We start from the raw sequence: 72089 nt of genomic DNA, 5'->3' as shown, positions 1-72089 counted from the left end.
ATCTGATACTGGTCTCTGAGTTTTCTCTGCTGGTTTCCTTAGCTTACATACTGCCTTCAAACTGCATATATTAGTTTCCTATCAGAATAACTTGCAGGCATGGAAATCAGCCATGTCCTGTGAAGGTCGCTGGAGTCTTGGCGATGGAGAATTCATTCCCAAATACACAGCTTCTGTATAGCTCTTCTTGGTGCCAAAGATTTAACGTTACAAATGGATATGAGTTCAAAAGGCAAATGTTAACTCAAAGCAATAGGCATGTCTTTGGAACTTGTCTCTACTGTTCATACACAGAGGCCTGAGTTCCTCTCAGTTCCATTTATCCTTGCATGAAAATTAATAAGCATGCCCCCAAGTAAAACAGAACAATCCACTAATTCTTTTTTTCTTTGATAACTTTTCTCAAATTCTTCTCACAGGGCACCTGCCAAAGAGGTCCCTTGCTTCAGTGTCTGCAATGGATGCCAGTCTGACTTTTATAGATCTCTCCTTATTTCCTTTCCATCTGACTCTTCCCACCTGTGGTTTCCTGGTTCAAGCATCTGTTTTAAAAACTGTTTTAATCTCAGTATAGGTTTGCCTCAAAATAGACAAAACTGTTCTCTCTCATAAATCTTTCCTGATGCTTCCACATCCTTGCCTTTCCCTGAAAGCTTAGGCAGCAATATCTGTTGTTATTTGCTCAGGTCAACCTTCTAGATAGAAGTTCAAAGCTTTTAATGCTGGCAGAATTCAGTTTGAACAGTAGGGTTAAATAAAAAAAAATAAAAAAAGAAAAAGCTCATTTGTTTCATGTTTAGTGAATTCTATGCAAGTAGATAGGAAAAAAAACCCCAAACTTAGATCTGTTTCAAAAGTGTTGGCTACCATCACGGGCTGTGCAGCAAAACTGCATGGGTTCAAAATCTCATTCCTTGCAACACTAGCAACAGTGATATAGAACCAGTTCTTTGAAAATGAAGTCACATTTTAAAAATTACTGGGAAGAGTTGATGGGCAATCAGTAGCCGACCCAGCTATGCTGGGAAGAGAGCATACAAGTGGAAAGTAGATGGGGAGCAGAAGTAACTAATTCTGTCATGACTGATGGTAAGAATGGGTGAGTGAGAGAGATCTAGGAAAACAAGGCTGGAGTCTAGAGAGATCAGCTTTCCACCTGCAAGACTAATTCTAGTACTGCTGTGCACATTGACGGGAGGTGCTTGGAGATCTTAGGGTGGACTAGAGAGTGATGGATGTGCCAAAACAGTAGACAGCTTGTTTTCCTTGCTGTTAGAAGGCTTTTTCTAATGCTTAACTTGTACTTTGTGAGGAACTACAAATCTCTGCATCTCCTATTGGGGGATCTAGTGATGGGAGTAGTTATGAGCAAGGAGTAACAATCATGAAAGGAAATCCTTTCTGACATCTATTGGACCTGGACTGCAGTTAACCCAGAAAAAAATACAAGGATGGGAGAAAAGGATAGACTTCAAGTAGTATCCCCAAATTTCTTCTGTTGTTAATGCCAATGGACCTGCTGGTGCTTACATGCTAATTTCTGTATAATAAAGTGACATTCAGCATAAGAAACAGCATTAGGTACTCAACTTTTTTTTTTTTTTTTTTCATAACTGCTACTGAATACTGTAATCATCATTGATGAGAAGGTTTTGTCGCTCAGGATTTTTTGTGAGTTGACTCCCTGTTGGAAGCTGAGTAATACAAATGGCTGTATTCAAAGGTTTATTTAAATGTACACCTTGTTCCTAAAACAGGAAGGGTCTTAAATGTCTCCCCGTGTTTCCAATGTACACCTCATCTTCTGTGGCAACTGCTGACTTGTGTGAGAGAGATTAAAGTTGAGAACCTCCTATGCCTTGGAAGAGCTGTGCTTCTCTCTTTCCTGCTCTCCAGAAAGAAATTTCACTGGAAAAACTAACAAAGGTGTATCCCATCTCCAAATCAAAAAGTATATTTATTCTGTAAAAAAGTGTTAAATTATGTGTAACAGTGCCACCTGCTGAATCCCATCCTAACACCTTTCTTTTCAAAGGGAATGTGTGTCTTAGTGAAGTGGAGTTGGTCTTGATTAAGGCATAGGCATACACCCTGGCTATTTCTCCTGTAGAACATAGGGTACAACAGGGTTTAAAATACTAAATGAAATACTCATCTTTGGAGCATGAGATTGATTTGATTGATTGTATCATCATGCAAATGCAAAATACAGCCATTGGAAATCAAAAATTATTTTGTCTTCTGTTAAATAGGCCTGATACATTTTCCACTATTATTACTATGGAGATGTACAAAAATAAATTTGAGTTGCACTTCTAGTAGTAATTTGTCTAGAAGGTGCCGATGTTCTAAAGTTGCAAAGAAAGCGAGATTCCCTGCTGAATTTCTGAATGTAGAAAAATTTGATTTTACCAAGAACACTGTCAAATAAGTCTAAAATGACTGAGACAGGCAGTCATTTTGTGGAAGTGAGTGAATGCCTTTACTGCATTCAGCAGTTTGATAAAACAGCCCCCATTCTGCCTAAAAATACTTAATGTTTCTTGAAGCCATTATGGGTTGAATTATGCCTGTCTTATTAATGTTTATTTCTGTCTTTAAATGATCCTGTTCATTTCAATGGAATGCTGATGCAGGACAGTGCTGTTAAGAGTCTACATAGCTGAACTGGGCTCCTACTCTGAAGGATCATCCTATGTGATGGCAGATATTGGTGAACCAGGAGATGGTGGTTTGAGTAACCTCAAGAACACCATATGGGTTAGGCTGGTATGTGCAGTCCTGCATCACTTGCATGTTAGCAGACTGTTTTCTGTATCGCATCATATATGGAAAGACCTTTCTGTTATGTTTAAACCCTATACATGCCCTTGTATGACCCATTTTCTACCTGGTGCAACATTACTCTGAAGTGGCTGGTTTGCTTGATTTCAGGTGACCTGCTACACGCACAGTTTTGCAAATGCTGAGAAAAGTGTCCACGCTGGTCACAAGTATTGCTCTGACATCTTTGGGAACTAAATCCAACCTGTAAAACTGTGACATACTGTGTGTTTCTGACATCAGTTGGCAGTAAATTTTATGCCAAAGAGTGCTTGCTGTGAAGCTGTCTTTATTAGGAAAGTAGAAGAGAGCAGAGTGAAGTGGGATAGGACTCATGTAATAGATCCAGCAGTAAATGCAGGATGCATACTTCCTCTTTTCCACATCCCTACATCCTTCTAAAGAACAAAAAAAGCGCTCTCAGTGCATGGCAGAGACTGCTTTGTTTATTTAGAAAATGAAATCTGCATACTTTTGGCATCAAATTGAGAAAATCTGGTCCTTAAGTGTCTGTCATAAGTAAAATGCACAGGTATTTTTCTTCTGGCTGCCCCCTGGCACTGACATTAGGTCTGTGAGTGTATAAATAGAGAGAGATGCATTCTTGTGTTTCCATTTCCAGTGCGAGCTCTGTGGATCATTCTCAGTGTTTCTAAGCAAGGGAAAAGGGATGTTGACAGGCATGTAAATGAAGCTGGACACATGCTTAACAAAAAGCGACAGCAAAGTAAAACCAGTGACTTTGTTCCATCAAAAGATACAAATTTCCCATCCTCCAGCACAACATTCAAAGTGCCAGCATTCTCTGAGCTGTTTTCACGGAGGATGTTCTCTAATGGTCAATTTGTTTAAAGGGAAAAAGGGTGGCATTGCAAATGCAGCAAATAAAATCTAGCAATGCTGCAGCATGAAATTCTAGCAGATATCCTACTGCTGGCGTCAGGCTTTTGAAAAACAGCCATTCGTACTGGCTCTGGATGGCAGCAGTGGCACAGAACAGAGAACCTGTTTTCTTCCATCAAGGAGTGCAGACGGAGATGGAAGTACTCTTGTATTTTGGCACCTGTGCTCAATAACTGTGTGCTGAAATATCTGATAAAAGCTTCAGAGGCATCTTAAGAACCCTGTACCATGAAAAAGATACTGTTGGCTTCACTTGGGCTCAGCTTAAACCCCTAGATGAATGCAAAAGATTTTCGTATCTTTATTATAACAAAGATGGTCCCTAGCATCTCTGCATTCACAGCTGCAATAAAGCCATAAGCTTCTCTGAATTTAATAGTCACATTAGCACATTAAACTATTTTTTTAAACCCAGACCGATTCCAGTGTGTTCCTCAGACAAATCTTTCACCTACACATCTTTCAAAAGGAGCTCTGGACTCTGTACTGAGCAGTAACCGTGTTAATCAAACTGTTGACAGCAATGTAAGGATCGTTGCTTGTCTAAAGAATAGGGCAACAGTTTCTATACCCTTTTTTTGTCATTACAAAATAGTCAGCCTGAGTGAGAGTAGAACTGAGCAATAGATCAGCATAGCATCCTCTAGATTTAATTGTAAAGAGAATCATAGAATGATTTAGGTTGGAAAGGACCTTGAAGATCATCGAGTTCCACCCCCCCTGCCATGGGCAGGGACACCTCCCACCAGACCAGGTTGCCCATTCCCCACCGAGCCTGTATTTGTGCTTGGGATTGCCCCGACCCATATGTAGGACCTTGCACTTGGCCTTGAATTGTCTAAGGGTACATTGATGAGTATGTGGGGGTCATTGTACTGCTGTGGGAGAAACCTGGTTGGTTTCTTGCCTGGTAGTTTCCTGTGACAATAAGACAGGCCAGGGTATTCTGTAAGAGAGAACGAAGGGTCCTGTAATGGTGTTCTGAACATGATGACTACAAGGATGCCAGAGCTTAGGCAAAGCAGAACTCAGGAGGGGGAGAGAACAACTTCATCTGCATCTTCCCATTAAGGAGATTCCCAGAACCTGTTGAGCAGGAGAGTACCACTGACCTGTTGTTAACCCTCTGCAGATTCCGTTGGTCTCTTCTGCCAAGTAACAAGCAATAGGACAAGAGGAAATGACCTCAAGTTATGCCAGGGGAGGTTTAGATTGGCTATTAGGAAAAATTTCTTCACTGAAAGGGTTATCTAACATAGGAACAGGCTGCCCAGGAAAGTGGTGGAATCGCCATTCCTGGAGGTATTTAAAAGATGGGTAGACATGGTGCTTAGAGACATGGTTAAGTAGTGGGTTTGGCAGTGTTAAGTTGGAGAAGAGGAGGCTGAGGGGAGACCTTATCACCCTCTACAACTACCTGAAAGGAGGTTGTAGAGAGGTGGGGGCTGACCTCTTCTCCCTGAGGACAAGTGATAGGACGAGAGGAAATGGATTCAAATTACGTCAGGGGAGGTTTAGATTGGATATTAGGAAACGTTTTTTCACTGAAAGAGTTATTAAACATTGGAATAGGCTGCCCAGGGTGGTGGTGGATTCGTCATCCCTGGAGGTGTTTAAAAGAAGGGTAGATGTGGTACTTAGGGACATGGTTTAGAGGTGGTTTTGTCAGGGTAGGTTGATGGTTGGACCTGATGATCTTAAAGGTCCCTTCCAACCTTAGCAATTCTATGATGGTTGGACTCACTGGTCTTAAAGATCCCTTTCAGCCTAGATGATTCTATGATTTGCTGTGAGTGACGATGAGAGAGCAGTTCCCTTGGCAGGAGAAACAAGTGCTGAGAAGACCTTGAGTGAAGCCCAGGGAAAAAACAACCACAGTTTGAGGCCCAAGTGCTCTTGTTTCTGAGATACCAGTAAAGCTACACTCTGGGAAGATGGTGAGCACTAATGTTTAAGAGATCTGTGATCTGAGGTAGTAGGTCTAAAGAAACTATTTACAATGACGAAGCCTGTCCTCATCCTATAAGCAAAAACATCTCGTGCATTGCTGTTGCTTGGCAATCTCCATTGGAAGCAGGAAGAGCAAACCAGTCCTGTTTGATGAATTTGAAATGTGCATGGTGAAGAATGAATGGCTGGAATCCACTGTAATCCTTCAGCAACGATGGCATGAGTCCAAAGGCACAGGGCTCAGTGGGAGGGTAAAACCCTTTAAAAAATGACTTCAAGTCTCTTCTCTAGGCACGCTTTTCTTGGGAACACTTATGGAAGAAGCAAATGCTATGCTTCTCAGAATAAAAAGTTGAATTTCTTCCCTTTCTGCCGCTGAACAGCTCCTCCTTCAGGCTCTGTGAAATCATTGGGTGTTGGGTCTTAAATCTACCCTGTCTCCTGAGGGGAAGAATTCCATGTTCTACAGAGAGAAGGACTTATTTCTTTGGTAGATTTACTAGGGGTGAGGGAGAGACTTGCAACATATTTGAGGCATTTTTAGCCATGGACAGGACGTTGCTGATGTCAGTTATGTACCTTTTCTTAATACAGGTACTGATCAAAGAGGGATGAGGTGGTGCAGGAGCAAGATGCTATGGAGGGGATCATGAGGTTAAGAGTATGTTTTCAACCATTGCCATTTATTGAGCTATTTGACCTCTGGTTTGACCTTGAGTATTTTGCAAAGCTGGTATCCTGTTTGGAATTGGACAATATTTTATGCACTTGATAGGTGTACTTGGTGAAAATGGAATTTATGGTGACAAAGACTAATTGCAAATCCATCAGTTTTCATTGAAAGGATTTTTTTGAGGGGAAAATTAAATGAAATTTGGGTGTTTGTGAATATTTATCTTATAATTAGCAAAATCTGATCTTTAAGCCAATTGCCAAGAAAATAAGTGGAAAATTACTGTTACTGCAGTGTAGAGAAAATTCCTTGATTTCCTTTGGCTTCATTGTATGAGATAGGGAACAGAGGTCCCAGCTGAGCCCATGACACCCTGGGATGGAGTACTGGGGACATTACTGGGAGGCTGTTTCTCCCCAGAAGAACTTCTAATGAAGGCAGCAAGAGATGGGGAAAGGAAAGGCACTGGATAGGGAAGTTGCTGGTCCTGTGTCACAGATCTGATCGGTGTTAGGGTTGGGAAGAACTGTACGTTCTTGTTTTCAAAGGCTGTTAGGTTATCCCTCTGTCTATAAGGCCAAACTGCTTTACACTCCAGTGTTGATGCCCACCTCTATTTTGAGTTCTCCTCTCCCGGCTAGGAGAAAAGCATTCTGTGTAGCTTTTGCTCTCTGGATCAGTCTTAGCTACTTGCTCCCTGGGACTTTTCAGGTCTCCTTATGTTTTGCTTCATCAGTCTCTGCTCTGTATTTGTAAGATGTGCACCCAGTTTGGTAAAGCACTTGAAGAGCCGATGCCTTATGAACTAAGCCCAGATCCCAGCCAGACTCTTGTGGGAACATTGCTGAAGTTGGAGGCTGTTAAGTGCGCGCAGAGTGAATAGGTCTAGTGTGCAGGGCTGCATTTTGGGTTATCATCTAACTGGAAGGATAACTTTGTCTCTTTTGCTGGGACAGCTGCTTATGTCAAGTATTTGGGGCTGCACCTTGGGCAGATCCCTCTTGCCTATCAGTAACCAGGGAGGAACGAATTCTGCCTGCCTTCTGTTTTTGTTGTCCTCAGCTATTAACCATTGTGGTGCAGGGACTGGTCCTTTTTGGCTGTGCAGACCCAGAGTGAAGGGGCCAGAGTTATTGAACAGGCAAGACAAGCACTTCAGAGGAATGGCTAGGCATGTTTTTGCTGCCTAGGTATGGAATGGGTTTGATGAATCCGGAACCTTTCTTGCCCTTTCTTATGTGATTTTTTTAGGTTGGGGTTTCCAGGGCTGTCATAATGCAGGCTCTGATAACAGTCATTGTAGCTTGGGGCTGAAATTTACAGTTGGTTTGTTGTTCTCTTATGTTGTCAAGCAGTATGTAGGATTTTCATTATTGTGTGAAAAGCTTTCTAAAGGCACCAGCAGTGCTGGCCGTGAGTTATTCTTGGCTTTTGCACATAGACCGTGATTTGTATTTGTTCTCTTTAGCAGCTATGAGGCTAACCCACAGTAGCCATGGGGATGTGCTCGTCCTTAACCTTTCTGATCTTTTGTCAAAATATATTTAGTGGGAACAGTGGGGTGAGAGGAGGACATTAGGGGTCTTCCAGCAGGTTAGTGTCAAAGGGGAGAGAGACCATTGCTGAAGTTCTCTATCATAGTCAGTATAAAAGGGAGAAGGAACAGCCTACCAAGAAACTGTTGTGTTAGACCTCAAGAGATGAGCTCTGAGACTCTGCAAAATTCTCTTACTGAATTGATAAAATAGTAAATGTAAAGGGAAGCAAAATTTTATTGAAATTAACATAAAGTCCCTTTAATCATCAAGCTTAATCCTCAGTAGAAAAAGACTCCAAAATTGATTTAAAATCTTGGTACAACCATCCTCTCTAATGTGAAGCAGGGATCCAAGTAAATGAATGATTTGCTTAAAAAATTCTGACTAATCTTGAGAACATTAAAATTAATATAAGTGTGTGATCTCAAGTTCTATCCATTTTTGGATCCCATTTCAGTAAGTACATATAATTTGGAATGGGACCTAAGCCATTTTGTGTGTAAGTGTACAGGGAATGTATTCCAGTATCTTTAATCGGAATGTAAAAGGGAGATCAGCTTCACTGTTTCACATAAGGTATGGAAATATCATCCTAGATGAACAGGAATAGAAACAAAACATACTGTAGAGAGGAATATGCAGCAACTTTTTTTTTTTTTTTAGGGTATGGAATAATTTAATCAGCTGTTTTCATGGGGAAAAGACACATAAGGTTATAAGAGCTTCTGGCCCCATGTGTTGGTGTTGTAACGCTTACAAATTGGTATGTCTGAAGATTCATCAAGGAACCATGTTATGGATTCCAGGTTCTGTTGGGATAAGAGAGGTCACCTCTCTATGTTCTTGGCTTTGTGGAGGAATGTTTTCTGCCTTCCCCCCTCCAGTGAGGGGCTTTTTGGACAATTCATCACTTCTGCTAAGGAATTTTGAGGGAAAGCAATCTAAGCCATAGTCTTTGAGTGCTATATAGCATTCAAAGTGCAATTTATTTTATGTTCTGCAGGAAAAAGTGTGTTAACTGCTCAGTTTAGAGATGCCATGGTATTTCTTTCTGAACCTCAAGTTTAATCTGCTATGTATGCTTATTAAGATATGTCATCATAGGGTTAAAGGTGACATGAGGGCACTGTATCATCTTAAATATTAAGTAAATTCTGTATTAACAGAGATCATTACCTTTCACTGAAGTGTCTGTGCTTTCAGCCCAGTGATTTTAGTAAGACTGAAGCGTTTAGCCTTTGGAAAAAGCAGATGTGTGTCAGAGGCAGAGGAAGAGGGGTATGCCTCCCACCTATGCCTGCAGCACCCAGGAACACATGGGTGCCTGAGGAAGAAAATTCTCTTCACCACATCCTACATACTACAGCTGATCTCTGATGCTTCAGGGCTGGAGGTAGAGGAATCTTAAGAACTTGAGTACATCTGCTCAATTGGGAAGAAAATAAATTCTTCGTTAGCTCTGGTAGGTGATCAGATAAGCCCCTGAAACGAAAGAGCTGATTAAAGTCATTTTTCAAATGTTGAGCTGAGTACTGAGGAAAATAAAGGGCTGCTCTTGCTTGCTGTGCCTTGTGGATAAAGAGACTCCCCAGAACCATTCACAGATTTGCTCCTTCTCTCTCCTTCCATTTCTAAGCTGAGTAGTGGGTTCAAGCCACGTTCTTTAGTAAGACCTCTAGTGTTTCATGATGCCCAGCAATGGTGACTTCATTGCTTCTCCAGATGCTGGAGCTGTACTGGTCCTGCCAAAGCTTCTTGCTTCTGCCTACAACTTGCTAGCCTTCTGAGGCCAGAACTGCTATATTACCTAGGAACTCATGTTATACTATGTATTTTTTCTGTAAATGACATTCTCTTGTGTATTACTCTGCTTTTGGGGGTAGATGAGAAGCACAGTAAATAAAGCAGGAAGTGCTACTTTTTCTCAGAAGTAACTCTTTCACTTTGTATATGTACATTTTTAAAAACAACATACATATTACCATAGACTGCTGTCACCTGAAGTAAGATCACTTCCTGAAGTTTCTGGAGGATTTTGCACATCTCTCTGCAAGCCTTAGAATTAGATGTCTGCTAGGATGAGGGTTAGAGAGACAGCAATACTAAATACTGGGGAATCTTACAGCATTTGGGGAAAGCCTGGAAGATTATGTTGGGGGCCTCTGAGTACTGAGGTTGCTCAGAATCAGAGCAGCAGAGAGGGTATTTAAAATTGTTGTTGTCCCTTTGTCTGTCCAGGCTGCAAGCTGTAGACAGGTTCGATTGAAGAATGTGATAGTGTTTATTGCAAACTTTTCAGGGGAATCATGCAGGTTGTGGTGAGTGAATATGCCATACTTGGAAAAGATACTAGGCCAACTATCTGGGGAGATAGAACATCCTTTCTTTGCAGCACAGATCAGCCGAGCTGTTGCGATGCCAGCTTCCCCATAATACCGAGTGACCAATTGTATTGCTGCTAAACCAAGCTACAGTAAAATCAGTGTCACGCTTAAATTGCTGTAACAAAAATGTGCGGTCAACTGTATCAGAAACCTTTGGTAGATCAATAAATAAGGCTCCATAAATGTGGTTGATATCCAGAGAAATCATAGTATCATTCCCAACGCATACAGCTATACTGCAGTAGTTAGTCTGAGCATGGTCCTGCATCCAGAATGAACAGCAGCTGCTTAACAGGTGTATAAATCTGCTGTGCACACATGGCTGTGTGGGTGACTCTTAAATGAAGAATGGCCAGGCTATATTTGAGCTTTTGTGCAATTTTGTGAACCTGGAAGATAACTGCTTGCTGTGTAGCTTCTACCTGAATCAGACTGAGGATAGCATGTGTGCTTCCAAGACAGATGAGATGCAGAGTGTGAGTAACTGTCTCATATGAAGGGTTCATATGCAGCAGCTCCCTCTCTTTGTGTTACAGCACCAACTCACCCATGCCAGACCAGCAGGATTTTCCAAGTATTGTTTCTTTTCTGAAACGTTACTTCCTGCCCCATAAATGACTTACACTACAATTTAAGATGGTTTTGACTGACTCTAATGTAGAGATTGAAGTTAAGTAATGTGTTACAAACTCATAATCACTGGCAGTCAGGCTGAATTGTTTATCAGACACATTTATAATCCTGTTCTTGTGACATGTTTTCATTACTGGGTAACTTTTGAGGGGCGAGAGTTTAGTGATTAATCATTAGTATGAAGAAATTAAAGTGATGTGTACCAGTTGCAATTCTGACTTTGTAAAATCAGGTAAGAGTGCCAGACTAAGATGGAGTCCTGCTGTAGTTAATGGCAATTGCAGATGTCCCATTGATTTTGTGAAGTTTGGGCTCTGCTGAAGGGATCCCATCCAGTATTTTCTGCATCTATGAATTTGTAGCAGTATGTTCTCTCCCTATCCTCGTGCCTGATTCACACTGCGTAGGCATTGATCACAACCACAGTTATAGTGTAATTTCTTTTTTTTTTATCAGAGGACATGGACATGGACTTAATACTTCTATTGGCCTGAATGCCACGTACCATTTATTGAGCTGGGGACTTCTGGAGCTCCCTATCCTGACTTTTTGCACACTCTTTAAGGTGTGCAAGGGTAAGTTCTTGGCCACTGCATACCCAGTGTAAGCTGCAGCTAGCTGGGCATAGTGAAGCAACAAGGGATGTAGGTAAGTTCCACAAAATATAAATTTGACATAATGTAAATTTTATACCATCTACCTTCTTAATGCTGACACTTCCCACCTAATGAAATATATTCAGATCTGGGCAGAACAGTATCTTGCCTAGCATATTCTAGCCCCAGAACATGGGGCAAAGGACAGGCAGAGTCTGAGATCAGCAGCTGGAGCCACGGTTGTACATGTGATACTTAACCTTCCAATGAGTGGCAAGGACTGGGGTGTATGGTGACAGAAAATAGGTGAGTGGTAAATCCAGTAAATGGATTTAGTATATATGTGGAAAATGTTTGCATGGGTCATTTAACACTACAGTTACCCAAATTTGTCCTGGCCAGGGGCTTGCCACTGAAGCAATTAATTTAATGAGATAGTCATGGTAACATAGATCCTTGCCGTTCTTAGCCAGGGCTGAGTATGTACATGCGACAAATAAATTGCTGGTGACTGACAGGGATTGTAGTAAAAGGTGGCATGCCCCCCAGCCAGAGGCATGCTTTGGAGGCAATTAATCAAATGAGTTGGGCAAAGATATGTGATGACACCTGTCGCAGATAGCACTGGTAGTACACATGCAATTAATGATCTTGATGAAAGGAAGAAGAGAGAATTTAAAGGAAGGTACTCTCTAAAGAGCTAGTAACTCTGAGTAGAAAATATCTGCGTTAGCTACAAGAGTCCCAGCATTTTCAAAGCTATTGAGCCTGTGCATTTCCAGGTAGTATAGTTTATGTATGTATGAAGAAGGAAAAGAGAGAGAATTTTCAGTGTCCTAAAATTCCCTCAGCTTGAAAGCCCTTTGCGCAAACAGTGTGCATGCACATGCTCAAGTGGTGTAGCTCATCAGCTAAATTTAGTATAAATATAGCAGAAGTTCCCAAACATTGTAGATTGCTCTTATAAACATCTTTGCTATCAGGTACTAGATAACTTAATCTAAGAGTCTGCAAATGGACATTCCTCTATTGACAGGAGTTGTAATTTTGGAGCTTTCTAGGCCATGACACCTTTTACAATCTAAATGAATATTGATCTCAGCATACTTTCACCAAATTTACGCTGGATTGCACCTTTGCATGGGAAGCATGCATTTCTAATGGTGATCTTGAGATTAAAAAAAAAATAATTGTAGCAATAAATTTCTCTTCCACAGAGATATCTAGCTCATCAGCTGTTTTTTCTCTTGTTCCCATTCCCCTCTGCCCCTTTCCTGCAGAAAATCACACTTACTGTTTCACCCTGAAACTACTTCTCTAGCATAAGCGTCTTCTTGAGTCACTACTGGCTTAACCAAAAGACTTCAAATGCCAACGCTTTACTATTATGGCTGATGATATGTTGAGTATTGCCTGCATGCTGTAATGCAAGATCAGGACTATATTATTTTAGGAATTTCACCTAAAGATGACAATCCTCACACAGAAAATTGAAAATCTTGTTTTGAGTTATTTATCTGCTTCTTGCTTATACTGGAGAACTAGTCTGTCCCTTATATATAACTTCTTTCTGCAGTGGATGCATCAAAATGAGTTATTTAGGAATGTTGTCCTTATGTTTGTCTTCTACTGCAGTAGCATTGCAGGTATTGCTCACTGATGAGAGTACCCCTGATACAAACTTCTGATTTTGTCTGAATTCTGCAGACTGAGAGTACCCCTGATACAAACTTCTGAAGACTTCCTTAGCCTGATTTTGTCTGAATTCTGCAGAGTTCTTTTCCCAATTAGCCATACCTTGCTGACTTGAGATGGACAGGAATTAGTACTTAGCCTTTATAGACCCAGGTTTAATATGTCATCAATTATCTTCCTCCAGATGAAGAAGCATTTTGGATTTTTTTTTCCAGACTTGTCATGGCAACTCACAGACTTTTAGGATAAAGCAAAAGATAATGTTAGCTTAAGTGATTGGCAAACTGGTTGACAAGCACAATGGGAGATGATCTTTAGTATGTACGTTAACAGCTTGCCATTTCAGAGACTTCTTTTAGTTGAATTGAGTGGCACTTTTGTTCTCTTTGCGGAGTTTCATTCCCACAGCAGGGAGCGTGCAAGAAAAGGAAGAGCAGGACCCTACCGATGACAGAGTCTGATCAGTTAATTTCAACAGCAACTTAAAAGGAATCGTTTCATCTTCTCATAATCCTCTGTCCATTGCTTGCAGGGTCCCAAAGAAAGGACGAGAGCACAAGAGCATGGTGCCCTGAGGCCCCCACCACTCCCACAAGGTCAAACACATTATCTGCTCTATTGCCACATCTCAACTGTGGCCATAGAGAAAAAGATGAACAGAAATCTGTTAATTTTTTCTTCCCACCCTAAGTGAAACATAAAAGCAGCAGCAGAAAAGTCTTAAGGAGAAACAGGATGATAATACAGAGATTCTTTTGCACAGAACAGAAACACCCTTTATTTAACGTGTTCACAGGCATAGAAATGATTAGTGGGCTGATTATCATTCCTTCCATTAGTCTGCTGGAACCTGGAGATACGAGGTAGCTGCTTGAGCTGTGTCAGTGTTTTGAGCTTAAAAAGAATGAATGCATTGCTGTCAAATGAACGTTCTTTATTTTTTTTAACCCTGCTTTATTATTAATGTGCAAACAAAAAAGAAGAGAACTGGATGTGAATGAGAAATTAACTCCAAAATAAAATCATCTGGCTGAAACACAGAGAACATACCTGCAAAAATATGAACAAAAATGGGGAGATGACACCTTAAATGTGTAGAACTGAAACAGTGTCACGTGAGCAAGGATGTGGACTAGATGGCTTGAGATCTCTTCTTCCTGCTGTAATTTCTATTAGAACCTTTGTATGGCTTGCCTTGGCGTCTGCAGCTCTTACAGAGTTCAGGCTGCTATAGCGTTGGATGCAAAATAGGACTACAACAGAATTTAGTGATATCTACTTGTTTCTCTTATGAACCCATAAAGAGGGGGAAGGATTTTAAAAAAAAAAAAATAAAAAAATTTCTTCAAACATTGACTCTACTCCACAGAGCCTGGACAGTAGTCAGTAGACCAAACTGTGTCAAGGCTGCATGCTGCCATGTGAGAGTGATCTGACTGGCTGTGTTTCTGTATTACTTCTCTGCCTCCTCTAACTGTCCTCTTGGAAATAACAGAGCACAGCAAACGGGCACTTCATGGTCAGGCCTCTGCAAAGCCTCCCAGGCTGCCCTGATCAAGGGGCGCAGCAGATCAAAATAAGGGGACCGAGACTGGAGTCAAGAGACAGGGTTTTTTTTTTTCCAGAGAGCAGCTTGAAGAGAAGATTCAGATTGGGCTCACATTTCTTGTAGATTTCTGGCCTGGCTTGTTCTGTATGTCTTTCAATATTCAGGTGTTAATTAAATCAGTTTAATTCCATTCATTACATCTCTATTGGAATTGGTCCAATATACTCTAATAACACTCAACCCACTAATTATTTTCCACTGAAAATAGAGATGGGTCAGTCTGAACCTATAGGACTTTATTATTGATTTCCTGGAAGCTAGATTGATGGTCTTTGCTTAGTTCTTAATGAATTAATCTGTGTTGGTGATGAGGAAAAGTAGAAATAGTTTTGGTTTTAGTCTTGCTGAAGCTGGACATGTGTCTTAAATATGTCTGCAAAATATTGGAAACCAGCAACAGATAAATGAGTAGTCTCCAGCTCAGTAGAGTTCAGCACTGGCTTCAAAATACTAATTTTGTTGTTCTTCATTTTGCTGTTGCTTAGAATTGAGCCTGAGTCTACAAGCACATTGTTTTCTTTCATCTCTAACCCAGAAATGGCTCAATTTCAGTTTTACAGTAAAGGAGAAATCAAAGCTGGAATTTGGGCTTCCTACTTGTAAGCCATATTTGAGTTTGCTGTAAATTGGCATGACTACTGGTTGGCAAAGAGGTAGGATTTTGTACCAACTTAATGTGCCCTGTTAGAAAATTACATAAATAAAGCAGAGTTCTCAGAGAAGTACCTTTAGAGCCACAAATAATCTCACTAAAATTTGGAAAATGGCTAATTTCACAATGCTGCTGTTTTCCATTAAAAAGCAATAATTCTTCTTACTTTGTGCAGTTCTGTACCAGTAATTATAAGCACTAATCTCAAAAGACATTTCATAGAGTGTACATGTGTGCGCACACACACACGGATACTTTTGTGCACAAACAGCAAGATTTTGAATTTAGGTTTTAGAGGCTTTTTGAAGTGACTTGTGGTGTTGCCTGCTGCTTTATAGGAGCCCTTGGTTAAAAAGATATGAGGATACTGATTGTAAAACCATCATGTTACAAACATTAGTTAATGCTTCTGTCAGTTAGTTCTCTCCGGTGTGCAGTAGTCTCACATCAGAAAGCATTAATCTTACACTGGCTGATACACAGGAATGCAGCACTGCTCTTCTGTTAAATCAAAGTGGTGCCCAGTCCTTTGCAGAAATGCATTCTAGCCATGGCAGTAAGCAGCTCTGCTTTTTTGGCAACATGCTGTGGTGTTTCTTTCTTGTAACAGATTTTGATTTTTTTACTAGGGTACATAAATCTTTGGTTTTCAATGCTGGAAAATAGTGCAGGTCACTAGCACCTATCCAAGGACCAAAAATCTCCTATAATAGCCCCCAAACCAGAACGACTTGAGGGACTCTAGCTGTATTAAATAATAATAAACAACAGTAAAAACCACAATTCTGTGCTGAAGGTCTGCTTCCGTTCTTGCTCCCCTAGATCACTGCATTGTAAAGCTTAATTAGTCAGAGTATTAGTCAAAGGTACTGGAGAAATGGCAGGTAATCATTAAGGTGCGGCGGATTCTGATCCACAGCTTTGCTGCTGTGGTGGAAGTTCTTGGGACATCAGTCTCCTGTTGCATTAATCATCCCAGCTTCTGTATGTTGTGGAGACGATGTCTGTAGCAACCATTCTGTGTAGTTGTGGATTGTTTTATGGACCATTTTTAAAGAACAAAAATTGGAATTTTTTTTGGTGAAAATGATCAGGTTTTGACCTGATACATTTTACATTTGTGTTTCCTCTGTGGTGCCTACTGGACAAGTTGTTGTCTCTTTCCACTAGTTCAGATGTGTTTGAAAGAAAACACAAGCAGTGTGTATGTGGAGAAAGAGGGGGGAGAGAGGCCATCAGCTACAGACCCGCCACAGCTTTCAGCCTGCGCTTGCAGAGACCCAGGCTGCGGTGAGTGGTTCCATGTGGCAACCTGTGGGGCAGTTTGTCAGAGTTCAACTTCACGGGAGTCAGCTAAAGGATTGCATATAGAATTGGTCTTCATTGTCCTACCCCACAGCCTCTGTGAGCTCACAGCTCTGCTTCAGTATCTGGGAAAGTCTAATCCTTTGTATCTGTTTATATGTGTCAGTATACATATCTGTATCTACATGTATCTATATTTCCTTTTGTGGTTCTAGCCCTTTTGTGTAGGAACCCCCTGAGGAGTTTTCCTTGACTTGCTAATGTGCAGTTGCATTTTGATCTCAACCTTGGTTGCTTCCATAACTTCTAACTGCCAAACCCTTATTGTTTGTTTTTCAGTTTTTGTTTGCCTTTGTTCTCTGGACCGTTTTCACTGTGGTATCTTTAGCACGCTTGCTATTAGGCTTTTATCTTCTTGAAATGTCGATCCCGCTGTGTCATGTATTTTCTATTTTGTCTCACAGTTGTGAGGCCTTTGGAACAGCTGATGATATTTATTCTGTTTACATGGTACCTTGCACAAAGGGTTATGAACTTGATTAGCCTCTAAGTAGTATTATGCTCTCTGTGATATTTAATGTTAAATTATCATTGCGTATAAGTCGCTGGCTTGCCAGTTACTTTTTTTTTTTTTAAATATATAGCTGCTTTTGTGTCTGTTTTTCCAGGATTGATAAATGCTTCAGCCAACTATGAGTGTATAGGCAGGAAGTAAACTTAGTCACCTCCTCCATGTTGCTGTTGTGCCCTATTTTATTAAATGGGTCCTGCACAAAGCTGGATTGCAACACAAGTCACTTCTTTCCAAATTGAACCCATCTATTACTAATCATCGACCTTAGATGTAGCACTAAGCTCATTTTCCTGTCTATGAATTGTGCTATCATTGCCATACTTATTCATCTGTATATACTAGTCTTATATAATATTGTATAAAAAACATCCATGGAGTCTACTACCTTGTATTTCTAGCTTCAGTCCTGACAGCTTTTCATTGTTGTGCTCACAAAAGCTTTGCTGAGCATGACCTCCCCTTTAGAAATCCTCTTGGACCATTCACAGTGCAGCCTGTCCAAATAGTCTTCTGTTCTTTGCCTTATTGACAGGTTTAGGATCTTCGCCTGTGCTACAGCTCTGTAGTTTTCTAGTTTGGCCCTTAATTCCTTTATAAGCATGGATGCCATGTAAGCTTTTCTCAAATGCTTAGCCCCATTGAAAAATAATTGCAGTTTTCTAGGGGAGTATACAAACCATTGCTGTTAACAATAGTGAATACTACAAAGACTTTGAGCTATGTAATGCTATGGATTTTTTTCAGAGAAGTTCTTTTCACTGAGGATCCCACCCCAAGCTGAGTTTTCTGCAATTCAGTGTGAGAGAAGACCTGATGATTCTGTGAAATTCAGAGGGATTTGAGCTACTGCCAGTTTTGAAGGAGAAGGTGCCAAAAAGGGGTGCAACAGAACCCTAAAGTACTTAAAACTGTTTCGACAGTACTTTTTTAATCTCTTCTTGCTGTACAGTTCCGGATATAGAATGTCCTCTGTGACTTCTCACTGAATTTGTCCTCTTTGGCTGCTGTGATACTGTTCTCAGTTGCAAAAATCTGATGTGTTGCCCCACTAGTAGATACATATTTTGTTTTTGTGCGGTTTTCTCTTACTCCCTGCTGTTCATGAGCATAAAGGAATACATTTTTACTCTAGAAGTACTAATTCTATCTCCTGAATATCTTTTTAAAACCTACAACCCTTGTCAAGGACAGTCCTGCCCCTCGGCAGCCTCATATATTGATGCTTCTATGTTGAGACTCAGTTCTCATCTCCTTAGGCTTTTCAGACTTACCTGAGCAGTCTCCTGATATCTTGGGGAAAAAACCCAAAAGCCATTTGTATTGCCCTTGCACACTTGGCACATGCCTTGTTGCTTTAGGTCTCCTGGATATCTGGTGTCTCACTAGCCGAAGGCCATGGAAAAACAGTACTTTGGGCCTTCTGTGGAAGGCTGGATTAGGAACGTGGAGTAGGACAATACTGAGAAAAACCTGTGTTAAATTCCAAGCAAGTGTTAACTGTCTCTTATCGATTTGGTGCCGGTGGTACTCCCTTTCCCTGCTGTGTTCTCTTGCTACTTGTCCTCTGAGAGGTGGAATTTATCACCTCATAGGCAGATGGGGCATTTGGCAGAAGCGGGATCCAGATGTAAAGCTTTGGAAACTTCCCAATAGCAGCATCTGGGCTTGGCTCTGGCTTATTGCCTGAATTCTTTGTGAACTCTGAACAGCTGGTCGTGGAACTGCCTCTGGGGTTATCTCTGGGGTGGTTGTTACAGATCTGGCTGTGAAATCATATTCTCCTGACATACCTCTCCACTCGGAGGAAATGTACCCATACGTTTACATGCAGGAATCTTTTTGTAGCTCAAACTTCAAATGTACTGTATAAAATATGAGCATGTATCTTTTTGTACCCACAAGATGACTAATCTGGAAGCTGTGTGAGGAGTAAGCTTCTGTGTGTGTGCATACGTATTCATGTCAATTTATTTTTGTGTGTATGAATATGGTTAATTGTTAGCAGATTCTGTAGTGCTATGACTGCTTTGACTCCAAGTCAGTGGACATATGCCAGCAGAATATTTGGCTAAATATCTCCCATCTCTTGTAGCAGCAGAACACTGTAGGTTTTGGGCATGTTGCCTTCTGTCCGTTTTACTTAAAACACAGCATTGCGCAGTTGAATCGTGTTGCCTTCATTATGTGAAACTTACTCCTGTGCACAGGCTTGATAAAGACTGATTTTTCAGGCTTAAATGGCTTCTAATCCAGTGTCAGACCCTCTTTCTGGTGGAGATACTCACTACGAGATAGGTTTCAGTGCAGTCAAATGAAAACAAATGTATATTGAGTCAGTATTTTGTAATCTTCTGCACAGCTGCCTAGATCATGAATGGAAAATAATCTGCCTCTATTTATGATAGATCATTTATTAGAATACACTTGAAATATTAGGTAGGAAATACATATATTTCATATATACATATTTCAATTATTTATTTATCCCTCTCTGTTTGTGTGCATTGTGGTATATCTTTCTCTAATTACATGGTCAGACTTCTGAATTTTGGTGCTCCAGGATATAAAAGAAGTCATCTTCATTGACATACATTGTCTTGATTTTTAAATTCCCATAAACCCTGATTTGGACTGACTTCCACTGGAGTGACTACTTATTAATATGTAACTAAAGAAGCATGCATTTTTATCATATTGTCTTCAAGAGTGATTTTTTTTTTTTCCTCCGGAAAATGCTATTCAAATTTCTATAGTTGAGGATAACCCTTCATCTATAGGTATTTTTTAATTTAATCCAGCATAAGACTGGTCTGAAGATGTCTGATATAAGTGCATTTTGAAGCAGGGTTTGTATTTACAGTACCCGACATACATAAAAATCTTTCAGAAACAAGTTATTTGTGAAAGCAGCAAATAAGACTTTGGGTGAGTGTTTCTACTGAAATATAGCAGCATAGTTACCACGTATCTCATTGACTTCACCCTGATTTGCATGATTTACACAGGAATCTGCCTCCATGTTGGGAATAGTCCAGTGTACCTAAAATCATGTATGGGATATACATGACTTGGTGTGGGAGTTCAAAAATGACTGACCACGGTGCTTCAGGCAAATAAAGCAAGAAGCCTTAGGATTTGTTCCCTGTTTTGTGGAACTCCTCTTTTCCCATGGGTGCTCTGATAGGACTCACTCTCTGTTGAAGAAAGGCTGAATGTTGAATTTGACAAATGCAATGCGTATCTTTGGGTGCATCCATGCTGCTTTTATACATACATGGAAAACTAGAAGAATGGGGTAACTGGGGTGAAAATCATTTGAAAATGGTAGGATTTTTACCACTAAATTCTACTAAGTCATTGGTAGATGTTTTTCATTGATATCTCTACCAAAAGTTTACTGGAATCAAGACTGGATGAGTCTTACAAGGTGAACTGGTCCATCTGAGACCACTCCGTACTCATAAGCCACCAGAAATTTTGTTGTTGTTTTTCTTTATGATAAATAGAAATATAAAAATGTTAAAGGCAAGATAAGAAATGCTTTTTGGCATGTTTCTCTTATTTCCTTAGATCAAAGGTGATTTTGAATACAAGAATGGGAAGCAACTCAATTTCTTGAGGTCATCTCTGCTGAAGTACATGTCTCAATGTTTTAGTACTGCATCTGCTGGATAAGTGCTGTCCCCTGAGATATTCTGTCTTTGACATCACAGGAGTAAATAGTCTCTACAGTTGCTTGTAGTGCAGGTTCCCTGCCATCATCTCCTTTTGACAGCTCAGCTGTTACCAGAGATTTTTCTCAATCCAAGGGGAACACATCTGTTCTTCTCTCTCCTTTTAACATTGAAGATGCTGTTCTGACTAGCTCTCAGTTATCTGGGGGAGTTTGGTGCTTAAAGTCAGATGCATCAGACAGCACCAGGAGTCATACCTTCTGCATGACCTCTGCCAGTCAGGTCAGGTTAGCGATTGCTGCATTACACACAGCAAGCACAGATTCTCCTGTTGTGGCTTCTCTCTCTTCGTAATTACTGAGATCCATCTCTTTCCATTACCTAGTATAGAAAGTGCAATACACATGGAAAGGAAGGGTATTTACACCATGTGGAGGAGAAATAATGGGGGAATCATAAAGGAGAACAGCATTTTCTCTATTTCAGAATACTTTTCTGCAAGTTTTATATTTCTTTAGGTATAAAAAAAGTAATAGGATTTACTTTTTTAATTTTAGAACTGTGGCAGGTAGTAGAGAATAACAGGATGATATAAAAGCATTTTACTTCTCATGATGTAGTTTGGGGTTGTACTATATTCACTGCTCTCACCTTGGTATGACATGATTTACGTGCATGGAACCAGCGTCCCTGAAAGGGTGATTCGTGCAATGATAGACCTAAATCTATACATAACAGCTGGTTGGCATAGTTTAGGACAGCTGCTGAGTAGTAAGTCCTGCTGATGTGCTAATCACCAATAACTTCCTAAAATCACTTGGTAGTTGAGACAATGTGTTAAAGGAAGTTTTAAGACCAGTAGCATTACATGCATATCTAAGTAGTCTTGTCTCATCAGATACAAGCAGAAATCTCTTGTATACCTTTAAAACCCACAGCACTATCTGGACCTGCTTGGATTCTCACTCTGTTGCGGGAAAGGTGGGTTTTGGGGCAGCCTTTTGCGATGTTTTCTAGAGAAAGTCTTAGAAGCTATAGTAAAACCCTCAACTGCTTAAGCTCAAGCAGTAAATCCGTTAGTAGCTCAGACATCACACTCACTATCTGATAGACCTGTGACTACAACTGAATATAAGCCAAAAAGTATAATTTTCATATTATAATGCCATTTAGTCTGTTACTTGCAATCTGCCTTTTAAGAGGAGTTCTAGGTCACTGACCTGTTCATAACTTTGAATTTCAGAACCATGGAATTTTACACAAAACCCTATTGAATAAGAAAAGATCTGTCTGTTCAGTTTCCTGGGTGCAGCAGGAACATCTGATTTTTTTTTTTTTTCCCCATCATTTTCTTAATACCTTTTTAATAATGTCTGCTTTCTCTCATAGAGTGCAGTAGTGCATTTATAAGGAACTTTTTCCTTTAACAGCCATTGTGTTTTTGACAGTACTCTGAATAATAGAAATTCACTTTTCCAGTGTCCCAAATGACAGGGCAACTGTTCCATCAGTGATATATCTTCAGAATTGGATTTAGCAAATAAAAGTGTGGTGAACTTTAAATATAAATAAGACCCATCCCTTGAATCTTCTTTTAACTGCAAACCTTCAAAGAAATTATATTTTTACTCCCAGCAAATTACCTAGGAGAAAAAAATGACAAGAGTAATCTATTTTTTTCACAGCTGGTCGGTTGGCCAGAGTTTCTCATCAAGGAGTACATGCTGTTTGCTCCCCAGATGGACAGGCTGGATGAGTAACAAATCCACAGAGCCTGGGACACAAGGTAGAAATTATACTGCCTGTGCTTTTAATCTTGCACAGCTCTGCTCATTGGTAATTGCAGGTGGCCCATATCCAAATGAGGCTCTATTGGGACAATATCCTATATCTTGTCAGAATGAGTCCCATTAAAACCTGCACTGGAATTAGGCCAACACCTTGAAATAATTATGGGAAACTTTTTTTTTTTTTTAAGTTGAAGCCATATAATGGTGACAATTAGACATTTAAGCAACATCAGCTGTAACTGCAATTTTAGCTTCTTCTGCTTGGTCCCTGTTTTGTTTGTCTGGCTCATCTACAATAAGAGGTCCTGAGCAAAAAGTCCATAAAGCTGTAACCATGATCATTATCTCTGTCTCTTGTTCTGAGGTCTCTGCATAGTGCTGGAGCAGCAGTGCATATTTGAATGGTGCCTGGCAAATTCCCTGAGGCTTGGACAAGAAATGCTGCCTGTGCACTGCCACTCAGCTATTTGGGTCGCATCTTGCTCAGCTTGCTTTCCTTTTAATTTAAAGCATGTTTGCTGTTGTCCTCATTCTGCCCGGGGATACTCCTACTTTATCAATCAAAAGGCATAGAGATTTAGGAGCCTTTATTGCAAGAGTCTTATTAGAAAGTCTGAATTACAAAGTCATTTCATACATTAGCCCCAAACCATTTCCTTGGGGACACCAACCTCCTCTCTCCTCCTATAGTCTAGATGTTGAAGACCTGCATTTTCTTCTTCCCGTGCTATTGAGATGCCATATCAGAGCAGGAACATCTCAAAGGTACACTAAAATGCTAGTGGGCGTATTTAAAAAGTGATATGTCTAATTTCTAAAGAAAGCCTTGAGGCAAAATGCTTCTCTTTTACTCTGGTGTAATCCTGTCGACTCCTAAATCATTATACTTTTAAAGTAAGCATGTAAACATCAGACTCCAAAATCATTAGTGTAAGACTTGGAGGGCAGCTGTTGAAGATGCCATGGTAACTGGAGTGCTCTGCTTCCCTCTGTCATTTTCATGGGAGCTGTGGGGCCGGAGCAGTGCAGCGGTCCATCCAATCTAGTGGCTATCTCCCCTAGGAATGGAGCTGGGAGGGGTCTCATCTTTCAGTGCAGCTCAGCACGCATATTGGAAGCATTATCCGCTCTTTCTCTCCCCCTCTTTTTAAATGTCATCTCTGCAAATCAGGCTGGTGTGTAAACTCAGTCCTGACTGCATGGATTAAAAGTGAGATGCTTGTAGATGTTTCTCCCTGTATCACCCTCTTACGCGATGCAGTGTTGTGCTGTGTCCCTCTTCCATTGGTCCCTGGCAGTGTGCTGCTGAACAGCAGGTCTGCTGGGGGCATTCACATTCAGCATGCTGCTGGTGGCACCACTGAGGGCTGGTCACGACATCTGCTTTAAGGGTAGATGAAACCTCCTCACAGCTCTTTGCCTCTTCTCTTCCTCTCTGGCCCTGGTGTATATGTGGGAGAGGGTGTGTGGACATGGGTAAGAAAAGTTCAGGTTAGGAAAAATGTAATCAAATGAATTTATTTAGTTTCCGAGTCTTCTACTGAATGGTGGTGTTGCAATGCCTCCCTGTTTCATCTGGTGCCTGGCAATCTCCTGGTATGGATACCTGATGGGCTCATGCAATGCCCCTAAGACAGATAACTAGGACTGGCAGGAATCTGCACTGCCTTTTATTTCTCCACATAAAGAGCAAAGCTGAATTTCTGCTGTGTGGCATTACTTCAGGATCCCATGTCCACTTCTGTCCTCTTTGCTCTTTCTAGTGATCTTAGAGAAGTGAGTGAGGTGAGGTAGATACAGCCTTTTTTCTGTGTAAATAACAGTACATTGGTAGTATTCCTTGCTAATGTGTCTCAAGATGTATTTCAAGACACCAGTTACGAAGTCCTTAAATCCTGGGCCACAAGACTGCAATCCGTCTTGGAATGGGTTCGCTGATAGTTCCGCAGCAGATGAGTGTGTTTGTGGGCTGATTTCATGTAAGCCCTATAGACTACTTTATCTTCAGCAACCTCCTCAAACCAGTTGATCAAAGTTAATTTAAATAAAGCATTTGTGCCCTTGCTCAACTTCATGGTCAATATTTAACTGCTTAGCTATAATACAGATACCTTGATAACTAGCCCACACAATACACAGTCACAGATTTGTTGCTGTGCCCTAATGGTAATTTGTCTCCTCTGTAAGAAAGTAACGTGAGACTGTATACAAACAACAGCATCAGTAAGCAGCACATATGTATGAATGTGGACAGACAGGCTAAACTTGAACAAGCTAGACACAAAAAATACAGTATAATTCTTGTGTAACTGAAAAAAGTGAATGGTGGTGGGGTTTTTTTGGGGGGGTGTTTTTTGTTTTGTTTTTTTTTTCTGTTAGTGTAGAGCAAGAAATTTAGTATTTCATGGATTCCAAGGCTAGAAGAATCTACTTGTGCTTCTGCATAACATTGTCCAGAAACTTCCTTCAGGCAATTTTCCATGCGTCTATTTTAGATATTTTTGCTGTTCATGTATACAAAAGTGAGTTGGAGGGACAAGTCTAATAGTTAGAGTTATTTAAACGCAGGGTCTAAGAAAAACATGCATCTATTCAAGAACCTACCAGTGCTGCTGTAGCTAGTATTTCGATGTCTTTCACGGGACAAGGAGCAAAGCTCCTTTGCATGTCTGTTATTCACATGGTTCTGTTCTGGGTCTACGCTGGTGGAAGAAAGTGACATTGCCTGAAATATTATACTCCCTCCACGAACTTGCACCACAGACTTAAAAGCTGTATAATTAAACTTTTAGTCTGGAAAATAGTTGTTGAAGACTGACATCTTTTTGTTTGTTTTGTGGCTGCTCTGTCCTGGCTTTGGTGGCAACAAGCATAAACAGTGTTTGTCCTGCAGAGTCCAAGAAGGACAAGGCCAGCTGAAGTCTTGTAATGTCTGGTAAGCCCCCTGTACTGCTGGGTTATTGGATGGAAACTGAGCACCAAGTGTTTGGACAGTAACAATTCAAGCTCCTTTATGCTTTGAGTAGGAGATGACAAGAAGCAAAATAAGGTTTCCTGAAGGGACAGGTTTGTTGCTGACCCCAGTGAGTTCAGAGTAAAATATGTTCCAAAATAGGTAGACTGCTATTTTTACTGTTGTTCTCCTGAGCATGGGCAAAGCTCAACTGAAGCATGGAGAACTGTGTTTAATGAGCACTGAGGCAGCTGAATGTTCCCTGTGGGTGTGCATGGATGGCTTTAGGAGTCTGATTTTCTGCCTGCCATTAAAAAAATAATAAATAAAAAAAAAAATCTGCATTTGGCCCTATGTATGGTCATTCTCTTCTTCCAGGCCAACTTTAAGCAGCAGTTTCTTGTGGTTGTCCCAGCATCCCTGAATGTGGGTTCACTCTCTGCGTACCCAGTAGTCAGTCAGCTTCTAGAGAAAACTGTTCACAACAAACATGTTTCAGAGCACGTGTGCCTTGAACGGGACGTGACTCATGGGTATGTGGCACCTACCACACAGACATCCTGATGAGCCTACAGTGTATCAGCATTTTCCCATTGTTGAGGACCACATGCCAGCAAGTGCCTAGAGAGTGATTTCTTCTTCCATTGGGTCATCTCTTTTGTCATCCTGGGCTCCAGTAATCAGGTCAGACCAGCCTGAACTTTGTGCATTTGAATGAGAGGGAGAAACCATTACTGTGTTGTTTCAGTATCAAGAGTTGATTTAATTATCCCTTCTCATTTTCAGCTCATGCAGGAACCATTTTTTTTTCTTACGCATTTAGCCAGAAACATCACAGGCATTTTTATAGGCTTGATGCAAAAAAAAGTCTTAGCAGCAGTCTTGAATATTCCATGACAGCAGTGTCTGTGGTGCTTCTATCTCACTACAAAGGCCAAGGCAGCCGTCTGCCTCCCGAGAGAATTAGGGTCAGACATTGCCTCTTCATAATGGTGAGCAAATAGGCTTTTTAATGTGAGTATATTTGGGCTGAGGTATGAAGCAAGGAAACAAGCTGTTCACATATCTGTTGTAGCATATTCCAAAGGTGGGAGAAAAGTAATTGCAGCTTAATTCACTGGGGTATTAATACATCTGGTGTGGACAGTGAGTAGCAGAGAATTTTCACTGGTGTATTATCAGCCACACTAGGATCCAAATGCTGGTAAAGGCTCAAGCAAAACGTGATGGAATCTATAGTTGCATCTTGGATCCCATGGCAAAAGCATTGCCCAATCCAAAATTCAGTGCCAAACTTCTTTTGGCTTCAAGGAAGTCAGAATCTGAAGGACAGAATTTAACAGAATATTTAACGAAGGCTGGCCTTCAGTTTTCCAGAAAAAAATGCAGCATGAGGGAATTAGAAAGCGGAAGAGAAGATGAATCACAAAGTGGAACATTTGGGTAGCACCTTGGCCATGGCAAAAATGTTTTAGAACTGTGCATGCATACACTTGGAAAAATACGTTGGACTTATCTCCAAGGCAGGAGAGGATCAGTAATTGCAACTTACGTATGTAAATGCCATTACTTGTTGGGCAGTGGTGCATTTCATCATAAGCAAATCTCCTTTAGTCTTCTAAGCCACTTTTAGCAAGGAAGGGATGTTGCTTCGGCTGTCAAAAAGCTATAGGAAGAGCCATTTCAGGACACGTTGAGATTCTTTAAACACAAAGCTTTCCTTTGCAGCTTAGTTTCTCCTGAGCTTACATTTATTGTTTGATTTCAAGAGCCTAGGCTTCCTTTAAGGCTTGTTCCACCTGAGGAGAGATGTTCCTGTCTTATTGTCAGCTTTGATTCAGAAAGCATGGATCCAGGAAGCTGTGGCCTTTCCCACCAGTTGGTCATCTATCATTTCATTACAGTAAGGTTACCAAATTGATGTGTCCTGGCTAATTCTTCTGATGCAGCTATATAGCTATCTAGTGTCTCATCAGGCAACTGTGCATGCTGTCTCAATTGATAATACTCTGTGATACTATTAGCAGATGGCAGAACATGACCTACCGGTGAAATCTGACCCGCAGTGATTTTCTACCAGTGCCTGTTTTCTCAAGGAATGTCTTGAGATGTACTTTTATCTTCCTGGTCCAGAATTGCAACTGTGTTTTATTTCCCATAAACATAAAGGGAGGTATTACACTGCTGGTATTTGGCCTTGTAACTGCTAGTGACTGACTAAGAAATGAAGATTTGCTGTTAATATTAATTCTTACCATTTCTTCAAATGAGGCTGTAATGAAATTGGATATATAATTTTTTAAATAGTGGCACAGGAACTATTTTAAATTTAACAGCTGCGGTATCTTTTCTTCTTATATTTTGCATTAATCTTCATGTGCTTAATTAGTTGCTGTTCCTCAGTGGGAATGTTTGACTAGAGTAGAATGAGACTAATGAAATCTCTCTGGTTGCTACTGCTGGAAAGGAAAAGGACTAAGTGCTAGAAGGACATCAAGCCTGGCTAAATACTATGCTTGTTCATAGGTTAGCCCTGTGTGGCAATGTTTGCATGATTAAAAAAAAAAAAAGGTAGAAGATAAAAGCACAGAGTAACATGCTTTTCAGTTTTTCCAGTGTTCCATTCCACAGCAAATGGTTCTTTAATTGTGACCTTTAGTTTGCAGGGCAGGTATAGCGAACACTTGTGGACTGGAAGTCTGTGCATAAAAAGAGCAGAACGGGACGAGTTCATCTCCCTTTTGAAATCCTGGCATGCAGCTTCGCAAATATCAGCAAACCGAGATCAGTGTGTTAAATTCCAACCCTAAGATAGGCAAAATAGGATACAGTTTTGAAATTAGAAGCAAAAAAAGAAAATTAATTATGTATGAGACATCACCACATACCTGGATAGCATCTGAACTGTGGGGAAAACCCCATTGCTAGCAGTGAGATTGCCCACATGTGTAGTGGGATTTGGACTAGGTCCTACATTTCTTTACTTTTGCCTGAGAGCAGTATTTGAAATCTTTAATTTTCTTGTTCAGAAGACTGCATCCATGACTTTTTTCATATTTAGCCAGAGTATGTCAGTTATCACGGTGTACTATAAGGGCTTACACAGAATATTAGCTTATGTGACACCAGATACAATCTCCTTGTTGACTGTTTGGAAGCAAGAAAAAACGTTTTATCTTTTCCGCAGCCTACAGCATTAGTGGTCACTATAACAGAGCTCCTTCCATGCTGTGATAACAGTATAACAGATACTATCGTCTGTATGTCTTGAGAAGAATAGGAAGTAATGAGCCAGATTCACTTCTGTTCTGCTTCCATTGAAGTTGGAGAAATTATATCCGCAGGAAGTTTGGTCTCATGCATATTAATTGAGCTCTTTTCAGTTCAGTGCTTTGTATTACCTTAATTTTAAAATTATAGCCATAAATTGTGCCTCGTAATGCTCTATCAAGACCTGCATCTATTGCCAAGCACAGCCGCTCAGTCCCAGTTCTTGCTGCAGCAGACTGCTCCCTGTAAGCTATGCCTGGACTTGTTTTTGAAAAGCCTGTTGTTAAAATTGACAACATTTGCAACTAGTGCAGTTACCCGATAACTCTGATGGGTACCGCGTTTCAGTGCCTGATAAGACCTGTAACTCTTAATTTAAGAGTAGTGTGGCAGGAGAACGGGAAACGTATGTCCGTCTAAGGAGACCCAGGCCTCGTCACCGCATGAAGACTACACGTCCTCAGGCAGGTATTTTCAAGTGAGATTCATTGCCCCAAGGGACCTGGTAAACAGATGCCAAAAGGCTTTGATTTGGACTGGTTTCTCCAGAGATGGTTGCCAACCTGGGCTGATGTGTCTATCTTGCTCTGTTATCCTTTTCTCATATGTAAGAAAAACAGCTGGGAAGGAGAAAGGGGAGGTGGCATTGCTGGAGGCTCAAAGTTACCAAGCAGCTGGCTGAGACATTGGCAGTAACAGGGAGAAAGTGACTTGCTGAATTAGATATGAACTTCAGTGGCTGTTGTTCAACCCAGTGCTTATGAAATACTCCACAGTTCCTAGACTATAAACCCCTCATTTTTTGGGTGCAAGTGTCTGTTTATTTAATTCATCTGACTTTAATTTTACCTAATTTTATCTAATCAATCTTACATTATCGTATTCTCTGTTTGTAAGAGATCTATTTTCTACTAGCTTGCTCACTATTTTTACTGTATGTACATTTACAGTAATGAACCTGAAAGCTGAAACAGATGATAACACAGTAATTGTTTTTTAGGTTTGTAATAATTCATGAGTATTGCCTACAAAGCAGGTTTTGGATGGTCTTCAGGGGTAAACACATTAAAGCCAGGTACTTGTAAGCTCTTTTACAATCTATTAGCATAATAACATCTTGTAAAATAAGCATCTTCATGATCTAAGAACATCTGATGTTGGTCCATTAACTGCCTTCATCTTCAGTTCAAACTGCCGATGGTCTCCATATCCGGGCATCATTTAGTATTATAGCTGAGGAATCTCCTGCTGTTTTATGGAAGTGACCAAGTTCAAATAATATACTAGGGTTTTAGATTCTTTTCCTTTAAAATTACATTATGCCCCATGTGAATGGGAAATCACCTTGACGCATGTTGTTGTAAGCCAAGTCATATGCTGGTATGCTCGTAGCCTAATAAAATTACATCTTGAAACTGTTAATTTTGTCATTAGCGGTTGTTTCCTCTTCATACCAAATAATTAAGTAGCAAGTGAGGAAAGTATAATTTTTCCTTCATTTATTTGTTGAAGTATCAAGGGTTACATTTGACAATGGTATTATGGTACACATCTGTTTCTGTTCAAATTAGGAAGCTTTTAATGATACCTCAAGAATTAGAAAAGCAATTGCTTAACTAAACTGAGGGAATTCCCTACAAATGAGAGTGCATTATGTTTATACAAGATTTGTTTAATCTAGGAATTGTATAATTAGTTAATTATGCAGGTGAAAATTAGATATCCTTGTTTCCAACTCTTTGTCATCATACTGTAAAACTACAAAGAGCTGTAGTCTTCACTGAACATCATAATTATTCTTTTGGAGGTAATGTCCAGCTCTGACAACGTGCAAAGGGAGAGATACTGAAAATGTCTTGAGAGATACTGAAAGTTTAAAAGGTGCCTGTGTTAAAAAGAAGTCCAAACAAAGTATTCATTTAAAATAGAGCGGTATTAAGGCTTCACTTTCCTATTCTGTTGTTTTAAGTAGCGATACATAAACCATATCATGGATAATGTGGAGGGAGCAGTCTGAAAGTTCCTAGCTGTTTTGGGGGTTAATTTTTTTTTCTTAGTACAATCTTAACCTCATTGGCTGTACTATATGCAAATATAATGACTACTTTATAAAGGCGATGGTTTCCCATATGGCCCACTTCTCTGTACCTGGCAATTGGTAAGACATTTTAAGGTTATCATCACATGTTTACTTAGAAAAGTAAAGTAGAGGTTTCAGAAGATCTTACTGTCTTCAGTAGTGGTCTATCTCTATGTTTGCCAGTCTTGCTAAATGAGAAGACCACCACACTTTGTGAAACTTTCTATCGTATTTCATCTGCATGCCGACCTACAGTTCAGAAAAGGCTAAGACAAAAATACATCTGTTTGCAAAGCTGTAAGTTGGGAAATGTTTGGATACTAGCCATCAAAATAAATTCAGTCAAAACCATTGAAAAGTCAACATTTCCATGCAGTGTTTTCTTAGCCCATGGGAGCTTCTTGGGTTTTAGATCAGCCAACTGCAATTGGATGCTAGTCCAGGATTTTGACAATGAAAACAAAACATTGTATGAATATGGATCCACATTTTGGCTTTTTAAACTCTCTTCCACCTCAAAGACAGCAGGGAGATGTTTGGAGCATTTTTTTTTTTTTTTGACACCTGTGTGCACTTTTGGGAAAAATATTCAATCTCAACTTTAAAGAGAGCAAAACTGTCCTGAGAATTAGTGATGGGAGAGTCCAGGAAATCTGAAAGCTGACCTGTTGAAGACGGGTGCTTACAAGAGGCTGATGCTTTTCAAGTATGTTGACATCAGTGAATTGTCTGGGTTCTTGGCAATGTAGACTCTTTGCCTTTAAGTAAATGTATTTGAGAATAGATTAGTTTGCAAGCACTTGAATTGATTTAATGTGTGTTTACTCTTCAGATACTTACTGTGGCTGTTTACCTCTGCAAGATAAATATTTAAAATTGCATTTGAACCTCACATTAACATTTATGTTCATGTCATTATAGTTTCCTTTTGTGAATGAGATTTACCTATCAGTCTTAAAGCTGTAATAAGAATGAGTCTATTTTTGTAACTCTCAGCTTCTCACGATAATCTGCCATAGGGTTGAATTAATTTTGTGGCATGTTTACTGCTCATTCATCATCAGAGTCACAGCAATGAAGCAGTCATCAGGATAGAAAAGCATTGATATTTTTTGAACAGTGCCAGGCTGACAGGTCTTGCAGTGGAAATCCACATATAACGCAGTGCAGCTACCGATTCCTGGGCAGTGAACACGTATCAGGGGAACTGAACTAAGTGTCTCCAGGGCCAAAAGCATGACAGCTAAACAAGAAACTGGATACAGGCATTTATTTCATTCTGGAACTTGTCACTAGAATGGAAAGGGCTGACATCATGGCCGTAGTTTTCAGATTCCGACAACTCATTTGCTAGGAGCAGAGTGCAGGCTTTCTCTTTGTTTCCCCCATGGCTGGCCAAGTAGTGACTTTGTCATGGCTCTTACATGTGCTGGCTTTGTGTCAGTGACTTAGGAGTGAAGGCGGTTCCTCAACCATCTCTCTGCTTGCTGATGTACAAAAATATGCTCAGTAACTAGAGTAGTAGAACAGGTTATCTTTCCAAGAAGGGATTATCCTCCAGTCACTGTTTTTTCATCTTTGAATTATGTTCAGAAGTCCGTCTGACAGTAGCTGCATCACTGCAGGGTCTAGTTTCTTCCACATTCTCTCTCACTGAAGAAATCAGAAATTCCCATGTGTCCAAACTATATTTTCATTTCCCCATTCTCTAAGGACTGATCTAAATTTGTATTTGGTTGGATGTCAGAATTTATGGTGAATAAAAACATAAATCTGAGTTTCTGTACTTTATGGAGAGTTTTGGCAATTGTTTTAATGCTTTTCCACTGCATAGTCGGTTTATAGCATTATTGTGAAAATCTGAAAATTTGCAATTCACGTGGTGCTAAATTATATTGAGTGGAAGTAGCATGGTTCCATAATGCCATTTGTTTTATTAGTTGGAGCAGTATGCTTACATAGATATTGTGCCAAAAGTCAAATACCAAGATATGCAGTTGAGGTCCTTTTGGTTTTGTAAACGATAAAGGCTTTAATCTTTCTTCCTAAGTTGCCATTTAGCCATTAAATAATTTTTTAATTGTTATCTGCAAATACATTGTTTTCTAAGAATTAAGAATGTAATTATGTAGTGAAAAAAACTGAGCATATAAGGAAGCAGATTCAGGTGAAGATATAAGAAAATTAATGCTATGAATATCATCTTTTTAAACCTTTTTTGGTGCACTTTGAATAATTTAGTACTTGTATGTTTTAACTATTTTTGTGTGGAGAGGAATGTGTAGTCAATAAATCTGGAAATTGTTTCCCAATACTTTACTTAGATTCTTTTGTTTGTTTTTAGATCTCTAACGTATCAGTTGTATAGGAAAGAAACATCTGATCTATGGGGGAAGTGTTACAGGAAACAAAAAGAACTGAGAGTCCAGCCTGCCCAGGACTGTACCGTGGGATGATTATTACACCTTGCTCTTTCGGTATGAGACTACGGTTGACCACATTATATTTTAGAAAAGGGTATAGTATAGAGTAATTTTGGGTAAATAGATCTGAACTACATGGCACTGAAGGGGACCTATCAAATTTGTTGTTTGCTATTTAGGATGTTAAAGAAACAATTTTTGTTGTGGAATTCATGGAAATAGAGGTGTCAAGATGCACTGGGCTGTTCAGTTTACCTTCCCGCTCTATACATGATAGCAACCAGCTGTGTGAATTTTTGCGTTTGGTTCAGCTTGACTCCAGCTAAAACATGTTAAATGGTAGTCAGTGTCCCAGTGTGGCTCGAAGTCAATGCAGGATGTAATCGACCTTTTTAATTTGTGCTTATATGTCTTGATACACAAACTAAATCATAATCCATGTTGTCTACAGCACAGAGCACATCTCTGGTATCTTGTAAAGGATAGCTAACAGTGACAGTAGAGACTTCTGTGTAAAGTACTTTTCATGTTGAGCTTTGTATCATCTGTGTGATACAATCTAAATATGCTATTGTGCCTCTTCACAACACAGATCAAATGCTGTATCTTGAGTAAGGACAGATAATTGTTGCTCCTTCTTGAGAGAGAGATGGAGATGGTTTAAGGCTGGACTTTTGGCATCAGAGAGATCACTCATGTAACCAGGTTTTATCTTTTATCACTCTTTTTCTGAAAGGCTATGGAAGCTAGACGTCTTGATGAAAAAGCTGATTGCCACCCAGATCTTTTAGGTATGAGATAAGCCCTTACTTGCTGTATGCTTCTTATTTCATAAAAGGAATAAGATAATATATTCAGAACAATAGATAAAGATACATTTAGAAGAATAGATACTGCTTGGATTGAGTTATATGAGCTTGTTTCATCTTTATCTTGGAGTGTGCAATGAAGCTTTCTGGTGTGTCTGCCTTTTCCAGCACTGGTTGCAGGGCAGAACTGTCATTCTTCCTCACGCTGCTGCTTGTGTGGGAAGGGACTGCTTGCACGAGAAGGAACTTGTCACTACAGTTAGAGTTGGTAGAGTCAGGCTGTGTGGCTGTCAGAAGTACAGGAATGGTCCTGCTAGTGTGCAGATGTCTTGGGTGACCGTTTCCCTCCATTGACATTAGTGAGAAAGAAGTCTGGAGCTGGTCCATTAAATCTGTGCATATAAATCTTAACGACTGACATAAAGACGTTATTCTGGAAAGCATCTGCAGCCAGGCTGCAATTAAGTCCAGGATGGGAGCAATGACATGATTAAAGTTAAGCACGTGCTTATTATATTACTGTGAACAAAGCTGGAGCTGAATGCTACTACATTGCTTTCCTGGGTTTAAGCTGGAGTAAATAAGCGGTAGATGAATTGTCAGCCACACATCCACTTCTGGGTTTTAAGTGGATCATTAAATCCTACTTGTCCATGCTGTACTGCTTTACAGATATGAGTGTACTGGTAGGGTGGCAAGAAAGGAAAAAACAAAGCTCCGAAGAGGGTTGTTACCTCCTGTGACTAAATTGCCTACCAGATCAGGATGTTGTTTTGGTGTTGCATGTTTGATATTTTGGTGATATTTGGAAACTGATGGGCAAAGTTTTGCAGCCACAGAACTGACCAAGGGTCGTGTTGTCTTCCATAGGTAAGTAATAAGCCTAGTCAGATCAAAATCAATTGCAGTGGATAGAAGTGCAGCAAATATTACTCTGTCCATAGCATTTACACAGTAATGGATGTTGTGGTTCACAAATTCTGAATTATTTTTGGTCCTCCGTTTCTTGCAAAACTAAGGAAAAGTCAGTAAGAAACACCAATGTCTTGCAATGAATAAGCACTAGATTCCAATTTTCTACAAATAATATTTGTTAAAGCTTCTGCAAGCCAAGTACTTTGTAAAACAATTATTTGTTTTTCCCCCAGACGTATAAAGTTTTGACTTTGTTCAGAAGAGGTTACTATGTCTGGACTAAACTGTATTTATATTCTTTGCTCAACTGTCTTGCAGTAAAATGCACATAAAAGTTAATTTAAGAATAATAATATAATATTCATGGGGGTGCTGTAGGAGCCTTGAATAATACAAACTATGTACACTCTAGTTACAGAAGTATAGGAAGTTCCTGCAGAATATAAAAGTAACTTTGAATATTGATTTCAACAACAAGGACCTGTAGTAATATGGTAGATCGTTGTGAAAATTAATATAAAATCTAGCCCAATTATTCAGATATAAAGCAGTAAAGGATCTGGTTACAGGGCTAAGAGAACAAATGGTAAAAGTTATCTTACAGTGTACCAATATAGCATTAAAGAAGATATCTGTGTCAAATGGAGAAAGGCACTGACAAGTAAAATATTTCCGTGGCAGTGTATATTTGAAAAGAATGCCAAATTAGATTGTGTTCTGACTCCTCCGGTAATACATTTTATACTTTCTAGACCTTTGATTCCCAGTTGGTGTACCACGTTCAGTGAGACACTCTCAGTACTGACCTTTCAGAAAATACAATTCTGCTATAATTCACATTTTATGCAGTACAAACATGCATTTATTGCTATTAATTCCTAAAACAGTGTATAGAGAATATGAAAAAGATGAACTGTATTCTGGGTAAGATGAGAGAAATCACATAGATATGGTTGGGAGATGTTATTGCTTTATATCACAAGATTTATTGTAAAGTTCTCCACACAGTGTATGTTAAACAAAATTAGTATTAGTGAATCAGTGGTGGCAGACAAATGTGGTGTAATTATGAACTGTAAATGGTAGCGCAGTCCTTTGTTACTTATGCATTTAATTCATTAATAATAAAAGTCATACACTGAGATGTGGGCGCTGAAAGTACTTTAGGAAATTATAGTACATAATTACATCTTTTCTCCTTTTGGGTATTTTTTTTCCTGCCTGTTTTGAATGTTTTATTAGTTTTAGCTCCTTACATACACTAAATATTAGTAGTGCTTTGATCTTTAGCCAACTCTCATTAAGTACAGTGGTCTAGATCCTCCGCTGGTGAAAACTGGTACAACTTCATGGATTTTCAACACCTTTCCCATCCTACAGGACTGTGTTGCATTGCACCCACTGAGAATCTGCCAGAGTATAAGACTTGCCATTGAACTGGAGCCGGAGAAAAGGTTGAACTTTGTGGGTTTTGTCATTTTTATGAAGTCTGTGGTAGAACTGATAGTCTGTATGGGAAATGCTAACCCTCTGGGAAAGACACCACAGGGCAAAGGTTTGTCATTTTGCATTTTCATTCCTGAGCTGGAGTTAGCAGGCAGTAGCCTGGAGGGCTGCCTGGGGAAGGTGTCCCTTGATGTGAGTCAACATGACAGACTGGGGTTACTCAGGCATACTCTGCTGCCTGTCCTGGCTGTAATTTTCTGTTGGATTGTGCCCTTTTAAGGCAGGTAACCGCCTTCCATACTGGCACAGGCACCTCTGCTTTTCTTAGCCAGGTGACCATCCGACGCAAGAGGGGTTTTGAACTCTTATTTAATTGTAGAGTGGGAAAGGGGCTCTCAGCTGTGTGGGAGAAGACAGCACGCACCAGTGAGAAGACTGAGTGAGTGCTGGGATGTGTAAATGCAGTAACTGCCAGCTGTGAAAGGGGATGACTTCTGAGAGCTATGCTGCAGTGCCAGTCTGTGCATTATTCAGGAGGTAGAACTGGTAACCAAATGCTCTGTTACTGTATATGACAGTTGAACACAGAGGTAAAAAGTGAGTGAGGAGTTGGATATAGAAAACACGTTGTGTTAAACAGTATCAAAACATATTACAAAGGCCAAAAGTACTTGGATGAGATAGAGCTTGCATAAAGTAATGACAACCGTTAGATGCATTTGTTGCTGAGTTGACGTGCCGCCCTGCAGGGTAGTTACCACAGGGCCAGTCCAGCATAAGCGATGTGTTTAGTGGGGGAAACTGCTGACCTGCTCGAACAAATGCTCTCTTCAGGGTTCACTGGAGGTTCAGAATGACTTCTGTCTAAAGGGCAATGTCCTTATCTTAGTGAAGCCAGTGGCAAAACTCCCATTTTCCCAGATGTCTCTCTTGATGATAGCCAGAGAAAAGAACTTTAGGCATCGGTTCTCTGCTGGAGCCACGAGTTAATTTCTGCTATTGTGCTGAAGATCATCTGGCACTGATATTTTCTTCCCCCACCTGACATGCCCTTAGAGTCTACAGCTTGCTAGAGAGAAGCTGCTTGAGGTGCTGTGCAAAGTTCAGCCAGTTTTGGGCTGGTGATGCTGAGCATTAAGAACACAAGATGTCTTGATTTCTGGCTGAGTATTCCTAGCACATCCATTCCATCCTGCTCATGCCCAGTTGCACAAATGAAATGTGGCGTTAGGAGGAATGCAGTGAGGGACACCTTAGCAAAATTACCAAACATCCAAATTACAGCAGAGTTAGGCCAGATAAACAATAACAACAAATTGACGGGAAGATGATCACCTGCAAAATCATAAAGTAACAGAGCATCAAAAGCCAACTTGATTATTCTGTAACAATTAGATAGCAACAGTTTATTGTTTGGGTAAAATCATTAGCTCATTCCGAAGGTCTTCTCTGTATTCTCCAATGCAGTAAGTAAGCGTATTGCTAGCGCAAGTAGCTGAGGACAGCACATAAATCTGTCAGGATACAGACATGTGAGAGAAAGTTAATCTGTGCGCAAACTAATTATTTGCTGAGTACTTCCTTGCTGTCAATTTTAAAACAGGTTAATTTTCCATGAGCTCCCAACTAGAACAGTACCCAGAATCTTCAAATGTTTAAGCTGACCTTGGAAACTCTTATGAAATCCTACGTGTCTAGACCTTGATCCTGCTTTCATGTCTGTTTTAATTTGGATTATTGTCCATGTATAGAGGTCACTTGAAACTACAGGTCCCTTATGGCCATGAGGATTGAAACTAATATATCCTATCACAGGGCATAATTAGACATGAAAGGCTAATTTAACTATGTGGAGGTTAATCTAGGTTAACCATTGTGGTGTTAGGGTAATACTCAGTATAATGGGGAGATACTTATGTCAAATAACATTTTTTTTCAGATAACCTTAACACTGAAAAGTAATAATAAAGTGTAACTCAGGTAGTTTTAAGGAAGAACACTGTAACTGTACTGTAAAATATATACTGCATGATGTGGTCCCTCTGTGCAGAGAGATAAAGTAATACAGGTATGGACTAGAGGCTGTAGACAAAAACTGAGGTAGCAGTGCTCTTGCTGTGACAATTTCCATATGTAAATAAGGTATTGGATATATCCAAAATGACCTAAATCTGCACTGAAGAAAAAAACTCTTACCTTTGAGCCAGAGATAACAGAGAGCTTTGAAGTAGCATTTAAAAAAAAAAAAATAATTAAAAAATCCTAAAGCCCCAGCATATATGGAAGTTCTTTTTTATTGATTGGGATGTCCACTTGATGTGACTGCATAGGATGAGGATTAACATAGTCACGTCCTGTTACAATAATTGGACATACTGTGTATATATATATGAAAAAATATGTATATACAAATTTTTCCACACATTGCTAGGACAGATCTTTAGAACTCTGGAATTACTCAGGAAAGCTGAAGTATCCAAGAGTTTCAAAGGGAATTGGTCTGAGAACTTGCTGATGCCTGATATCTGAATCATCAGACTGGAAAAAAAAAATCCTCTCATTAAGCTTTGGATTTCTGAAAACTGGGGCAATACTGACCGATTTCCAGACATAACAGGAGATATAGTGACGACTGCTATAATGAAGCGTAATGATAAGATTAATATTTTGCTACATTTTACTTCATTTTAAAATACAGTATAATAAATGTTGCTTCCTATGAAAGAAGAATGCAAATGAGTTTGGAGTGCATTAGCACACTGCTTTGCATATTAGGGGAGTATATTATTTATATGGATTGAATTCACCCAAAGATTATTTTTTTTTAAATAAACATAGTACTTGAACTACTGCACAGCCCAATTAAATTGAAACCTAGGAGAGTAGTAACCCTGGTGGAAGATTACGTTACCCTTCACTAAACCTCAAAGACTAAGACAAAGAAGCTCTTCCAAAGATATGCCGGTCATAGGGATAAAGTGCTTAAGCAAGACACCAATGTGCAAGTTTATGAGATTAACAGGTCTTTATCTTTATCTGAAATTATTTCATAAAGGGAATCCCAGTCCAGGGTGAGCGTTGGAAGTGCTGTGTGCCAGCCCGAGGGCAGCATCGTCATTAGCTGTGGTCCTTATCTGTGCTTTGCCAGTGCTGGCCGAGTCCTGAAGTCAGCCTGCCCCTTGGAATTTAAAGCTTCCATTTTAATTATGTTTAATCTTTTGCTACTGTAGATCCAGCTGTATAAATTATTTAAAAGGCAGAAAGCTTTTCCTCAGTAATTAATGACAGGTTTGTTAGCTACTGTAACAGCCTGAGGCTTCACTTTCCTTGCATAGTTCCGTAACTGTCTCATGATTATCTAATATAACAACCAGCCTCTATGGCTTTATAAAATCATAATCGATGGTTTGTACCAGCAGCACTTGAAGGGGTGATACAGCAGTAGAGTTGGATGTATCTACTGTCACTGAGAAAATAGCCTGGGGAGGAGTGAGCAGCAGCCTGTCGACAGTTTTCAACCACTCAGGAAATGCTGTGAGTTACTAAGATCATTGAGGCTAACCAATTTTATGTCCAGCATTAGTCAATGTTTCACCACACCTGAGAGATCATAGAGATATTTTGAGTAGGCAGAACACCCAGGTGGTAGTGGTAATAATAAAATGTCTTATATAAAAGCCTTTCACCTTCTTTCTTCCATTGTCTGCTTGGTAAGAGAATACACTTATTCCATTAACTGTCCCAGGGATGTTCCTGTGGAGTACTCATCGTCCTCCTATATCATTATAATACCAGAGGTCAGATTCTTAACTGGAACCTTCTCCTCCATCAGGTGTTAGAGAGTCACTCTCGCAGGGTCTCATCGAAGGATTGCAAGTTTTTGAGACGATAGAGAAATGCAGTTCATCTGTCAAAGCTCAGCAGTGAAAGCAGTACTACAGTAGTCCATGTGTCTTTGCATATCGTACCAGGCATTTGGTATTTTTACACCTTGGTCTTAGCTTTTTGATTGCAACTGAGGTGGAGCCTGTTTTCTAGAGCTTGAAGCCTCTGCTCTCCACACTCACTGGCCATACTAAAGTGATGTCCAGAGTTCCAGGAGCCTGAACTCTCTATTCATTTTAGATCTAAATAAATGATGATGAATTCTTGCAGTTGAATTTCTTACTTTGCATAGTATGTAGAAAAAAAATACAACTCAGAGCCAAGTTCTTTTGTGCTTGTGTCCAGGGATATGACGACAGAGATAGCGGAAGGGCACTTTGTGGTTGAGTTTCTTTGCAACCATTTGCATTGAAGGGCTAAAGACTAAGATTGCCTCAGTGCTTTCTGGGAACCCTAATGCAGGGCAGGAGCTGTCATCCATAGAGGTTAGAGATGGAGTATCAAGCAAAGGAAGTAAGAGGGATGGGGCTATCATCTACAGAAATTAGTATAAGAAACCCCAGTCTGATGTGACGTGAGTGAATTGTGGGTTTTTTTTTGCTGTGGTATTGCTCCTCATCCCACATTGCACGGGAAGCTTTGGGAGGGAGGTGGGGAGAGCTTTTCCAAGATACTGCATTGTGTGGTGACAGAATCACGCAGTTTCTGCTGGTCTTGTGAAGCCCTTGGTGATGACTTTTTTCTTCTTTTTTCTTTCAAATGAAAAATCTGCCAAGACATCTCCTATAAATATATCTTTTAGGCCTGAAAATTATTTTTTTTAATCTTCTCACTAGCAGTAAAAAGATATCTTACATATGTTTGTAAATGTTTCATAAATGTGGAAAACATGCATAAACAAGAGAAAGCTAAAAGTGAAAACTAGTGTCAATACTGTGATTCTGCAGTGTGCTGTGAATGTGTTTTAAGCGTCTATCTGCATACAGTTGTAAAATTAGTCTTTAAGGGTCTGGTCTTAGAGATCATTAAAGCTGTCATGTAATTTTCCACTGTATGTGAATATCTGATGTATCTGCTCTACATTGAAAAGACATTGGAGAGTTAAAAATGCGCGGAATCCATAATACGCTGTGATCTGCTGCTAACAATGACAGAAGTTACTGTTTTGGCAGGCCGGCTTTGTGACTCATGAGGCACCAAGGAAGTGGTATATCTGCATATATATCTTCATTATATCAAGTGAATTAGAAGATTTGAAAAGGTAAAAAACCTGAATCTTGGGAGCCTTTGCCATCTGCATTTTCTTCCCACCTGTGATGCCTGCTGGGACGCAGGTACAGAGGCACAGCCAGTGGCCTGACCTTCCTTTGCTTTCGGGCTCTGGAAATGAATGCGCATGACTCAGTGTCTGTGCGAGAGAATGAATCCCGCTCGCACGGTTTCAGCTGGAAGTTATGCTTTTAAAAACTTGATGGCCCTTAAAGAGCAACTCCTTTCACATTTAAATTTTGCCACCCCATGCGTCTTACTTTCAGGATGATTCAGGCTGCTTCAGGAATAAATGAGGGGTGAGTGAGAACGAGCCATAAGAATTATGTTATCCTGATCTTTTGCTCCTGACAACCTTGCTGATGTGCAGTGAAATATAACGGGTTTAGAGCATGATTCACTATTAAACATTAAAGAGAAAAAGTTCAGCTATTCATAAATTAATGTTAAATCTGTTTTCTGCAGCCAGCTGGTGATAGTTCACTTGCCCGTACTTAGTAAAGAGCAACGCTCTCTAAAGAATCACATCCCATCGTTTCTGCTGACAGCTATTAAGAAAAATATTTAAAATACCTCTTAAAATTGTATATGTAATTCTTGGCGAAGTGACATTGCATTCTTTTCGTTCAGTCATCACCCTGTGCTAGGACTGGAGTTTGTGACACACTAATTAACTCTGATTTAGCACAACCATTATTTTTGGAGTTAATGGTTAGCGAACGTTGTCTAATATTATTACATAACCATTAATATGACTAAGGTAAAAAATGAGTTAAGTAAAATGGGAGGAAAGTTAACATGGCAGTTTGGAAATACAAATAGGATTTTGAGTTTCCCAGCATTAAGTCAAATAAAACATCTGCGCCATCCATCTTTAGAAAATAAGGCATGAGGAGGGACGATTCCTGACTTATTAAAAGATTCGGTTTAGGGTGAAATTCATTCCTTTGCAGAAGGACAGCTCCAGCTCCATGCATGATGCTGGTCTCACGTTGCCCTAGTCCTAGGTATTATGTAGTGAGTAAGACTAATTTTTTTTCTCCAGAGTTTGAGCCCTGAAGTCAAAGCTTTCAGCGAGGGGAGGCTCTGCCCTGCCTTGCCTGAGTGGGTCTGACATGGACTCTTGTGTTTGCGAACAAAAGAACAAAATTGGCACATAAAAACTGAGCCAAGATCCCCAAAATTATCTTTCTCATTTTGCTTTGTATGCAGTGAATAGTCTGAGACCTGATACCACGACATGGAAAGTTTTCTCTCTCCTATTTCCCTCACCTACACGAGCTGCAACTTGAGCAGAAAAAGCAGCCAGCCTGAGCCATAAGGCAAACACCTCCTGCCTCTCATAGATCAGCACAGCAAAGTAGGACAGCATGGAATAAAGGTGGCACTCCCATCAGAAAGTTCTGATAATACTTTGGGGAGAAAGATTTAAAATGTTCTTTTAATAATAAGTCTTGTTGATCGGTATTTTTCTCTATTTATGAGGGATATTTTGCCTGCAGGGAAGCTCTTTGCTTGTCTGAGTTCATCTAAGAAGATTAAGCTTCAAAAGTTCATGACTAAAAAGCTCATCTCCTTTCATCTTTATTCCTCACCTTGAACATGTAATCTGATGAGTGATTTCTGTATAAATATATAGATGGGGTTTGACTTTGGCTGAACTAAGCTCGAGACTTATCTCCAACTAGCAGGAGGTGGAAACACTGCTGAGATGTTTGTCAGCAGGAGTTACAAACTGTTTGTGTGCCAGCACATTGATGTCCTGTAGGGTTCGTCCCCGTAATCTACGCAAAGGGAGAAAACTCTGCCAGTGCAACAGGACCCACTGCAGGAAAATCTTTGACCGATACCCCAACAGTTCAGTTCAAGGCAAACACTGCAAAGGGATTTCTGATAGCCACTGAGTGAGTTACATACACAGTGTCAGTTCCCTGACCCACCGTTCATGCGGTGTCCTGGCATGGAACGGGGCATAAACTGTCATTTCAGAGGAGACGTTTGCATTTGGTGGTTTGACAGTGCACGTCAGGGTGGGCCTCTGGAAGAGGCTGCGTGATTGCCCTTGTAGCTTGTCGGTTCAATTGTGTCCCTCAGTGCATCACCCCTGAAACGAAAAGGAAGCTGGCGGGGGGGTTACTCCAGGGCTGCCCATCTACCTCTGCCAGGGCGAGCTGCTTAATTTCCCTGCGAAACCCCCTCATTCTTGATCCCTCTGTACTCTGTTGTTACCTTTGCCTGTACCTGCCTTTTGATGAGTAATAAAAACTAGAAAAGGGGAGGAGGAGAGAGGAAGGAGTTCACTTCTAAAGTTTTACCATACTGCCGTGCAGGTTCTTCAATATGCAATGGCAATAACTTGAAAACCTGGGAGGCACATTTAATTGCATTTAAAAAGGTAGCCAGCATCAATTCCTAAAAGGCGTTATTATCTAAGAGGAATATGTGTTTACTGTGTTCCAGCAGTGGTCTAATTTTCTGTGTAAATATTCAAACGGGCTTGTTACTAAAAATTATCTCTAAAAATACTGGTAAAATTTTGATTACCATGAAGCTTTACAAGGGATTTTGAGTTAACCACCCAAACTAATTAAGTGAAATTATCCTAATTTGTTTATTATGTTAATGATCTGAATTAATTTATAGTAATTTAACATGTATTACTAAAGATTTATTATGTTTCCTACCAAATGACTTAAGAGCTATAAATCCCATGGTTAAATGTAATTAGCGGAGACATATTTATCGAAAGGGATAATTACATCTGATAAAAGTTCTTCAGTTAGGCTTAATTAAAACAGATTATTCCCCCATAAATGAAAAGTAAATATGGTAATTACTGGCTAGATATTCATTGCAAAAATGAATATCTCAGCATTTTAATTTTCTAAAGGGGTGGGAAAATCAACTGTATAACTGATTGCTTCTCAATAAACTACGATTAATAATCCCTAGGAAACAGATATTTTTATAGGAGTAAACATTTTGCTAGCTAATGACTGAAGAGTAGACACTAGCTGGAAAAATCAGCCATTAACTCATTTTTTTTGAGTGGACTGTTGCTGCTTTGAACTAATGAAGAGCATGCTAGGAAAATTATATTTTCTTCCAATAAGACTGTCCCTAGCTCATCTAAGTAGCAGAACTGAGGAAAAAACACACAATTTCTGCTGATGATAATATGGACTGCAGCTTCCTAGGCATACACCAAATTTACAGTGGTTTCTGATGCTAACAGAATTTACTTAATACACATCAGTGCACATGAAGAGATTAGATGGTAAATCCGTTTTTTCATAATTTATAAGTACATTGTGTTAAAAGCACTTTCTGGAGGGCTGTCACTTGTAAATCACATTGAAAAGAAGGGGCAGAGCAGAGAGTAGCAAAAATATAAACATGCAGAACCAGATTCTTTTCTTGGCAGGAATTACTTAATAAAAATACTTGGAGACACAGGGGAATAAGTGGGCTCTAACTCCTCGATTCACAGCTGCCTGGGTATAAATGAGTGGAAACAGAGACATTTAAACTCAGATCATTACCACAGAATGTGGCTTTCTACTGGAAGAATTAGGACGGGGTTTTTTGACTGGAGGAAGGGATAGTTTGTCCTGCAGTACTTAAAATTTCTACTTTTATTAATGTGCTATGTGAATTGGCTGCTCTTTGGTGCATCAGCGAGAACTGGTGCCATGTCTCCTGGGATTTGTAATTGTGGTGGTATAGCTGGATTCACAATGAAGGATATGAAATTTTGGGACTGTGTCTATGACGTACTTCAGGTCGTTGCAGCTTGCAAAAGGTCTTGTGGATGGAAATACATGCATAAGATCAGACAGCTGACATCTGTGGTTGCCTGAGTCCTCTGGCAACATACTCTGAGGTCTAGCAGGGAAGTTTCCCAGGAAAATGCCAATGAGCAGAGTGGCTGGGGAGGAGGGGTTGTTCATTGGGATGCAACACTACAGAGTTTGAGACTCGTTTCAAGTGTGTCACTGTCTGTCTTGTTCTCATAGCCAGAAGGTTTGGAAGCAACTGGGTGGTATTTTGGTGGGGAGTATGTATGTTAAAAAATGAGATTTTGGTGGTGGGGTGCACACTATTTACAAATTTAGATTGAGTTCTGGCAGTAATTCATACTAAAACAGGGACAGAAATTTATATGTTGAAACCCTTTTTCAAGGGTGGCTGAAGCCCTCTCTCCTGCGGTACTGACAAGCCCAAGATGGGGGCTCAGACCTGTGATGTGGCAGCAGCCTCACCCAGTGCAGCATCCCCGTGCACGTATCTTCCCCACCTTATGCAAACAAAATGCTTCATTGTGGGGTTTCTCCAGTGTTGCACAGCCACACAGCATCAAGAAAAACTTTCCAACCTTTAGTTTTCAATCCAACCTTTTGTTACAGAGTAGCATTTTTCATGGAAAAGTGTGACCTGAATTTGAAGGTTAAACAAACAAAGGTAAATAATCCATATAGTAAAGCCAAGATTGTTTTCTTTTGGGTCAAATGAAATGTTCTGGATCAATCTAAAATGAATTTTGCAGAAATCCCCCCAACAAATATTTCGGTTTGAGCAAGACAAGTCCCTTCCATCTCCCTAACCTGTTTTTCATTGATTACTTCCATACAGACAGCATAGGTTGAAAGTCAGGATTGGGATCAAGAGGTGCACTTTACATTCCTAGGAAGGAAGGAAGGAAACAGATCAGCCTCATTACTGAAAGGAGCTGATTTCTATGGCTGCTATTTAAGAGCAGATTTCGCTTTTTGCTGTATGCTGTGGCTTATGCCTGATAATTTACTAGAGAGGAGAATTCAGGAACTATATCTGGGGCAAAGAACTATTGAAAGTCTGTAGAAAGTAGCCTTTCGGGCTTTAAAAAGAAAGAAAACTTGGTGAAGATCTTGGGAACTGAGCTGTTCAGATCTGGGAGATAGAAGAAGAGCAGGGGGTTTGAGGTGGCACGCAGACTTTCAGCACAGGGGGCTTCTCAGGGTTCCTGGTTGACTAATTCACCAAAACCCTGGACACAGGAGTAAGGTGGAATTCTGAAATCTCAGAATAATAACAGGTCTCCATTCTGAAGTGAAATTGACTGAGGCAAAATATTAAATTAGATTAATATGCCATACTCTTGGCAAACATAATTGCACAGACCTTGTGTTTATATGCTTTTCAGACTACTCATGATGTACATACCTATAACAATTCTACATAGAGCTGAAAGTAAATGAACATTCTTTATCAGCAATAAAAGATGAAGAGGCATTTAATCCACAGTGAGTAAAAACTCCAGCATACACTCAGTATTTTTGCTACTCAAGTTAGGAGCATCTCAGCAAGTTTGTGTGATATTGGTGATAGTACAACCTGCATAGCTTGAAAACCATGAAAATGCAAATGAGAAAGGTTTGTGCTTCTGCTTTTGCATCTAGAAGAGAGTAAAAGAAAACAGTTTTCCTAGACTGCTCTGCATCTTTCCTAACTTCTGGGGAATTATTCAAAGAGATGTTTTTGAAGTAATATATCTTGGTTTTGCTATGATCTACAGACATCGCAGGGAACTCAGCTGTGCACAGGACCTTTTGAAATGCTGTTTCTGGTGTAGTTCCCTTTAGTGAATTGAGCTAGGGCACCCAAAATAACACTTAAATTCCAGTGCTGTTGGAAAGGCAGTGATACGAATCTCAGGACTGAGTTATGCTTGCATGTTTTGGGTTCTCTATGCAATTTGATTACTGTCCTTAGAGATCATCAAGACTAAAAGCTTTTCCAGCAAGGATGCACTGTCCCCCTGTTCCTCCACTCACCATCAATCCTGGTCCTTAGGAGCACAGTACACCTTGTTATATATAATTTGACTCCCTGTTTGTGTACGAGAGAGTTACTCTGGAAGTGCTTTGTTCCAAGGGAAGGAAAAATCACAAACACAAGACACCAAACCTGACCATGCCCCATAAATAAGACTGGTGACATGATACAAAACAGAGCATGGGTTGAGACTGGAAGAGGCTCTTTTAAGAGCAGCCGTGATCTTCAGAGAAGAGAATGAGTCGGTGCATGCTGAAGAAGCTGATTGTTGTAGTTCAGCATTGCTGGATGCTTGGAGTTTAATTTGAACTAAACCATAGTAGGATCTGGTGCACTTTAAAGTGCACAGAAGAGTTTGTATCTTCATCTTGATAGGTTGTTTTCCGTGTTTTCTGCTGCTGTGTGACCTGAGTGATGAACACACATACCAATGAAAAACTCATTGAGTTGAATGCCAAAGTGTATGTGGGGGTAGTCAGACCGAATGTTTGGTGCTTTGTGTTTTTTTTAAAAATCAGAACAGATTTTTTTTTTTTTTTTTTTTTTGTTATGTTGTAATTACAACTTTTTCCCTATAGATAAGACTCCTCTGGAAAAAAATGTGGCATTTTTTTTTTTTTTGTTGTTGTTAAAATGCTCAAATTAAAGTTTATGATTCTGGCATTTTTCCCAAACTGAATGGCAAAGACAAGACATTTCAGAATGGTAGCAGTTTCTGTAAATATGGAAGCTTCATTTAACTTATTATCAAGGCCACTTGCTAAGAAGATATCTAATTAAAGCATTCGTATTTAAATACCTATACAACACAAACACATTTTATATTAAAGTTCTGTTAACTTTAACGATTTTACCAAAGAGTTTTGAAGAAATCACCAAAGATCACTACTGTGTCCAGTTAATCACACTTCCGTATAATCTTATTTTACAACCATTTTCTGTATTCATAGGAACATAGTAACAGCCACAGTCACAGAATCACAGTATCACAGAATGGTCAGGGTTGGAAGGGACCTCTGGAGATCATCTAGTCCAACCCCCCTGCTGGAGCAGTCAGTGTAATCCAAGTCTTTTCAGTCTCATATTCTGTTTTTGGCAGCAGTCAATAGCAGACATTCAAGGAAACAGCAGAAAAAGGGAGCAATTAAAGTGTGAATTTTCTCCCTAGATATTTTCATAGATTCTGGCAGTTGTGGCTTAGGGGAATTTGTAAGTTGGATGTTATGTTCACAAAATCACATATAATGTCTTTCTTCCGTGAACTTGTCTAATTTTTCCTCAGACTTGTATGAAGAGTTGGGACACACAATATCTTGTGGCAAGGAGATTTAAGAAACAATTCTAGCTTCTGTGGAAAGGATCTTCCTTTTGTTTGTTTTAGGCTGGTTTCTGGCATTTAAATATTTGTCCCCTTCATCTTGTATTTTAAGAAGTAGAGCAAAACTACATTTGGTAGATTTTTTTTTTTTTCATACGTATTTGATCATGCTAGTTACCCCTTCCATTGCTTTCTCCTGTTCTGCTCCACCAATTTTGATAAATGGTGTTATCTACAGAGGTGGCACATGTTGACTTATGTAGTGACAAAAGCTTGTTTCTCTGTTACATTTTTAATTTAACTATTGTGTTCCCGCTAGGCTCTGGCATTGCATTTACTTTTTTGACCACTACTTTAAGTAAGAGCATATTTCTAGAGAACTGTTCACAGTGACTGAGGTCTTTCCTAAGTGGTCATACTTAATTTGAAGGTAATCAATGTGTGTGTATAGATACGCATGTATTTCCTCTTCATGACTTTCATGTCTTGACATTGAGTTTCATCTGCTATTCTATCACCTCATTGTTTTATGTGCAAGATACCTCACAGCCAATTTTGGTTTTGAGTATTTGGAACAGTTTTGTATTTTTAGTGAGATTTGTCACCTGGGGATTCACATCAGTTTTCCTGTTACCTGTGAATGCAGTGAGCAGATCCCCTGGGACATATTGTTCCTTTCTATGCTGAATTTGCTGCCTCTGTCCCTGTTGGTGGGCTCAGGAATACCATCTTGTCTTATCCCAGGACACCCGAAGCTCTTTAAGAGCTTTTTATGAGGAATATGACCCAAAGCTTTTCTGAAGTGGAAGTACAATATATCACCTATGTCATTCCTCCAGTGTATTTGTGAGGCAAGTTTTCTTTCAACAATGGCCATGTTGGTGCATTCTCATCATACTGTATTTATTTAAATGTCTGCTAATTATTTTCTTTATTGTAGTTTCATCCAACCAGTCAGATTTAATGGACCTAGCTCTTTCTGTCTTCTGGAAAGCCTTTTAAAAATTGCTGTCATTTTTCCATTTCTTCCTGTCTTTAATACTGAGCTGAACGTAAGCGATAGGGTACATGCCACAGTAAGTACTTTGGCAATTTCATATCCAATACTATCTTGGTGCTGGTGACTTGTTACCAGTAATTTTATTCATTTATTCTGAAACTTCTCATACTGACATTTCAGTTTGACACAATTCCTCAGACATATTTCCTGTGTAGAAAAGCTAAAAAAAAAACCCCACAAAAAACTCTCTGATATCTGAACATCCTTAATCTCTTCCATCAAGAAAGCTGATGTAAAGAATGCAGTTACGGCTGCATTTTTTTTTTCCTTTTTTTTTATTTTTGCAATGGTTTTATCTTCCTTCAATCTTTCTTTAATAGCTCAATTTCTTATCAGACCTGCAGACTCTTTGGTAGGATTCCTTTTTGAGTTGTGGATTGAAAAGTTTTTGCTATTTACTTTTTGTGTCTTTGGCATGTTGATTGTTGGAAACCCTTTTTTTTTTTTTTTTTTTTTTTTTTGCCTACTTTCTTAAACTTCCTAGCTAATGTGTCTGAGTTTCAACTCTTCTGTTTTATGTTTTTGGACCTCATTTTTACTTTTAAAGGACCTCTTTTTAGGCCCCCTCCCCCCTTTTTTTTCGTTTTGTTTTTTTTTTTTTTTTCCCTGTTTGACCACCTCAACCTTTATCTGATCCTTTTGAAAAGATAAGTGGCAAATGTTTCTTCTGAACATCTCCTGTGGTTTTCTAAATAGCCCCCATGCCACCCATAAATGTCTCCACCTTTTATCTGCAATTTCTTAGTTTCCTAGTAATAATCATTTTTAGGTAGCTCTTCTTTTAGAGTTATGCATTACTGTAGATCTGATCTTCCTTATCTCATCACTGGCTCAGTTACATAGTAAAGAATATTGCTGCTGTTCCTTCTATGCAAGTTTGTCATTTCAGTTCATAGGAATCCTTTAGAGTAAATGCTTTCGTTGTATTTTCTCAACTAAATGTTGGCCATTTGGTCTCTCCGATCTCACAAGCAGCTTTTCTAGTGTCTACCTGTAGGTTTAGTTTTGCCTCCTGGACTTCCCTCCTGCCCCTCTTGGTCTTGCTGATACCCCGGCTGGCCATCACTATAAGCTCTTCTCCAAGAGTCTGCTGGTGTTCTCATTGCCAACTGTAAGATGTATTAATTACTATTTATTAATTATATATACATATATATGTGTGTGTGACATATAGCGTGCTTACACCATTAACCCTTTACAGAACAGTAGGGAATATTTGAAATACATCTTAGAGGAGAGCCAAAGGTGTATTGACTTCTTGCGTGGAGAAACCTGGGAGGTGTTAGGAATAGTGTTTTCTTTAGAATTCTATTTAAAGGCACACAAAGCTAGGGCTTTTATCTAAGAAAGGGAGAGAAAGCTCCTCTTTTCCTGAGCAACTCTACTTGTAAATGAAAAGAGCTTACCCTAATCCCTGCAGCAAGTAGTGATGAAAACCAAGAAATCCAACAAGAAAAGGCCTTTTTCTGCAGCAGTGCAAGAATCCTTGGGCCAGTTAATTATTCCTTTCTTCAGCAGCTTAAATTACAAAATCTCTTTAATATTCTTGACCCGTAGTAGAAGAATATGACTACTCATCCTCAGTATTACAGTTCCTTATGGGATGCCCCATCATCCAACAGCAAAAGGGTCATTGTAAGAGACTTAATAGTGCCTGAAGGTTTAATAACCTCTGAGGGAAAAAATAGCTTGAAGACAATGATCGTTAAAAGCCAGAGCATTTTCTTTGACATATTACACCAGACAAGACTGGACTATGACCGTTATTGAATTACTACTGTATAGGAAGTAGCAATGAATTGACCTTGTGAATTTATTTTTTAGGAAATGTTTTAATTTCAGTGTGTGTTTTCCTTCCTGTTTGGTACAAAGAAAAGCTTTCTGAAACTTTCTGGGAAGTGTAAGCTAAAGTATCATTTTAGAAATTGGAGGGGAGTGTTGGAATTTTGATTTCTTTTGTGATGTGTCAATAATAAATCATAATATTGCATGCATAATATCATCTTATAAAATATCTCATTCATTTTAATTAGGAAGGTTTAATTCTTGAATTTCTCTGTGAGATATCAAAAGTGATGTAATTTTGGAAAAGCAAAACCCTAGGACTGTCCAGACATGCCTGATCAACTGGTTCTCTCCTCTCTATGAAAGGTTTTGTGTTTGCAAGGTGTCAACATGTTCTAGTGTTTGTGATGCTGTTCTTTGCACACTTCATAAACTGTAGTAGCGAGAAATTTAAGTGATGGCTTTTGAACAGAGTGTTTTGGGCAGATCAGGCTTGGAATGCCTAAACTGGTATTTTTTATAGCTTATTTTTTGTAGTGGTTGTGAAAAGTAAAGCCTTTGGAATTGTCTCAGATTTTGTGCCCAACCTCATGAGGTGCTTCTGGCAACGTTGGTGTCTCTCAAGTTACATTAACCTGGCCTCTGGACAGAAATCAATCTAAATGCAAAACTGACTTCTTTAAGCTGTGTTTCCCTCTGTAATTTCCTTCTTTCTCTTGCACGCACACCTGCTTATTTGCACACATGCAGACAACAGTCTCGTACATCCAGCTAAAGTATAAGCCAATCAATCTATGTGTCTGGATGAAAATAGAGAGATTGTTTATTTCCATACCTAATTACTCCTTATTAAAGAGCACCAAAACTTTTGACAGGACAAATTATTTTCTTACATAAGTAATAAGAGAAAGTGACAGGCACTCATAGGGAATAAATGGAGAACACAGCACAGTAACAAGCTATTTAGAAAGAGGTTAGGTAGTTTTTGTGGATTTGTTTTTCTACAGAAATATAGGTGATGCTGCCAATGTTCAAAAGATAGAAAAGAGATGTAATATAAGCCCCTATAAGCAAGAAAACTGTTCTCTGTCGTGTTGATAATACCATGGGGAAATCCTGCAAAACAAAATGAACAGAACAATCAGTTAATACCCACTCTAGGCAGCTAGATCCTGGGAAGAAAGGGACATTAAAATCTGTGTTTTATGGCACTGAGAGGCATGAAGTTGAACAAGATCAAAGACACATTATATATATTCACAACAGTAGAAAGACCGGCTGTAAAGAGCTATGGACAGTGGCTGAAATACTGAGTGGCTGAACATGGAGAAATACCTTCTCTGCTCAATGGCTGAGGTCTGAGGGGAAGGAGATGCCGTTTTACCAAAAAACCCGAATAGTAGAGCCAGGAGCTGGAATGCTGCCTTGTACGTTAAGCCCAGGCGCACTGAGCTATTCCCCTCTTCTAATCCCGAGATCCAGCGATGCCCACCTGTTTTCTATGTAAGATAACGACTAACCAAACTCTGCAGAAATTGAAACTAGATGAATGAGGACTTGAAAGAATAAACCTCTTTTCCCTCTGTTTTCTAAGAATCAAGAGGACTGAAAGTGTCAGAGTTTTGCTGATTTTGATTTAGGAGAAATCTTGAATTATTTGTCTGACAAATAAGAAGCAAACTGAAATAAAGCCAGATAGCAGGCAGGGAACGCATAACTTGCAGAAACATAGGAACAAACAGTGATTTACTGTGGGCTGTTATAAGACAGTGACTTACGAATTCATAAATTCACAGTAAGCTTGCTTTTGTATTATCATCTCTGTTATCTCCAGTCCTAAGGACTGATAACACACAGCACAAGTAATCTCCAGTCCTTTCAGTCTCTGTCACCTAAGTCACAGAGTTCCCTTCTTTCTGCTCATGCTTCACTTTTCCCCTTCTACAGACATTTGCTAAATGTTCCTGAGCTTTTTTCCATCAGTGGAGGCATTGAGCTGAGCTTGGGAGAAATAGGAAAGACCCGTAAGCTGCTCTTGAAGCTTGGTGTAGCCCTCAGCACCTCTCTGCCTCACCCAGTAGCCCTGGCTGAGGTCCAAACAGCATCCATGCTGCCAGGGGCACGGGCACGTCTGCCCTCCAGACCGCACTGGAAGAGAAGTGCTGCAAAGATAACGCCTTCCCTCTTAGCTTTACATCTTAGGCCTTGCTACCACCCCTGAGCCACAAAGTGCAGTGTGGTACTTCCTTCGCTTTTTCACATGGAATCAATTTTTAAAGCAGACCAATTACAGGAAATGTTTACAGCACTTCTCGGCTACAGCTAACATTAAATATTTAACAGCTCTCCTCATGAGCCATACTGGAATCCAGTCCTGTGGCGTGCTGGAAGGGGTCACTCTGACACACGCCAAAATGGTCCTTTAGGAATCAGCACAGAGCAAGCAGGGGGGAATGCCACAAGGCTGGCAGCCCTGTCTGAGCAAGGGAGCCTCGGCATCCCGCAGGCACGGCCCCTCTAGGCTGCAGGAGAAATGGGGCAGAGTGGAGCACAGCTGGCTGCCCCGCTGCTGCCAGGACTGGGACAATTCATCATCCCTCTCTGCAGACCCAAGAAACCACGTTCTGGCTTCCCACATACTCTCTTGCCTGGCACGAGCTGTGGAGAGAGGCATATTCAATCGCTCAGGCCTGCAAGCAGCCTGCCATCGTGTGAATGTGTTGCTTGTGCTCTCCTGTTGTGTAACTGGGTATGAATTCATGATGTGATGAGGACTTCTGTATCCTTTTTTATGTGATGGAGATGCACCCGGTCATGGCAGAGAGCAGCTGCAACGTGAGGCTTAAAAGCACTGCGCAACACATGTGCTGTGTTACCTTATGGCAACAGGAGGCAGTGCTGATCGGTGGGAGTAGTTGAAGCTGGATGGAAGCTCTGCTTGCCCAGCAGCTCTGATACCTAGACCTTTCTTGGGTAAAGTTTAGTATCTGAATGCTGAGTCACCTGAGAAGGGAATTGATTTTGGCCAAAGAAATAAAGGTCTCATCTGTTTTGCTGTCCCTGGTGTGACCATGATCCTGCAGGCTAATTTATCTTTAAGCTTGTTAACTAGCTTGGAAGACACAGTACAGCCATACTGACAAAGAGCTTGGTAGCCAAGGAGAAAAGGAGCTGGGTAAATATTGTGTGCAGTTAGCCCCTGCTCAGCTCTGGACTGCTGTAGCTCTGCAGGGCTATGTGTCTGAAAGCAGGCTGAGGGATGCGAGGGGAGCTGGTGCCAGTGATGCTGGGACTAAGATCTGAGTCAGAGCACTGCAAGATATTTAGCTGATTCCACTTGAACATCAGGAGTGAGGCTACATTTGGGAAGATAATTACTGAAGCACAGTTTGGCTTTTTCTCGGTAGCAAACCCAAATCTGAGAGCGATGAGCGTAGGACAGTGTTCAGCCCCTGCCTACGTGCAAAGTGTTACGCTGCTTTGCTCTCACACCGACAGTGAAATAATTGCTACAATTATAAATTGTCCCTTTTATAACATCGTGCTGATTATTTACACTGTTCAGAGACAAGTCTTTCTCTTAAATTCTCATGTTGGTTTAGAGGAAGATGAATCTTTCCTGCTGTTTGCACGAGACAGCAAAAGCAAACACAACATCACCTTTAATTCGCACCAGAGAGGTCTGATTCTTTAGTCATAGTTGAGTTTTACACCAGTGCAATTTTATAAATTTCCACAGAGTTACTCCAGATTTGTACCAGCTGAAATGGAAAATGCCTGCTTGATGTGCAGATTAAGGCTTGGGAGCAAGGAGCACAGAAATGTGAAGCAGAAGCTGGTCCATGGGAAAGGAATAGCAATGAGAAAGAAGAAGAATTATCCTGCTTTAACCTAATGTTGTTAATCTATATTGCCCATTATAATCTCGAGTGTCCTGCTTAGTGAAGTATGCAATCTGTACTGCTGGTTCCTGCACAAGCAGTGTATCTAATATAAAGGACTGGCTCAACATCCATCATAATAATTACTGTGTCATAATTTTCTGCCCTTCCTACCTCTGCTGCAAAGAGATAGAGGAGGCCTTTCAAGTGTTTGAGAATTTTCGCTAGAAATTTCTCGTTTTTTTTTTCTTTTTTAATATGGAAATCTGTATTTCTGCCCTATTTATTTTGCAGGTTTGACCTGACATAATGAAATGTACTTTATTGGGGGGTGTAGAAACTTAATTTAAATATCTGAAAACGTGCCTATTTCATTTAATGTCTGAATTTGCTTGGCTGCACTGAAAGGGAGCAGTAGGCATATTAGAAGTTTCACTTGAAAAATGCTCCCAAAACCCCCTTAATTCAATGACCCACAGATTCAGGGACTGCTTGTCTCTAAAGTTAAATGCAGTTACATATGGTTGTTGCAACTCAGAGTGCTTAAAATTTGGTCTTTGCTTATGTCTTTTGTGTTGAAGGAGATGTAAACAATTTCAACAAAAAAAAAAAGTGAGCTCTCCCAGATCTGTGATATGGCATCATTCAAAGCTGGTGTTTTGGGCCCAAACTGATGCATATGTGCTTGCGCCACCTTCTTGGCTTTATATTTTAGTTTACATTGTTAATTCTTGTAGCTATGGAGTACAGCTTGAACGTGTGATGTGCATGAAACTCGCCTGATAAACTTCCACGAGACCTCTGAGCTGTGCATCTCACGGGCAGGCTACCCCCAGCTGCACCCCGACGGGCGACTTTGCCCGTGCAGAAAGAATTGTGCAGCAGCTCCTTCCAAGCATATCCACCCTTACGACATTGCACTCGGGCAAGACGTGTCCATTTGGGCAGCAGAATGGTAGTGCTGTCCCTGTTCCTGCAGGAGTAACTGATGCCCAGAGCTCTCTGCATTGGACCCTCAGTGCCTTGGTGCTTTGTTGTCTGTGCGTTTTTCCTGCAACAACAGCCCCATCCACATTTTTAATGTCACTGATAAGTGATACTTCTGCTCTGGTTTCTCTGTTGTTGAGGGACTGCATCACAATTAATGAACTTTGTTACAGAAAAAATGCTACAGACTGCAAAACAATGATTTATGTCTGCATTTGGGATACACAGGTGAAGTCCAGAAACCAGCTGATGGGACCTTAGCCACAGGACACAGGGCACTGCATTCAAAGACCCTAAACTGTAGCAAAATTGAGTGATAGCTTTTGGAGATTAAGAAGGTTTGCATTTTTATATTAATACTTCACTAAGGGGAGTCCACATAAAGGGTTTTATTACACAAAAATATAATTCAGTCACTGAAAAGCAATAAAGATTTCTTCCTAAATGTACCGTGGTAAGTGCTACTGAAGAAAATACAAAGTCTCAGTTCCACAAAGGGATCCGCTTGACAGAAAATGTAATTGGGATCAAGACCTGAACTGACCTGATTCTGCACTCCATTTGTGTGGTTGTTTTTGTTTATACGTTTTGTTTTTACTTTTAATTATAGAAACATTTATTTTCTGCCTCTAGATGTTTTAAAAATTCCATCTTTTTGATGTGTGAGTGCAGGAAAAAAAAAAAGAATAGCTTTGGACTTTGCTTAGGAAACTCAGCTAACATGCTCAGTTGTCAAAAGGAAAAAAAAATTGGTGGGGAGTGATATAAGCACCAGATCTTTTCATTAAGTCTGTGCAGTTTACTGGTAATTTCTTTGGCCTTAAGAATTGCCATCTTTCTCTTGTTGTGTGCTTTTTTTTTTTTTTTTTTTTCATTTATTGCTGTATGCAAGAGCTGTGGAAACATATGCCCGTGTGCCTATCTTTACACACGTGAGTTGTCTTAATAAGAGCTGGGACCTGCCTGAGTAGAGCCAGTTGCATTTTTCTTTCAACTCTGCAAATGTTTGCAGGGTGGCTGGGGGAGGGACGGACACCTTGTGCCTGCCTAGACAGCATTCTGTCACTGCTCAGAGTGTACTTTCCGCAAAATGCACAAAAATAATTTTATCTTCCATCTCTTTCAGCTGCAGTAACCTTAACAGGTAAAAAAAAAAAAAAAAGAATAATGATCAAAAAGGAATGTGACGTTTAAGTTGATGATGTCTCTCTTAAAGATATAAAAACTGATTAAATTGAATATGAGCCCTGAGGATCCCCACTGTGGGATGAGCTGCCATCCTGCAATACAACTTGGGAGAGATTTTTCTACCGCAGAGGAAAATTCAGCAGCCTCAGTAGCAAGCATTGAGCTCAGCTGCAGCTGGCATTAAGACTAAATTTTTGAACATCTGAATATTGAAAGCCTTTTAAACTCACCTAATATTATTCTATTACTGGAACAAATCTAACAGTAAATTGAAAAAAAAAATAGGAACCTTCTAAAAAATATGCCTTCCCCATCCATTTTCAGCTTCAGTATTATGTAAAGATGACAGTTATCAGCTATGTAGAAGAGCAGCTATATTAAATGTTAAATAACCTTTAACAGCACCAAATATTTAATCATAAAAAATTAAATTGACAGTGGTGTGGTTCACATAGTATCCCCTCGAAAGCCTGACAGCATCATTTCTCATATATATTGATAAGTACAAGACATCCATAAAATCGTAGGCTCTGTAGCCTTCTATTTATGAGAGGCTATCTAAAACTCATTCATTGCAGGTAATATCAGTAAGTCAATTCAGCTTAGTCTGATAGCTCATAACTTTTCAGACTGTTGTATTTACTGAGCCATAGACTATCCTTTCTTCAAGTGTACTTGAGAAAATGACTTGTACTGTAAGACTATTTCTGCTCAAAGTATAATCAAGTGCTTTAAAACGAACTCCATAACTGCAAATTCAAAACAGTATTAGACCTTGGTAATAATATAAAAAATATTGCTTTAATAATGCTTTGAAAGTTGCATGGAGTATTGGCAGTATTTTTCTAACTGTAGTAACTCACCCAGAAAACCATCAGTGGGAGTTTGGTGCCCGGCTTAGGCGTGTTTGACAGGGTGGCAGAAGCCCCTCTAACAGAGCTAATAAAGCTTCATTTATAAATGAGAGAAATTCCTCAGTATGTGACGTACATGACTGTGGGTGGAGAATCAGCACTGCAGGGAGCAGCGGGCACGGCAGACCGCTCCTTTTGTGGATGTGATAATGCCTGGCCAAATTCAGACCTTTACGCCGTGAGAACAAGTCTGTTGGCTTTGATGATATTGACTGCCTTTATCAATTACTGACTTGTTGGACTTACTATAGAGTTTGGTCCCGCTCCTGTTAAAGTAGTAGTAAAATGCTAATTGTGTTTCTAGAGCAATCCCTTACTGAGGGAGACTCTTCTTTCATGTTTGGTGTTCTGGCAGCACAGCAGAGATGTAGGCAATAGAAATTCACAGGTAAAACTCTCCTGTAAATGTTCTAGTAGTGCTTTATTTAAATTGGCTTGGACAGATTGTTTCTATTTGCGATTAGGGAATGGAATAAAAAACCCATAGAAAAACTCCTGTTGACTTTAACGGTCTTCTCACTGAGGATCAGAGCTATGTATAGAATTTGCTCATAAATAAACGGAATTTACAGGAGACTTGTAAATATTAGGCATTATTAAAGTGAGTCAAATAAAGTCACAACTGCCCAGCACTGAAACTTAAAACTGAAACAGAATTTAGGCAATGCCATTCCCAGCTAGGGGACTTTGCCTTCCTGAATTGCATTATTCCTCTCATTCACCTGCATTTTGTGGTACTGGCTGGGGCTGGAGCTAAAACCAGAGCGAGAAGCTGCATTTCCCTTTCTGTTAGCAACGGCCAGATTTGCTCAGCAATCACTTCTGTCCATAATTCAAGCAGTGAATTGCTGGTTTTGAGGACTTCAGGGTGGAGAATTGTGTTACCAAGCTGTTTCATTACTTTTAAATTTCTGTTTCACTGCTTTCTGGCTTCTGACGTTTAGACAACATCAACTTTTAGTGTTGAAAACATTTTCCCTGGAGCCTGAGCTGCGAAGGGGAAGCTGCGTGCCCCTGATCCATGGGCAGGGAGAGGGGGTGCCTCCAGCTACAGGCCAGACTGTCTCTTTTGGGCTGCGTGAGCAAATGGCAGAGCCTTTGACACTGGTCTCTGAGACAACAGAAGGGCTGCTAAGTTCCCCGGCCCCAAGGGACTGAGTGCTGGGGCTGACGACAAAAGCTGTTTACCAACATGGGAAAAATAGCAGGAGATAGGTTGGGGGAATAGAGAGAGACAGACAGGGAGAAGGACAGCAGAGGGATACTTGTGGGGATTCTGCCCAGAGCAGGATGGGTGTGAAAGCTGGGAGAGGGGTACTAGTCTGTCCAGGAAATTTTAGGTGCTTCAGATGTGAGAACAGCACTCAGAAGATGAAGCAGTGCTTTGAGCCATGGAGCTACAGCCCAGCAGACACCATCAGAGATGTTTTGGGCTGTGCATGAGTGACTCGCTTCTCTTGCAAAAAGGAAAGAATTTGGCGTTCAGATGGGGTTTCAGTTTTTCCTGTTTGTGGGACAGAAGTACTGGCAGTAGCAAACTTGTTACCTGAGAGCAAAGGTATTTACAGCAGCACGTCAACCTTGTCTGGCCCAGCTGTGTCTGGGGCTGCAGCCCGCAGCCTTGCCCACCATGCAGAACCGCCATCTGACAGATGAGTGTGAGCAGTAGTTGACCTGTAAGAGCAGCAGATCAGTGATGGGTGCTCAGATATAAGGCCTCTGTCAGCCTGATAAGTACCAGGACTGAAGGGTCATCTGCCTGATGCTATAAAATTCCAGCAGAAGTAATTGCCACCCCAACAAGCAGGGGAAAAAAAGACATGTCCTGGACTTGGAGGTTAGAGAAAGGCAGGGGGTTAAAGTAAGACAAATACGTGAGATTTGGATGCCCAGAAGTGTATAGGGACTGTGACAGCCTGGGACAGAGCAGGTGAAAGCTGTCCTGTACACCAGTTCCTCACTGGAAGTAGTCAGAGGGGAATACAGAATCATAGAATATGAGGTTTTCTGCTGGGAAAGTTCAATGTGATTTGGTTTCAAGTTGGGAAGATTTGACAAAGACATTCTATTTTTTTTTCTGTCAGTCACACCATGGGCCATCACAGGGTCCCACAGGCATAGCTAGAGGCCCCATGGATGTCCCTTTGCCCAGTTAGGTTATCACTCCCCTGACTGCCTGAGGGACTTGCTGCTGTGTGTTACGGCAGTCCATAGGCAGCGTCTGTGCTGTGGAGTCCAAGGGGGGAAGGGAATTCCAACATTTGGTACAATTTTTTGTCTTAATTTGGTACAAAAATGCAAATTTTGAAACTTCTCACAGCACCGCTGCCTTCATTTGGAATTAGAGTGGTGGCATAACATAACCTCACATGGCAACTGTATAATAAACCTGAGTTCTCGTATCATGCTCATCATGATCCTAAAATATTTTGCCAAAGAGAAAGGCTGCTGACTCTATCCCCATTTTATAGGTGTAGAAGTGAAGGCAAAGGGGAATGAACTGATTTAACCTGCAGATGAATTGATTTACTGAGACTGAGCTAAAAATGGTCACAGTCCAATCATCTCTGCAAACTTGATAGCACAATACACCAGACAAGGAAGAACCAGGTCTTTGCCTAACATGTCCACTGAACACATTGAGATGTTTGTCTTTCTCTGGGGCAGGGATGTCACTTGCTGACACTGCTGGTAACACACGCAGGTGTCTCTCACAGCTCTGCCCTGACTCTGCCGCAGCTTGTACTGGATAGTGCTGTGCAACAGCCTCCCTTCCTCCCAGTTTGATAGCTCTTGTGCTTTGTACACAGGTTTTATCTTTCAAAGCAAGCTGTCTTTTGGGTTGCAGGTGCCCTCTGTGCTGTGTGGCTGGTGAGTGGCCAGCTTTCTGACAGCAATGTGGAGCTCAGCCAGGGCATGCTGCTGATGTTGCTGCCTAAATGCAAAGCATTTAGGGCTCTCTCCTGGCCACAGGGGTTGAGATCTTGTTTTGCATCCTCTGAAAGGCTGTAGCTGTGGCAGCACCAACATCCTCGGTCAGGGTTATCTCAGGCAGACCTGTGTCATCCAAGTTGACATGCCGAGACGGGACTTCATCTCCACGTACAGAACAACCTTCTTCTGTTGTCAGTGGAAGTGAGAGACACTTGGATTAGAGATGACTGAGTTTAGGAAAAAATATTGTTGTTGACAACTGCAGATGTATTAGAATGAGAATGGGTAGCAGGAGCATGCTGGGTTCAGTGAGGGCTTCACCAGGGAGAGGATGCTTGGACCTCCTGCTCACAGCTGATGGTCTGGCTGGTGAATGCAACCCAAATCTGTCATGTTTCAGGTAAACACCCAAACTTTGGGAAGTCAAGATATCTGCAGCAGTTTGCTGATAAACTTAATAAACTGCAAAATGTCTCCAGATTTTACTGCTGGGACTGGAAATCACATCCAGGATCTTGACAATAAGAGTAGCTAGAGCACGTAGAGAAAATTCCTTTGTGCTGTGTGTGAGGTAAAGGAATTCTACATCCTGGAACCAACCTTTCTATTTGAACTCAGTCCTTCTGCGCAGTTAACCTTGGTGCTGTTACTGCTTCTGCAGCATCCATGTTTCAAGCAATAATAGGATTAATTGTTTCCTAAGCTGGTAGTACATCTTTTAACATATGCAGGAGGCAGGCTATAAATAAATGAAAGAAGCCTATGGAGCAGTGGCTCCCGCTGAGGATTTTACTGAGCATATAGAGAAATTGATTCTGTTAAACTTCGCTTGCTGGAGTGGAAAGTTAAAGAGAGAAAAAATGCTAAGAAATAGAGTGGTGCACAGGACTGTCATCTTCATTTTAGGATTCTCTCTGTAAAATGTGCATATCAGAGGCTTGGAAAGGCTTCCTAAGGAAAAGGAGCTTTGGTACAATGTCTCAGGGGCAGTGGGAACCACAGCACTTGACATGCTGTTTAAAAGGCCGAAGGAAATGCTTTAAAAAAGAATCGCTGTCTCTTCCAGATCCTGGTTCAGGGTCCACGTGCAGTCTTTTCTCAGTCAGCACTTCTGATGGAATCAGCAGGATGCCAAACTGAAAATGAAATGTCTGCAGGCTGTGAAATTTGGCCCTCGCTAGACTGAGGCTCTGATCTGGAGACTGGCACTGTTTGGGCAGATGGTTGTCCCCATGGACACATCATCTCCAGCAGAGCCCTGGCAGTCTCTGGGAAAATCCCCTGACTTTTCACACAGGAGAATGAGCGAGAGGACCAAAAAGGCCCTTAATGTCATGAAAATCAATTAATCAAAGAACTAATCTTTCAGTTGCTTCTTTCCAAGGGAGCTCCCTCCTACTTCCTTAATGAGAGCTGCTATAAACAGGCTTTTTTCCAGTATGTAGGTCATGCCGATGCTCTCCATGTGCCCCTCGTTGCTCTAAAGAGAGACCTTCACAAGGTACGAGGTTTGATGCACGGAATAATTGCCAGAGTCATGGCTGGATGCTTGCAGGTGTATTTTAAGGACAATAATCTCAATTAATCTCAATGTGAGTCATACTAAATAGAGAGAACTACTTTTTTTTTGTTTATTTTTTCTTACTGTGCTTTTAAAGTGGGCAATAATAGCAGTTACTCACAGCTATGATATGCTCCTGGAGATGCCAGAAGGGTTTTTCTTCTAAAATAAAAAGCAGTGAAAGGGAAGGTCCCCTGCTGCAAACATGCCCCTAATTTGCTGTGCTCACATGGCTGGTCCCCTTGATTTCCTGGGCCCTGTTCCCAACCCTGGGATGGACGGAGAACCCTTTAAATGTTCTCTCTTCCTCCTCCTCCTCCTCTTCCCTGAGGTACTGGCTTGCAGGCACCATGCCTAATTTGTAGCTTAGATAGGAACAATGATCTAGTGAATTGTCTGCTCAGGCTTTGGTCTAGTTCATGCCTCTTGTTAACTTTCTGGATGCCCTAGATCAGGTCATGCAGGGGATGTCCCTGCAAATGTGTCTCCACGGCTGGCAGCAGATAGACCTGTGCCCCTCTGCACGCTGACTGGCAGCACACGAGAGGGCTCCTGTCTGGGAGCTGTTAGCATGGTGCTGTGCCGGGGAGAAGGGCTCAGCTGAGCGCAGCCCAAGCACAGCAGCGTGTTCCCGGGTTCCAGGCCCAAACAGATCCACATCCAGCCAGTACAGGCAGAAGAGTGTGCGTTTGCCTGCACCTATCTATGTAGGCTATACCCTTAATCTCCCCGTGTCTTGGTTCTGTCAAAGGGGTCTAATAGCCCACTGCATCATGAAGGTAGTATGGGATAAAATCCTATTAATCATTGCACAGTGCTGAGACAGATGGGTTTCATTCCTAGAATAAATACATAGGTAGATCGTGAAAGCTAACATTAACACATTGGTATCTGTGATCTACATGAACTAGTCCCTGAAACCACCGTTGGATGGTGCTGAAAGAAGAGTTTCTGGGCTATTAAGTGTTTAATTTGGCAGATACAATTCAGTCATGAAATGATTTGCTCTCCTGAAGTGACAAACATGAAGGGTTTTCATTGCTTGGTTTGTAATGACAAGAAGAGGAAGGCTTACTGTTAAAAATAAACAGGGGCCCTGAATGGACAGGCGGCAGGGAGATCTCAAATGCAGAAAGGTTTGGCTGCTTTAATCTGCAATCTGGCTAGGAAAATCTTCCCCTAACTACAGAACTTACTGGCAAATCCTGTCTCACATTGTGGAGAAAGAGATTTATCTTGGAAAGGTATTAAAACTTCTGTTCCACTGTTGTCATCTGAGAAGATACAGTATTGATTGATCCTGGAGTTCCGTTTGATTGGTTGCATTGGTGATTACAATATTGATTTGTTTCACATGCTGTTTGTTCCGTGCACTGCTCTGTTGCAGCAAGAATTAGTCCGACTTGCTGCATGTTTTTCAGGAGAGGAATCAGGCAGAATTAATTTTTCACCAGTCTTACAAAGTAATTAACTGAAAGGAGGCTGGCGAGAATTACAGAATTACCCAGGGAAGACAGCAGTCGGAGTTTTTTCAGGCATGAGTAAATAAAGAAATTTACATTCTCCAAATATTTAAAGCAAACACTGTATTTGAAGGGAAGTGTGTAATTTGAAAAAAGTGCAGAAATATAATAATAGCTGCAAGCAATTTCAAAAACTTGCTGCCACAGCTGAGGCAGAGTAGCTGCTGCGCTGCCCCTTGAAACACTGTGGCGAGGGAGGAAGAGGAGGTTGACTGCAACTTCCCGTGTCAATTCATGCCCTGGCCTGAGATTTGCTAAATGGCTTGTCTTGCCTTGTCTTCGTCTGCCTTTATCAGCGCGATTGCCTGGGGCCTGGAGAGCTGATGTTCAGTTGGTCTGAAACCAGAAGTCATTCTGTTCAAAGCGTGCAATGCCACATTGAATGCAGAATCCAAGTGAGGTGAAGCCTCCGCCACTGGAACGTCCTGAGCAGTGTCTTGAGGTCACACGATTTGTTTCTGTAACGACCACATATGTCCCCAAAAGGGAGGGTCTGCTGTCCCATGATTGGAGAGGGGCATGTGTCATTAGAAACTGACATGGGCTTCTGCAGAAGAAAAGTTTTGAACATGAATTTTAAACGCTGACTCTTAGTCATCCCATCTGCTATGAGATACTAATTTAAAAAGTGAGACATTTCTAGGCCTACATGTGTAATTTGGGAAGAAATAAATGTACTCGGAATGTGAGACAATGTCGCATGGTGTTGCTGTTGCACTGAACCAAATTTTCATCAGTACTGGATACCATAATTAATTGCTATGCTAATTGATATACTCCAGAGTACATCTAGAGTCCTTGGGTTTTTTCCCACTGGTAGACTAAAGAAAGGTGAAAATGACTCATCCTCATTTGCTTGACTTTTTCCCGACTGGAAAGAATTAAGAAAGAGCAAAGCAATGAGAGCTTCAGAGGTGAAAGTCACACTTTGAACAAACCTATTTCCAGTAATGTAGGAAAAGGTAAACAAAGTAGTAAGAGAAAGTGCTGCTTTTGAGTGCTAAAAGTGTGTGTGTGTGTGTGCATGTATATAGGCATATGCTGGAAGGCAGAAATGCATTAAAAATGCTTAAAGTTTAGCAAAATGAAGAAAAACCCCTTCAGTTTTAAAGCACTTTCTCCCCTTTAACAGCTGATGAGATGAACGGGACAGGATAACAATTCAGTTGCTGATTTTCTTCACAAATATTTCTGTGGGGCAAATCCCTAAATTCAAACAATTGTGGCTTTTGCACAGGGATTGATCTTAACTTTATCACATGATTTATAGTTATCAATCTATCCCAGTGTAATTTTTTTATGTCTTCAGTGTTCAAAATATAATGCTTTCTGTGAATTTTTAAAGTAGTCATAATATAAATTCATAGTGAAGATTGTTAACATCAATAAAGGGCCACTTACCTCTCTGTTCTACTAATTCTGGTTAGGACAGGACTGGGATTAAAGACTCCCCTAATGTTGAAGGGATTGCCAGAGGTCATGAGCAATTTGCTGCTGTGTGCCAGATGGATCTGTATATGCTGGGAAATGGAACTCATTAGCGGTGTCTAGTTTTTCCTTTTGAAATTTCTTCTTTCTATTTTTTTTCAACAAATAGTTGACATTTTGCTGAAAAAGTAGAACTGAAAATTGACATCTGAAATCTGGACTTTTTTTTTTTTTTCCTGAAAAGATTGAGTGTCCTCATATTATTTGGGAAAAAATATGAAAAACTGAGTTGTGATTGGATACCTAGGAAAAACAAAAAAGAAAACTCTAAAGAAGCAGGAACCATCAGCGAGAATTTTACTCATCAAAACCCCTACCTCTTTCTGAAAAATATCCATGAAACTTCTTGTTGAACTGTGCTGGAAATGCAGTGTGGCACTGAGTGGGGACCGAGATGGGCACCATTGCAGCATTGCAGGGAGCTCAGCATTTGAGCGGGGGCTGTCCTGGTGCTGGTGCCCCATGGGGACGTGGATGTAGGTCATGTCCTCTCTTCCACAGAGAATGTCTACTTCCCTATGACCGTCAAAGTATCTGAGTCCTAAGATCCAAATGCTCACAATGCAGGTCTGTCTTCCTATACAGACTTATAGAGACTGTTTTCCTATGCAGAACTTGTACAGAAGAAGGGAAATGGCTCGTAATCTTTACATAAACCTATTTGCCGTAGCCTGCCATTTGGGCGCCACAATGCTGGTCTCCTTTGCTTGCAATATAATGACCATCTACAGTTACATGTTCAGTCACCCAACTGCCAGAAGAAATGCCCAGTTTATGGACAGACATAGGTATTGCATCTGGCTATCCGTGAAAATATGCTTCATAAGAGAGAGCTTTTATTGTTCTGAGAAAGCAACTGTATTTTAATGAAGGTCACCCCAATGCAAGGTGAAACTGCTGTGCGGCATCTCACCAACCCAGAAATCAATTCATATTGCTGCTTTCCAGGGCAAGTGCAACTTTGGCTTGAAATTCATTCTCCAAATCTTTCAATCAAGCTTTCCTGATCATTATAATACATAGAGATCTGCTGTGCCATGGCTGTATGATCATTAAATTGGGGGAAAAACTGCTACTGCGCATATGTTGACAACCAATTTATTCATTGCAAAATAGTGAAGCATTGAGTATCCATTCCGTGTCAGTTGGAGGGCACTGTGCTATATTTGTTGCCATCATCATTATAAGGGTTACAAATGATCTACCTGGAGCTCAGCATATATCTTCTAGGATGAAGTGTCAACACAAAGATAATAGGGGTGAATTTAGAGTACAGCTTTAGGTACGCTTGCCGCTTTGCACTGTAAGTCAATAGATGTTGGTTGGAAACTGTGCAAAAAGAAAGTAGTGGAAGAAAAGTCTGATTCAGTAACCTCACTTTAGGCATTTTTGTTTGGAAGCTGATTGTTTACCCTGCCCAGCACTGACAGCAGCTAAGTACAGTAAAAGTGATCTTCTTTTGAAGAATTTTTTTTGTCCTAATCTTCTTTTGTGTCATTGTCATGAGGAAGTACATGGAAGGAATAATCAGGAGACCAGATGGCATTTTGAATAGTGGGTCTATTCAGACATTTTCAAATCTCTAATTGGTCATTGGTTTTAAATGTTAATATGCTTCACTAGTAAATCATTTCTATTCTTTCTTTTTGATGTTTGCAAAGAATTATGAAAGAAAGAGATATATTACTAAGAGTGGTACCAAAAAATCAGCATTCAAGCAATGGTGGGAAGTAGTGACTATGAACTCCAGCGCATATGAATAGGATGACTGCCATTCAAACTGATTAACAAGTGACAGGCTGAAGAGAAATGCAGGGACCTTTTTTTTTCTTGTTTTAAAATGGCAAAACTAGAAATAAATTGCGTGGAACTATGCTGATTAACACCAGCAGAGAATGCAGTTTGATGTCTGTCCTTATATCCTTGCTTCATACCACATTTCTTGCCTGGAGGAAAATGTATCGGGAGTGTCTCCTGTAGTACAGCAGGAGGGAGCTTGTACAAATGGGTTTGGGTCAAAACAAATAGATCTGAACTTTCAAAGGACGTGCATGGTATTAGATTGTGGATGAAATGCTGTGAATTTTTTGCTCACTTAACATGCTGACTTAGGTAGGAAGTCATGGTGAGAAGCACATCTAGAGAAGGCAAGTCAGGATACGTTCCTAAAAAGTGCTCCCTTGGTACATTGTCTGATGGTATGATGATAGGTTATGTGATGGTAGCCATCTGGTTCATCCTCATTTAAAATGTTACGGGTGCTGGAGGAGGAGACGGTATCTACAGAGCAAGGCACTGGCCTTGCTGAGATATGGCATTTCTGCTAGAAAGTTGCAGATATGAAGCTGTGCTCCACTGGAAAGATAAAAGTGAGGGGAAAAAAAAGGAAGCCAACGAAAGGATGACAAGGGAAGTCAGGCTGACATTACTGAAGGAAATTGCTCAAAGTTGCTGTTTCTTTCTAAGAATACATTCTTGGGGAACTTTCTGGTGAAATGCTGTCTCTGTGCCCTGTTGTGACCCAGATTCTCTCTTACAATATCTTTTTATTTCAATTGGAAGCCTTCTGTAAAGAAGCATTTGGTAATGTTTCTGCCTACAGATATTATGAGACACAAAAGAAGGAATTGAAGAAAGTGATAGAAGAAAGGAAAGGAAAAGGAGCAGGCGCAGGCACTATACCAAGGTACAGAATGGAGTAGGGTTTGCCTTGGTGACTGTATATGGAGTGTTTTTCTGACCATACAGTGGTTTCTGAGTCAAATCAAATTCCAAACATGAAATTGGTAACCATAGGTTTAAAGTGGATACCCATGCCCACACTGCCAGCATTTGAGCATGGTAAGAAATACCTGCAGTACCTCTGGGAAGGGTGGTGGACGCTGACATTGCCCTAAATAGAGCAGGTTAATGGAATAGCATCAACACAGCTCTGAGGAGAGGCAACAGAGCCAGGGTCAAGTTACAGTTTACAGCAGAGGAAAAGTGCAGGAGGGGAAAATCAGACAAACTTACCTTGCCAGGTCTTTCTTTGAATTTGATATGCACATCCATCACCAAGGCTTCTGACTGCTGGCTATTTTTGACACGTTGGAACAGCAAGGTCCTCAGTGGACTTCAGAGAAGCTTTGATACTGGTGAGGGTACAGAGAGCAATGCTTGAGATGGACTTTCTTGAAGGGGGTGTTAGTGGTGTATATGTAGTAAAGGGGAGATGGCCAACTAGGAGATGCTGCCTGCACAGCAAGGAAAATAAAGCTTTGGAAGTGCTTGCCTCTTTCAGCTGCTTTTCTTCAGCAAGCGATACTTGCTTTGTGCCGGCCACAGCAATCTCCTGTCAATCACTGCCAAGGTGTGTGGAATACTTCAATGTCTGGGTTGAACATTTCTACAATTCAAAATGTTACTGTGTATCTGAGTCAACAATAGTGCCTTAAAGAAGCAGGAAGATGTCATATGCACTTGTTAAAGCATCTTGTTTCAGAGACATTTGGATCCACAGGGGTTCTTTGCACTTTTCATGATGCGATTGACAAAATAGGATCAAGCTATACCAAGAAACAGCATCAACTCTGAAAAAAACATCATCACTATATGTGAAGCACAGATGGTGCTTTTGGTACTTGGTATTATAGCTGTTTTTAAGTTTATTGGAGAAAAATATGGATTTTTAAATCTTACACCTGCATGCTGAGAGGAAGCATATGTAGAGACTCATTGAATCCCTTGGTGTATTCTGAGTGGATCGTTACACACTCGGAGCTGGAGTTTGCCTTTCTCACTCACCACGAGCAGTATTTAATTCTAGAATGGTTCTGCTGAAGTCAGACACAGGCACAGTGGAAGATGAAAAGGACATATGATTTCTGTCCTGTGTATTAATGGTCTGGTTGCAAAGATAAAAAGCATATTCAATTTTTTCTTTCATGTACCCTGTGCATATGCTTGTGTGTGCATGGACACACCCGCACCCAAATGTGCATGACTGTATTTGATGCATTTTTGTACAGAGATGTCAGCAGGGTAAACAGAGCAGCTTACAGGGATTAGATCAGAAAGACTCCTAAGAACAGCTTCTTTGCAAGAGTAGCAGATCAAAGCTAGCTGGATGTTTAAATACAACTTCATGCAAATATCTGTGAGTTACTGTCCCACCTCTGCCTCTGTGTCTTCTGTCAGTGCTTTCCACACTGCTGAGCCTGACTGGTACCTTACCTCGTTTTCTGCAATCACGGCATATATGTTTTCCTTTGATATTGCTAGGGAAGCTGCGCCCCCAATTTGTTGCTGGTCCTCTTAAGACACTTTTGGAATTGTAATGTTGCTTTTATGTCATCTTTTAAGTTACATTTCTTTGCCTGCTTCTATGTTTCTTCCCAAACCTTTAACTTTCTGGAACATCCTTATGTTTCATAGAAAGGAAGCTCAGAGTTACACTCATCACCCCAAAAGTTAGATCTTCTCAGGCACAGCCTCACTTTCTGCATGCCGAGAGGCATGTACTTTTGTACTGTAATTTGTATGTGAAATTATCCCTTGGTCCAAGTGGGTGGATAGGTATTCATGTGTATCTTTGTGTACTCTCTTCTCTCTTTCTACTCTTACTAGACTTGTTCTAGGATGCTCAGGGAGCTAACCTAGCTTAGAGCTGGGTTCAGCTCTCTGATCCACCACAAGCTGCTTGGGACTTTCTCTGCCTTTGCTCCCAGCTGGAGAATAAGGTCACTTCTCTAACTCATAGGTGTGCTGTAAGAATAAACTCACTGAAGCTCGTGACCCTGTGTTGGGGAGAGCCATGTGAGTACACAGTCATACAGGTGGGTTGCTCACTGGAGTCCTGTCTGCATGGAAACTTCTTTCCCGTTTCTTGATATTCTTGCTGTGATCTTGCCGCAGCCTGTGAAGAACATGATTCTCTCTCACAGCTGGTCCTCCTCAGCCATGCTTGTAATGTGAAGGATGCATTTTGGAAACTTGCTTTTTATCTATAGTAAGGAAAAAAATTCTTATTCTGAGGCGCAGCAAATACAAGAAGATAATGCAAGAGAACTGAAGATCCTCCTTCTACCATTAAGTGCCTGCTCCTTGTGAGAAATGCAGTTTCAAGTTTGCCCTTTCAAGAATGCAGTGGGAGGCCAAAGCAGATTTTTCTTGTTAAGTTTTTACCTGTTTTGTGAGCTTTTAGATGGCTTTTTGACACCGGGAGCTAAAGGGCAGAAATATCAAATAGTGTCTCTTCCCCCATGCTGGAATGTCACATTCTTTCCTCCTTGGGCTGTGCGATCTGCAGGCAGGGTGTTTGCATAGTGAGTGCCATGTCAAGTCAAGGTTAAAACAGGATTATTTATTCCTTTTTTCAACTCAGGATCAAAGTACAGTACACATTGTATGGAAATCACATTTGAAACAGCTGAGTTCAATTACCTTCTCAAATAATTGTCAGGAACATGCAGTTGCTTTTGAGGTGGAGGGTATTACTTACAGGAAAATCTGACCTTGGACATACTCACATGGCCCTCTGATTTCAATGCATGGCTCTTCAGGCAGAATGTAAATCCTGCTGAGGGTCAAATCCAAGCTGCTGAATAGCAGCATCAGTCAGTCAGGGGCCACATACTGCCAACTAATCAGACATCGTGCCATTGGGATCTCCGAAAAAGGACGTGCGCCAAGAAGCCTGAGTGTAGTTTGCCGCTGTATTTTGGCTTGTATGTCCTGGCTTTGACATATCCTGAGGGTGTTGCAGTCCAGCTCTGCTTGTCCCCAAAAACCAAGCTCCTTGTCAGG

Source organism: Charadrius vociferus, unplaced genomic scaffold (genome assembly GCF_000708025.1).
Source record: "Charadrius vociferus isolate BGI_N301 unplaced genomic scaffold, ASM70802v2 scaffold119, whole genome shotgun sequence".
Taxonomy (NCBI): Eukaryota; Metazoa; Chordata; class Aves; order Charadriiformes; family Charadriidae; genus Charadrius; species Charadrius vociferus.
The sequence above is the reverse complement of the archived record's forward strand: the minus strand, read 5'-3'. Positions refer to the sequence as shown.